This window comes from Aethalodelphis obliquidens, unplaced genomic scaffold, assembly GCF_003676395.1.
Source record: "Aethalodelphis obliquidens isolate GAN/ISIS:26980383/991018 unplaced genomic scaffold, ASM367639v1 scaffold14, whole genome shotgun sequence".
Taxonomy (NCBI): Eukaryota; Metazoa; Chordata; class Mammalia; order Artiodactyla; family Delphinidae; genus Aethalodelphis; species Aethalodelphis obliquidens.
The window spans coordinates 13,859,865-13,918,764 of record NW_020837958.1 but is presented as its reverse complement, the minus strand read 5'-3'; the positions used below and the strand labels follow the sequence as shown (position 1 = coordinate 13,918,764).

The following is a 58,900-nucleotide window of genomic DNA, read 5'->3' as shown; positions in this document are numbered from 1 at the left end:
CAACAATTTTCATATGTAACACACAGTAGCATTAATGATATTTATTGTACATGACATCTCCAGTACTTATTTATCTTATAACTAGAAATTTGTACCTTTTGACTGCATTTTTCCAGTTCCCCTCTCCCCTACCCCCACCTGATAGTAACCACAAATCTGATCTCTTTTTCTTTTTTTAAAATAATTAATTAATTAATTTTGGCTGCGTTGGGTCTTTGTTGCTGCATGCGGGCTTTCTCTAGTTGCGGCGAGTGGGGACTACTCTTTGTTGCTGTGTGCGGGCTCCTCATTGCCGTGGCTTCTCTTGTCGTGGAGCGTGGGCTCTAGGCGCGTGGGCTTCAGTAGTTGTGGCACACGGGCTCAGCAGTTGTGGCTCGCGGGCTCTAGAGCGCAGGCTCAGTAGCTGTGGCGCACGGGCTTAGGTGCTCTGCAGCATGTGGGATCTTTCCGGATCCCCTGCGTTGGCAGGTGGATTCTTAACCACTGTGCCACCAGGGAAGTTCCTGATCTCTTTTTCTGAGTTTGTTGATGAAGTATAAATAACCTACAACACGATGTTAGTTCCTGTTATACAACGTAGTGATTCAGTATTTCTGTACATTTAAAAATGATCACCGCTATAAGTCTGGTTATGATATGTATAATACCATACAACAATATTACATAGTTATTGACTATATTCCCCACACTGTACATTTCATACCTATGACTCATTTATTTTGCAACTGGAAGTTTGTACCTCTTAATCTCCCTCACCTGTTTCTTTCCTCCCCCTACCACCCTCTCCTCTGGGAAATTTGTTATGATTGTTCGTTTTGGTTTTTAGATGCCACATGTAAATGAAATCGTGCAGAATTTGTCTTTCTCTGTCTGACTTATTTCACTTAGCATAATACCCTCTAGGTCCATCTGTGCTGTTGCAGATGGCAAGACGCTATTCTTTTTTATGATTGAGTAATATTCCATTATATATCACATCTTTTTATCCATTCGTCTGTTGATGGGCACTTAGGTTGTTTCCATATCTTGGCTATTGTAAATAATGCTGCAGTTAACATAGGGGTGTATATATCTTTTTGAATTAGTGTTTTTATTTTCTTCAGATAAATACACACGAGGGGAATTGCTGGATCATATGGTAATCTTTTAAAAAAGTTTTGAGGAATCTCCATACCATTTTCCATAGTGGCTGCACCAATTTGCATTCCCATCAACTGCACGAAGGTTCCCTTTTCTCCACATCCTTGCCAACACTTGTTATTTGTTGTCTTTTTGACATTAGCCATGCTGACAAGTGTATCTCATTGTGGTTTGGATTTGAATTTCCCAGATAATTAGTGATGTTGAGCATTTTTTCATGTGCCTGATTGCCATCTGTATGTCTTCTTTGGAAAAATGTCTATTCAGGTCCTTTGCTCATTTTTAAATCAAGTTGTTTGTTTTTTTGACATTGAGCTATGTAAGTTCTTTGTATATTTTGGATATTAACTGCTTATCAGATAGATCATTTACAAATATCTTCTCCCATTGAGTAGGGCCTTTTTGTTTTGTTGATAGTTTCCTTAGCTGTGCAAAAACTTGTTAGTTTGATGTAGTCTCATTTTATTTATTATTGTTTTTGTTTCCCTTGCCTGAGGAGACAGATCGAAAAAAATATTACCGAAACCAATACCAAAGAGCTTACTGCCTGTTTTCTTCTAGAAGTTTTATGCTTTCAGGTCTTACATTTAACTCTTTAATCCATTTTGAATTTATTTTTATGCATGGTGTGAGAGAGTAGTCCAGTTTGATTCTTTGGCATGTAGCTGTCCAATTTTCCCAACACCATTTATTGAAGAGGCTGTGTTTTCCCCATTGTATGTTCTTACCTCCTTTGTTGTATATTAACTACCTGGATAGGTGTGGGTTCATTTCTGGGCTTCTGTTCTGTTCCATTGATCTATATGTCTGTTTTTGTGATATACTGTTTTGATTACTGTAGCTTCTTAGTATAGTTTGAAATCAGGGAGCATGGTGCTTCCAGCTTTGTTCTTTCTCAAGATTGTTTTGGCTATTTTGGGTCTTTAGTGTTTCCACACAAATTTTAGAATTATCTGTCCTAGTTCTGTGAAGAACGCCATTGGTATTTTATAGGGATTCCATTGAATTTATAGATTGCCTTGGGTAGTATGGTCATTTTAGCAATATTAATTCTTCCAGTTCATGAATATGGTATATCTTTCCACCTGTTTGTGTTATCTTCAGTTTCTTTCATCAGTGTCTTATAGTTTTCTAAGCACAGGCTTTTTGTCTCCTTAGTTAGATTTATTCCTAGGTATTTTATTCTTTTTGATACAGCTGTAAATGGGATAGTTTTCTTAATTTCTCTTTCTGACAGTTTGTTGTTAGTGCATAGAAATGAGACAGATTTCTGAACATTAATTTTGTATCCTGTAATTTTACTGAATTCATTGTAGTCTTATGATTATGAATTTTTAAAATAGGGCTCAGAACCTCAAGTTTTTTCATTTGTTTTTAACCCGTATTTGCCTATCGTGCTTGAAACTCAAGGGGAACACTTTAAAAATGAGTTCTAAATGCTAATTGAAAACTTGTTTTCCTTGAAAATTCTTATTCCCTTCATCTCAGATCTTCAAAACCAGTTTGTGCTTACTCTTAGGAATCAGATCTTGAGCGTCAGGAAACCATTAGACACTAGTAGATACAAATTCTCAATCTTTTAGCTCAAACTCCTTTACTCTCCTGTCAAAACTCTCCTGCTTAAATCCCTCCTGTGTTTGTACCCAATGGTGAATACTTTCAATATAGTAACTTTACTATATAGTTACATCTCTTTATTAAATATATAAGGTAAGTCATAAAAATTAATATACTTTGATGATGGGAAGGAGGTTATTTATTTAAATATTGGTTATAAACACAGTGTTTTTGAGCTGATTTTCTGCTTTGTTCTATTCTGTAGTCTAAAAATAAGCTGGTAGTTAAATTACATGTATCTAACATGTTTCCATATGTAAAAATCTGCATGGAAGTGTCCCCAGTTCTACTCTGGAGACCTGTTTTGTAATTTTCAAATATAAATACTGATGAAGTTAACTATTCCTTTTGGGTTTTACTTCCTGGGAGTTACTATCTAATGATATTACTTTTAAGTGACATTAAGATACACAGGACCCATGGTGATGGCTAGCTCATAATAATGGCAAAAGTGCAAGAATGCAAGAAAAGGAAACCTGGTTTTCCTTTCTCAGGAAATTGGGATTGCAATTCAAATTGCACAAGTGAGTTTTCAAGCCTTTGTTCATATCATGCCCACTAATATTTCATTGGCCAAAGCAAGTCACATGGTTAAGCCCAAGTCAAAGGGTGAGGCAGTGTACTGTACCCACAGAGCCAATTGTGTGTGTGTGTGTGTGTGTGTGTGTGTGTGTGTGTGTGTGTGTGAACATATCTGGACATTAACCTAATTTCCCATAGGCCTCCCCTCCCATCAGTTCTTCAACACTACTAGCAACTTCCCTTGGTCATCACCCTCTTCTTGTCCTTACTTCCCCTGTTTAGATTTTGTAATTACTCCAGAACCCAGCCTTGGTAAACTAGGGCTCTCACTTATTCATTTCTTACACTGGAAATGACTGTGGCAGGAGCAAAACACAGCCCTACGAAGTGGGCTTTTAAAAATTTGACCACGACCTCAAGTGGGCCCTCAGCAGGCCTGGAAATCTGACTTTCCTTCCTCAGTAAACTCTCCTACTCCCTCTGCTCCTAGTTCATCAAGGATAGGATAACTTCCTTATCTTTTCCTCCACCGAAGTCCTCCATCTTGCCAGCACTGACATCCACGTGCTCTTTTTTCCTTCCTGTTGACACAGATGAGTTCGGTTCATATTGAAAGTTAGCCCCCTATATGTGCGCTGGTCCATGCCCTTCTGCCTGCTCTGGAATTCTGTATCATTCTTCTCAGAATGACTTGCTCTTGTAAGTCTCCCTGAATCCTCTCTTGATCTCATAGGCCTCTCTTGTTCTTTGCCCCCTTTATTCTTCTCCCCAATATCTTATAAGAATTACCTTTACTTGCTATCTTCACTCTCTTCTGTCCTTTCTTGAACCTACAAGCAGACTGCCCTTGCCAAGGTCACCAATGACTTCCATGCCACTAAAATCCAATGGTTCCATCCAGCAATCCCACTTCTGGGTATATCCCCAAAAGGAGTGGAAGCAGACACTTGAAGAGATATGTGTACAATGTGTAGCATTATTCACGAGGGCCAAAAGGTGAAAACAACTTAAGGGTCCATTGATGGATGAATGGATAAACAAAATGTATATCCAGACAGTGGAATATTATTAAGCCTTAAAAAGGAAGGAAATTCTGACACACACTACAACATGGATGAACCTTGAAGACATTATGCTAAGTGAAATGAGTCTGACACAGAAGGACAACTATGGTATGATTCTACTTCTATGAGGTACCTAGAATAGTCAAATACACAAATACAGAAGGTAGAATGGTGGTTGCCAGGGGTGGGAGGAAGGGAGGAATGAGGAATTCTTATATAATGGGTGCAGAGTGTCAGTTTGGGAAGATGAAAAATTATGGAGATGGATGGTGGTGATGGTTGCACGACAGCATGAATGTATTTGCCACTGAACTGTACACTTAAACATGGTTAAAGTGGTAAATTTTATGTATAATTTACCACACGTCACACACACACACACACACACACACACACACACACACACACACACACACACACAAAGCCCAGTGGTCCATTCTCATACTCACCTTGCTTGGCCTCTTAGCAGTGTTTAAAACACTTGATCATTGGCACCTTTTTAAAAAAAAAAAAAAACCCAGCTTTTTTTTGAGATAGAATTCACATACCATAAAATACACCCATTTAAAGTGTATAATTCAGTGGTTTTTAGTATAGGCACAGAGTTGTGCAATCAACACCACAATAAATTTTAGAACATCTCTGTCACCCCCCAAAAAGCCTTGTACCCATTAGCAGCACTCACCATTCCCCCAACTTAATCTTGCCCTGCAAACCTCGGCCATCACGAATCTGTCTATAGATTTGCCTATGTTACACATTTTATTTAAATGAAATCATACAACATGTGATCTTTTGTGACTGGCTTCTTTCACTTAGTATAATGTTATCAAGATTCTTACATGTTGTATCATGGATCAGTACTTCATTTCCTTTGATTGCCAAATAATATTCCACTGTATGAATAAGCTTTTTTATTGATCCATTCATCAGTTGGTAGATGTTTGGGTTGTTTCTACTTTTTTGGCTATTGTGAATAATGCTGCTATGAATATTTGTGTACGTGTTTTTGTGTGGACATGTCTTTTCATTTCTCACATCCTCACCTTCTTAAAATGCGTTTTCACTCGTCTTCTGGCACACCGCTCTCTCAAAATCGACTCCTGGTGTTTTAAAATCTACTATTCTTCTAAAATGAGGGCTTGGTCTGGGCTTATAGAAACACTGAGAGATTACCTTGTTGCTTTCAAATTCAATGTAGAATTTCAGTTTAAAAACATTAATTTTTTCCTTTCCCACATAAAAGGGCATCGCTCTAATTTGTAATCTCTGCTACAGAAATGAGTTTTAAGAATTTCTTAGCACTTACTATTCTGAAAGAAAAACAATGGGCAAACTGCTTGGCCATGTCTTTGCCTCTTAGTTCATGATAAAGGCAGAGGGCCAAATTCTATTTTCAGTGATCTGATAAGACAAATTGAAGGCTTTAAAATCCTTATCAGAGTTTTAAAGATGTGAAAGGTTAGTGGAAGTGAACTCAAAAAGTTACATATACTTTTTTTTTTTTTTTTTTTTGCGGTACGAGGGCCTCTCACTGTTGTGACCTCTCCCGTTGCGGAGCACAGGCTCCGGACGCGCAGGCTCAGCGGCCATGGCTCACGGGCCCAGCTGCTCCGCGGCATGTGGGATCTTCCCGGACCGGGGCACGAACCCATGTCCCCGTATGGGCAGGCGGACTCAACCACTGCGCCAGCAGGGAAGCCCTACTTTTGAGTTTTTGAAAATTTTAATCAATCACATGTGGAAAGCTTGACTATGACACTCTTTGCAAAGGAAATACTTATTCTCTCATTGACTGTTAAGTGAATTTTGCATTGTCGTTTTTATTTTTGTTTTGCTTTGTTATTGTTTGCTTAAAGTATGCTATTTTAAATTGTCCTTGTATTTTCTGCTCTTGAATGAATTGCATTATGAAACTATATGTTTAAGTAAAACTCACATTTTAAAGAGTATAGTGGGTTGAATGATGGTCCCTAAAAGAATATGTCCATGTCCTAACCTCAGGAAGCTGTGAAGTTGACTTTATTTGGAAAAAAGTTTTCTACAAGTGTCTCCAGATGAGATCATCTGGGATGATCAAAGATCAGTGTGCTTCTAAGAGACCAAAGGGGAGGAGGAGGGGCCGCTCATATGAAGATTGAGGCAGAGATTGGAATTTTACAGCCACAAGCTAAGGAACACCTGGAGCCTCCAGAAGCTAGAAGAAGCAAGGAAGGATTCTCCCCTAGAGCCTATGGAGCGAGCATGGCCCTGGAATACCTTGATTTTGGACTCAGCCTCCAGAATTGTGAGAGAATGAATTTCCATTGTTTTAAGCCACCACATTTGGTGACTTGGGCAGCCCTGGAAACTCATAGAAAGATGATGCTAGTTTAATGGTTTTATAAAATGAAAACTTTTTGAGTAGCAGAGGGATTAATTTTTTTGTTCTCTGAATCGCCTGATGGCCCTCTCTGGGTCGGGGGCAGCTTCTCTTAGGTAGTGAGTGACTCCTCATCGCCGTCCACCGCTGCCTGCCCTGCCCCCACCTCAGTCCCTGCCATCCCCTGGAACTTCTTGGTTCTGCTTCTTCACTGCCAAGCTCGTTGCCTGAAAGCTCCCAGCTCCCCTCCTGTTAGCGAATTTCCAGTTTCCTGGACAGTCTCTTCTTTCAGCTGGACTGTGAGCTTTGATCCAGTCCATCAACATGGTACTTCCCTCTTCACCTGGCCGGGACAGGGGTCCCCATTTCAAAATGTAGAAGCATTCTGGATGCATGAAAAACAAAAACAAAAAACCCCAAACAGAAAGTAAATTGGTGCAGCCACTGTGGAAAACAGTATGGAAGTTTCCCAAAATAACGAAAAATAGAACAACCATGTGACCCAGCAATTCCACTCCTACATATAGATATGAAAAAAACAAAACCAGTAATTCAAAAAGATACACGTGGAGGGCGGAGTCAAGGTGGCGTACTAGGATGACGCGGAATTCGCGTCTCCTCACAAGCGGGGCACCTACCAGGCACCGGTGGGGGACCACGGACACCTAAGGGGACAGGAGGAACCCCCATGACCACGTAGGACGTGGGGCGTGGGGGGAGTGAAGGGGGAGGAAAGTGGAGGTGGGACGAGAATGGAGCCCCTGAAGGGCGGCTGGGGGAGGGGAAGGGATTCCACGCCCAAAGGGGGAGATTGGGGACCACTGGGAGGACAGAGGATCAAAAGGGAGTGTGGCCAGGTTTCCCCTGCCCACTTGGGTCCCCAGGAACCTGCTGAGATCCCGGGCCTGATGCTCTGCCCACCTAGGCCCCCTCCAGCCACGCGGGTCCTGAGGGAGTGGGAGGGAGGGAAGGGGGAGCAAAAGTAAAGGCCGGACCTACGGGACCGTATCCCTGAGGGGTGGCTGGGGAAGGGGAGGAGTTCCTACACCCAGCAGGACCCACCCACAGTTAGGGGTCCAGCAGGGACGGGGGAGACCCTGGGGGAGACAGTGGGGGAGGGGCACGAAGGAACAGAAGGGAAAAGGACCAGGGCTTTCCCTGTCCACTTAGGCACCGGGGAGCCAGTTGGGCTCCCAGGGCTAATCCTCTGCCCTCGGAGCCTCCCTGCTGCCATGCAGAGCCCAGGCCCCACCCCACACCCCAGCCAGGGCCCAATCTCTACCCTTGGAGACCCCCTCTGAGACCCCCTCCAACACAATGGGCCTAACCCCTACCACACACGCTCACTCAGGGCCTCGCCTCCAAACTCCACACTCCAGAGCACCTCCTTTCCACGTGCTGCCTCTCCCCTTCTGCACAGGTCCTAAGCAGAGGCCCCGCCCCATGCTCAAACGTCACCCCCCACTCGCCTAGGTCCCGCCCCACCCTAAACCCCACCCCTGCCTAAGTTCCCCTTCCACCTAAACTCTGCCTGCAAGGCTTTTTTTTTCCCTCTTTTACATTGGGGTTCTGTTTTACATTGTTGTTGATTCATTTATATTTTTATTTTTCCTAATAAATCTTTATTTTTCTAATTTTATTTTATTCTTTATACTTTGTTATTGTTCTCTCCTTTTGTTCCCTCTGCACCCCTCCCCCCGTTTTTTTCTTTTCTCTATTGTGGTTTTATTTTACCTTGTTGCAGTTGTTTCAATTATATTTTTATTTTTCCTAATATATTTTTTATCTTTCTAATTTTATTTTGTTTTTTATTCTTTGATATTGTACTGCTCCTCTTTTTCTTTCTTTATTTATTTCCTTTTTTTTTTTTGTGCCACACCACGCAGATTGCAGGATCTTGGTTCCCAGGCTGGAGGTCAAGCCTGCACTCCTGTGGTGGGAGCTCCAAGTCCAAACCGCTGGACTAACAGAGAACCTCAGACCCCAGGGAATATTAATTGGAGTGAGACCTCCTGAAGGTCCTAATCTCAGCACCAAGACCCAGCTTTATCCAACTGCCTGCAAACTCCAGTGCTGGATGCCTCAGGCCAAACAACCAGTAAGACAGGAATACAGCCCTACCCATCAAAAAAAAAAAAAAAGAATGAAACGACAAAAAAAAAAATGTTACAGTCAAGGGAGCAAGGTAAAAACCTACAAGACCCAATAAATGAAGATGAAATAGGCAATCTACCTCTTTTTATATGTGTGTGTATATATATATATATATATATATATATATTTGTTTCCTTTTTCTCTTTTTCTGAGTGTGTATGTGTATGCGTCTTCATGTGATTTTTGTCTGTGTAGCTTTGCTTTTACCATTTGCCCTAGGGTCGGTCTGCCTGTTTTTTGCTGTTTTTGTTTTTTCTTTTTTTATTACTTTTAATTTTTTTATTTTTAATAATTAAAAAAATACTTTTACTTTAATAACTTTATTATTGTCTTTATCTTTTTCTTTTTTTCTTCTGAGCTGTGTGGTTGACAGGGTCTTGGTGCTCTGGCAGGGTGTCAGGCCTGTGCCTCTGACGTGGGAGAGCTAAGTTCATGACATTGGTCCACCAGAGACCTTCTGGCTCCACATAGTATCAAACAGCAAAAGCTCTCCCAGAGATTTCCAGCTCAACACTAAGACCCAGCTCCACTCAACGACCAGCAAGCTACAGTGTTGGACACCCTATGCCAAACAACTAGCAAGACAGGAACACAACCCCACGCATTAGCAGGGATGTTGCCTAAAATCATAATAAGGTCACAGGCAGCCCAAAACACACCACTGGACGCGGTCCTGAACACCAGAAAGACAACATCCAGCATCATCCACCAGAACACAGGCACTAGTCCCCTCCACCAGGAAGCCTACATAACCCACTGAAACAACCTTAGCCACTGGGAGCAGACACCAAAAACAACGGAAACTACAAACCTGCAGTCTGTGAAAAGGAGACCCCAAACACAGTAAGTTAAGCAAAATGAGAAGACAGAGAAACACATAGCAGATGAAGGAGCAAGGTAAGAACCCACCAGACCAAACAAACGAAGAGGAAATAGGCAGTCTACCTGAAAAAGAATCCAGAGTAATGATAGTAAAGATGATCCAAAATCTTGGAAATAGAATGGAGAAAATACAAGAAACAAGGACCTAGAAGAACTAAAGAGCAAACAAACAATGATGAACAACACAATAAATGAAATTTAAAATTCTCTAGAAGGAATCAATAGCAGAATAACTGAGGCAGAGGAACGATTAAGTGACCTGGAAGATAAAACAGTGGAAATAACTACCACAGAGAAAAATAAAGAAAAAAGAATGAAAAGAATTGAGGACAGTCTCAGAGACCTCTGGGACAACATTAAATGCACGAACATTTGAATTATAGGGGTCCCAGAAGAAGAAGAGAAAAAGAAAGGGACTGAGAAAATATTTGAAAAGATTATAGTTGAAAACTTCCCTAATATGGGAAAGGAAATAGTCAAGTCCAGGAAGTGCAGAGAGTCCCATACAGGATAAATCTAAGGAGAAACACGCCAAGACACATATTAATCAAACTATCAAAAATTAAATTCAATGAAAAAATATTAAAAGCAGCAAGGGAAGAAGAACAAATAACATACAAGGGAATAACCATAAGGTTAACAGCTGATCATTCAGCAGAAATTCTATAAGCCAGAAGGGAGTGGCAGGATATATTTAAAGTGATGAAAGGGAAAAACCTACAACCAAGATTACTCTACCCAGCAAGGATCTCATTCAGATTCGATGGAGAAGTCAAAAGCTTTTCAGGCAAGCAAAAGCTAAGAGAATTCTGCACCACCAAACCAGCTTTACAACAAATGCTAAAGGAACTTCTCTAGGCAGGAAAGACAAGAGAAGGAAAAGACCTAAAAAAAAACCCCAAAACAATTAAGAAAATGGTAATTTTCTTACATACATATTGATAATTACCTTAAATACAAATGGATTAAATGCTCCAACCAAAAGACATAGACTGGCTGAAAGGATACAAAAACAAGACCCGTATATATGCTGTCTACAAGAGACCCACTTCAGACCTAGGGACACATACAGACTGAAAGGGAGGGGACGGAAAAAGCTATTCTATGCAAATGGAAATTAAAAGAAAGCTGGAGTTGTGACCACCTAGAGGGGTGGGATAGGGAGGGAGATGCAAGAGGGAAGAGACATGGGGATATATGTATATGTATAACTGATTCACTTTGTTATAAAGCAGAAACTAACACACCATTGTAAAGCAATTATACTCCAATAAAGACGTTTTAAAAAAAAGAAAGCTGGAGTAGCAATTCTTATATCAGACAAAATAGACTTTAAAATAAAGACTATTACAAGAGACAAAGAAGGGAACTACATAATGATCAAGGGATCAATACAAGAAGAAGATATAACAATTGAAAATACTATGCACCCAACATAGGAGCACCTCAATACATAAGACAAATGCTAACAGCCATAAAAGGGGAAATCGACAGTAACACAATCGTAGTAGGGGACTTTAACACCCCACTTTCACCAATGGACAAATCATCCAAAATGAAAATAAATAAGGAAACACAAGCTTTAAATGACACATTAAACAAGATGGACTTAATTGATATATATAGGACATCCCATCCAAAAACAGCAGAATACACTTTCAAGTGCACTTGGAACATTCTCAAGGATAGACCATATCTTGGGTCACAAATCGAGCCTTGGTAAATTTAAGAAAATTGAAATGGTATCAAGTATCTTTTCCGACCACAACGCTATGAGACTAGGTATCAATTACAGGAAAAAAAACAAACACATGGAAGCTAAACTATACATATTAAATAACAAAGAGATCACCAAAATTAAAGATGAAATCAAAAAATACCTAGAAAGAAATGACAATGAAAACACGATGACACAAAACCTATGGGATGCAGCAAAAGCAGTTCTAAGAGGGAAGTTTATAGCAATATAATCCTGCCTCAAGAAACTAAAATAAACAACCTAACCTTACACCTAAAGCAATTAGAGAAAGAAGAACAAAAAATTCCCAAAGTTAGCAGAAGGAAAGAAATCATAAAGATAAGATCAGAAATAAATGAAAAAGAAATGGAGGAAACAATAGCAAAGATCAATAAAACTAAAAGCTGGTTCTTTGAGAAGATAAACAAAATTGATAAAGCATTAGCCAGACTCATCAAGAAAAAAAGGGAGAAGACTCAAATCAACAGAATTAGAAATAAAAAAGGAGAAGTAACAACTGATACTGCAGAAATACTAAGGATCATGAGAGATTATTACAAGCAACTCTATGTCAATAATATGGACAACCTGGAAGAAATGGACAAATTCTTAGAAAAGTACAACCTTCCGAGACTGAACCAGGAAGAAATAGAAAATATAAACAGACCAAACACAAGCACTGAAATTGAAACTGTGATTAAAAATCTTCCAACAAACAAAAGCCCAGGACCAGGTGGCTTCACAGGTGAATTCTATCAAACATTTAGAGAAAAGCTAACACTGATCCTTCTCAAACTCTTCCAAAATATAACAGAAGGAGGAACACTCCAAAAGTCATTCTATGAGGCCACCATCACCCTGATACCAAAACCAGACAAAGATGTCACAAAAAAAGAAAACTACAGGCCAATATTACTGATGACCATAGATGCAAAAATCCTCAACAAAATACTAACAAACAGAATCCAACAGCACATTAAAAGGATCAAACACCATGATCAAGTCGGGTTTATCCCAGGAATGCAAGGATTCTTCAATATATGCAAATCAATCAATGTGATACACCATATTAACAAACTGAAGGAGAAAAACCATATGATAATCTCGATAAATGCAGAAAAAGCTTTCGACAAAATTCAACACTCAATTATGATAAAAATTCTCCAGAAAGTAGGTATAGAGGGAACCTATCTCAACATAATAAAGGCCATATATGACAAACCCACAGCAAACATCATTCTCAATGGTGAAAAACTGAAACTATTTCCTCTAAGATCAGGAACAAGACAAGGTTGCCCACTCTCACCACTATTATTCAACATAGTTTTGGAACTTTTAGCCACAGCAATCAGAGAAGAAAAAGAAATAAAAGGAATACACATGGAAAAGAAGAAATAAAATTGTCACTGTTTGCAGATGACATGATACTATACATAGACAATCCTAAAGATGCTACCAGAAAACTACTAGAGCTAATCAATGAATTTGGTAGAGTAGCAGGATACAAAATTAATGTACAGAACTCTCTTGCATTCCTATACACTAATGATGTAAAATCTGAAAAAGAAATTAAGGAAACACTCCCATTTACCATTGCAACAAAAAGAATAAAATACCTAGGAATAGACTTACCTAAGGAGACAAAAAACCTGTATGCAGAAAACTATAAGACATTGATGAAAGAAATTAAAGATGATACAAACAGATGGAGAGATAAACCATGTTCTTGGATTGGAAGAATCAACATTGTGAAAATGACTATACTACCCAAAGCAATCTACAGATTCAATGCAATCCCTATCAAACTACAAATTTCAGTTTTCATAGAACTAGAACAAAAATTTCACAATTTGTGTGGAAACACAAAACACCTTGAATAGCCAAAGTGATCTTGAGAAAGAAAAACAGAGCTGGAGGAATCAGGCACCCTGACTTCAGACTATACTACAAAGCTACAGTGATCAAGACAGTATGGTACTGGCACAAAAACAGAAATATAACTCATTGGAACAGGATAGAAAGCCCAGAGATAAACCCATGCACCTATGGCCACCTTATCTTTGATAAAGAAGGCAAGAGTATACAATGGAGAAAAGACATCCTCTTCAATAAGTGGTGCTGGGAAAACTGGACAGCTACACGTAAAGGAATGAAATTAGACCACTCCCTAACACCATACACAAAAATAAACTCAAAATGTATTAAGGGGGCTTCCCTGGTGGTGCAGTGGTGGAGGGTCCGCCTGCCGATGCAGGGAACGCGGGTTCGTGCCCCCGTCCTGGAAGATCCTACATGCTGCGGAGTGGCTGGGCCCGTGAGCCATGGCCGCTGAGCCTGCGCGTCCGGAGCCTGTGCTCTGCAACGGGAGAGACCATAAAAGTGAGAGGCCCGCGTAACCCCAAAAAAAAAAAAAAAAAAAAAAAAGGATTAAAGACCCAAATGTAAGGCCAGACACTATCAAACTTTTAGAGGAAAACATAGGCAGAACACTCTATGACATAAATCACAGCAAGATCCTTTTTGACCCACCTCCTAGGGAAATGGAAATAAAAACAAAAATAAACAAATGGCACCTAATGAAATTTAAAAGCTCTTGCACAGCAAAGGAAACCATAAACAAGACCAAAAGACAACCCTCAGAATGAGAGAAAATATTTGCAAATGAAGCAACTGACAAAGGATTAATCTCCAAATTATACAACCAGCACATGCAGCTCAAAATCAAAAAAATAAACAAACCCAATCCAAAAAAGAGCAGAAGACCTAAATAGACATTTCTCCAAAGAAGATGTACAGATTGCCAACAAACACATGAAAGGATGCTCAACATCACTAATCATTAGAGAAATGCAAATCAAAACTACAATGAGGTATCACTTCACACCATTCAGAATGGCCAGCATCAAAAAATCTACAATCTACAAAAAATCTACAAAAAATCTACAATGCCGGAGAGGGTGTGGAGAAAAGGGAACCCTCTTGCACTGTTGGTGGGAATGTAAATTGATACAGCTACTATGGAGAACAGTATGGAGGTTCCTTACAAAACTAAAAATAGAACTACCATATGACCCAGCAATCCCACTACTGGGCATATACCCTGAGAAAACCATAATTCAACAAGTGTCATGTACCACAATGTTCATTGCAGCACTACTTACAATAGCCAGGACATGGAAGCAACCTAAGTATCCATTGACAGATGAATGGATAAAGAAGTTGTAGCACATATATACAAGGGACTATTACTCTGCCATAAAAAGAAACGAAATTGAGTTATTTATAGTGAGGTGGATGGACTTAGATCCTATCATACGAGTGGAATAAGTCAGAAAGAGAAAAAATACTGTATGCTAACACATATATATCGAATCTAAAAAAAAAAAAATGGTTCTGAGGAACCTAGGGGCAGGACAGGAATAAAAACGCAGATGTAGAGAATGAACTTGAGGACATGGGTAGGGGGAAGGGTAAGCTGGGATGAAGTGAGAGAGTGGCATGGACATATATACACTACCAAATGTAAAATAGATAGCTAGTAGGAAGCAGCTGCATAGCACAGGGAGATCAGCTTGGTGCTTTGTGACCACCTAGAGGGGTGGGATAAGGAGGGTGGGAGGGAGATGCAAGAGGGAGGGTATATGGGGATATATGTATGTATATAGCTGATTCACTTTGTTATACAGCAGAAACTAACACAACATCATAAAGCAATTATACTCCAATAAAAATGTTAAAAAAAAGATACATACACTGCAGTGTTCAAAGAAGCATTATTTACAATTGCCAAGATATGGAAGCCACCTAAGTGTCCATCGACAGATGAATGGATAAAGAATATGTGGTACATATATACAATAGAATATTACTCAGCCATAAAAGAGAATGAAATTTTGCCATTAGCAGCCATGTGGATGGACTTGGAGGTAATTATCCTTAGTGAAATAAGTCAGAGAACAACAAATACTGTATGATATCCTTATATGTGGAATCTAAAAAACACAACCAACTGGTGAATATAACTAAAAAGAAGCAGACTCAGAGATATGGAGAACAAACTAGTGGTTGCTGGTTGGAGAGGGGCAAGGTAGGGATGGGGAAGGGGAAGGCACACACTATTGGGTGTAAAATAGGCCACAAGGATGTACTGTACAGTATGGGGAATATAGCCAAAGTTTGTAATAACTGTAAATGGAGTGTAACGTTTAAAAATTGTATTAAAAAGAAAAAAAACAAAGAATACCCTCAAACCAACCGCAACAGTGCAAGAACAAAGTTCAGCGTGTGAGGCAGCATGAAGTGGTGACCAAATGCTCTTCCACACAGGTCCAGGAAATTACTGTGACAGGCACTGAGAAACTAGTGGTACCAGATGTGATTTTCAAAAAGAAATTGGTAATCTGGATTTGTCTGTAAATCTCCTGATTTTTAAATAAGGCAACTAATTCAAAATAAGAAACAAAACAAAACCTCAAAACACAAGCAAAAAAAAAAATGTGTGTGTGTGTGTGCATACCAAACAAAAACATAGCTGTAGGACCCACTGGACCATGGCTTCCATCTTGTGAGGGGACCTCTGGCTTAGGATAGAAAGGTGGTGTGGAGGATCACTTCATATATTCCTTGCATCTTTTGGGGCTCTCTGGGAATCTCTCCTAAATGCTAGGAAGTGGAAGGGTCATCAAAGGTTTTATAGGTTGTCAGTGTTTGTTGAGTTGGCCTTGCTAAATTGGACAATATGGAGACAGTGTAACATGTTAAATATTTTATTCACATTGTTTACAAACTGTGTCCACCTGGAAAACACATGAATCTAAAAAATAAACTATTTTATAGTCATTCACATTTTTTAAAAACAAGTTACTTTTGACGTGAAACTCTAAGATGGAGGCCTTCAGCCTGTATTGTCGTTCAGTGCCTCGTCACATGAGGCTTCCTGCTCTGGGGAAGGAGTTCTAGGGGCAGTCCACCCAGCTGGAGGTCGCTAATGGCTCACCTACCAGTGACTGATGAGAAAATGTCAGTGCATACTTTAACTTGTGAACATTCACTGGTGTATATCCAACGTCGCTAATTTTGTCAAGGAAATATGCATTTTAGAGCTTGCGTACTCACCGGGTGGGAAGACAAAACGAGAGGCTCATAATTTAATTGGCCATTACAGAGCCATCAAGACATTCCCAGTTCTATAAAGGTGTAACGTCTTGCCCACAGACAGAATCAATGAATTACGATTTTATTGTGTTGAGAACTTGAATCATAAAACAGAGGTGATTTGGAAATTGATGTAAGCGTCTATCGACTCTTTGCACATCTGATGCCTCCCACCTAGGAGAACAGGGGGAACACACTCAGCAAGAATTAAGAATGTGCCTAATTTTGTGTTACTCCAGAAGGATGGCCATGGGAGTTTTGCTGAGTGGCTAAAAGATGTTCTGGTTAAGAAACTCGCTATTAGCCTGTGCTAAGTCCAATTACGTACCAGCTTGACGGCTTAGCTCCTTTACTAATTAAGAAACTTTTCTATGGAATTTGACTTTAACAATTTAAAATCTACAGTATGTTTGTCTTACCCACATCTCACCCCGTCCTACTATATTAACTACAAACTAATCACTTCTTTTTTGCTTTGTGAGTTGCCACAGTTAACTATGTGAAAACGTTTGAGCCTTTGGAATGGGAGCACCGGATGAGCCTCTAATGGCAGAATTGGATCCTTTTTCTCTGAGCAGCAGCAATGGCACAGGGCATTGTGGTTCTGCAACTCTTCATTAGGGAAGTGATGTTTGATCCGGGTACCACAAAAGATCATCCCCTCCTCCCCTCGGGTAAAAAAAAAAAAAAAAAGGAATTTCTTAAGGGTTGCTGTCATCACCCCCAAGTAGACAACAACTCTGAATCCAAATGTAAGCTGAGATGTGGAGAAATTTTATCAGCACGTTTGCAGGCTTTTAAAAGAGTGAACTTTCAAGGTCTATTGCAATCTATTGTTTTAAAAGACAGAAATCCATAAAATGAGCTTGATGATGGAGGAGATCATAGCTTGTCTTCCTGCCACCCGTGTGCATTTTTTCCAAATTTGTATACTAATCTTCGGTCGACCCGTTCCAGAATTCCTGTTTTATAGTAGTACCTGTGAAAGACAGCAGAAGAGGGACGTGAGGAGGGTTCATACCCTGGGAAAACAACAGTGCATAAACACGTTCCTCTTTCCTCTCAGGTGACAGGCTGGTCTTTGGTTACCCTGGTATTTTCACACCCTCTTATCAACTTACACTTAAACCTTTCCCAGTCATCTTGAAGAGCGAACCTCACCACATCTGGTTCAAAATGTGTGTGTGTGTGTGTGTGTGTGTGTGTGTGTGTGTGTGTGTGTGTGATAGCCTGGCTTCAGAGTGATCTCTGGGGAACACTGCCAAGAATGGAAAGGACAGCGTGTCAGTTTACAAACCCTAATCCCACCTGTACCTAAGAGCCGAAGTGTTGTCTCATGACACTTTTTATATAACTCTGCCTGAAGGCTCACGGCATTTCATGCTGTTCACTTACCTCAGAGCTCTGCTCAACTTTTCATACGTCATTCTGTCATTTCTCTTCCTTTGTCCCCACATCTTTGCCAGGGCTTCTGATTTAACTACCCGAAAAATACCTTGTTCCCTATCTTCCCATTCCAAAATGCCACAGTTTTCCTCAGGAGATAGAAGCAGGTCTCTCACAAATTCCCACAGGTGAGAGCTCTGGAGGCCTTTAGGGAAGGAAAAAAAGTTAGCTAAAAACTAAAACAGAAAAATTGAAGAGTTGTACAACTTCTCATGAACCCATGAGAAATGCTCCTTCATGGTTATTTCCCAAAGTGATGACCGAGCGTTCTACTTAGAACCATACCTAGCTGTGAAATGTCTTCTTCTACTGGGAACCATACCTAGCTGTGAAATGTCCTCTTCTACTAAAGTAATTACAACACACACACAGAGACATCCTATTTACATCGACCAGCAACACTGGCTCACGAACTTTCCCTGCTCGATGGAACTACCAACTAATTCTACGGAATTAATGAAATGACAGTCGAATGACGTTTCCTTTCTTCTTTCTGAAAAGCAGTGTGGTTGTACTGAGATCCCATAGCTACAACTGTCTGGCTGGACTAATCCTGCCATTATGTTTTGCATGAAAAACTGGTATTTCTCTTGTTCCATTGTATCATAGTTAAGACTTGCTCTGGAGCCTGGCTGGCTGGGTTTGGGTCCTGAATTCACCTCTTCTAGCTCTGTAACCAAATCTCTCTAGTTATCTTCTCTCTAAAATGGGTTAGTAAGTGATAAATGGAATATTTATAAATGGAATGGAATATTTACAAATGGAATATTTCCTGCCATATCAATACACAAAGGATGGCACAGTCATCAATGATTGCAACCCTCCAACGTGAGCCGGTGAGCCCTGAGGCGACTCAGGGCTGAAAAGGATCCCTGCCATCTAGCAGCCATCAGACTGCAGCCACTCCCTAAGGCGAGCCCTGAGGAAACTCAGGATGTGAAAATACAGGATACTGGCCCCGGATAGCTGAGGTGCATATCAAAGGAATGATTTCACTGAGCCCAGACTCTTGCATCTTCCCATACCTAGAAAAGCGCTGAATTCTTTAAGTTGAGACATTTGGTTGTCTTTAATTAACAATAATCTTTATGACAGACTCTAGGTCCATCCACCTCACTACAAATAACTCAATTTCATTTCTCTTTATGGCTAATATTCCATTGTATATATGTACCACATCTTCTTTATCCACTCATCTGTCGATGGACACTTAGGTTGCTTCCATGTCCTGGCTATTGTAAATAGAGCTGCAATGAACATTGTGGTACATGACTCTTTTTGAATTATGGTTTTCTCAGGGGATATGCCCAGTAATAAAGCAGAAACTAACACACCATTGTAAAGCAATTATACTCCAATGAAGATGTTAGAAAAACAAAAAAGAAAAATCAATAATCTTCTGACGTTCCGATTACCTGCTCTTTGCTGCAAAACTCCTGTATCTCCTGGCTCCTCCCCTCGCCTCTTTGGGGCAGTTTCTCAGAGTTACCTGAACCGCTGTCTCCTGGGCTGCAGTCCTCATTTTGCCCCCCCAAAACTTAACTCGCAACTCCCATGTTGTGCATTTTTTTAAGTCAACATAAGAGTACCTACCTCATAACACAGGTTAGAGGATTATGATTTAATACATGTTAAATGGCTAGAACCAAGCCCAGCAGGCTCGACCCTGTCCTGGGTAGATCTTAGTTCTGGGAAAGCTCACAGAATTGCCAACTCATGGGGTTTCTTTAGTATCATCTCTGAGTACTTCAGTGAGAAGGATTCACAGTAGACCAGGAGAAACAAACCCTTATTCAGAAATTTAACGTGGTTAGAACATTACTTTAATTCTCCTGATACCATTTCCAAGTCAAAAGAAAGAAATTGGATTTTGATAACACTTATAACGGTAATCATCAATTTCTCTGCTATGTTCTTTGGGAAATAACGGGACTCACTCAAACACGGAGTCTCAAAGCTTATTAAAGTAGATTACTTTGTCTCATGAATGGTTTTAAGAAATTACCAATGACAGATGGCATCTCTTACACTTACTTGTTCGACTATGACTGTGACAGTCTTGACTTTTGATGCCACTTGTTTTCAAGCAACTGGAAACAGCGTCTGCAACAGAGTGATTTACAGCTGTAGGAAGGAAGCTGGAGGCTGCGTTCCGACCTCAAATCACACCAAATGGGCAACTATTAATTGAACACCTTTGTGGTAGGAGACAGCGTGCTGGGCTCTTTGGGAATAATTAGTAGGTTTAAGGAGCGTTTGTATTCAACACTGGGGCCCTACTGTGTGCCAAGTTCCGGGCTCTGAGCTGGAGATAGAAAGTGAACAACACAAACTTGGTCCCTGCTCACCTGGAGGTTAAGGACTATTGGGCAAGGAAAACACAAGTGAAACACAAATCGCCATTAGTTAAGTGTTATGAAGGAAGGAGGCCTTAGATAGAGAACGAGGCGGAGGAAAGCACCTGCTGTAGATGGGGTGGCCAGGGCGAGTCTCCTGGACGGGAGACACTCACGCTGATGTCAGGAGGTGGGAGGGTGTCCCAGAGGGAAAGAGCAGCATGTGCAAAGCCAAGGGTGGCGACCAGGCAGGCCCGTGGGGTGCCCAGGCGTGGCGGTAGGGGCCCCGCGCTGCCGGCAGGTACGTGGGCACATGGTAAGGATGTGGGATTTTTTCTTTTTTTTTTTTGGTGGTACGCGGGCCTCTCACTGCTGTGGCCTCTCCCGTTGCGGAGCACAGGCTCCGGACGCGCAGGCTCAGCGGCCATGGCTCATGGGCCCAGCCGCTCCGCGGCATGTGGGATCTTCCCGGACTGGGGCACGAACCCGCGTCTCCTGCATCGGCAGGCAGACTCTCAACCACTGCGCCACCAGGGAAGCCCAGGACGTGGGATTTTATTCAAAGAGTAAAGCGAAGACTTAGGACTTTAACAAGGTCTACTTTTTAAGAAGATCCCTCTGGCTAGTGTGTGGAGAACAGACTAGAAGGGACACAGGTAAAAGCAAAGAGAGTAGAGCTTATGAAGAGCAGAAAGCAAGGCGTGACCTCAAGGCCGAGTTAAACTAGAAATCACACTGTAAGTCTGAGACACTCACGTTGCTGCAAAGTGTATATGATTAAAAAGTAAAAGGTGGTACCAGATCACCCCTCCCTGCCCCCACATCACTTGCTCAGCCCGCTCCAGCCACACTGGCCTCCCGGCTCCTTCTGAAACTCACGGGCACATCCTGCCTTGGGGCACTTGCTCCCTTTGCCCTCAGTGCTCTTCCCTTGGATGTCCAGGGGCTCACGCCCTCATCTCCATCTTCGCTCAAAGTCACCTTCTCAGCGAGGCCTTCTCTGACTGCCTGAGCTGGAATTGCACACGCTCACCCTACTCAACACTCCATGTGCTAGTTTTATTTTTTGCTGTCATATTCATCACCATGGAACATATTATATATTTATTTATTTTGCTCACTGGCTGACTTTTCCTACTAGAGGGCAGGGATCTGTGTTCCCACCTGTATCCCCCAGCACCTAGCACAGTGCTGGGCATATAGTAGGTGCTCAGTAAGTATTGTGGAGCGGCCACCATGCTGCACTCTACTCACCTTCCCTGCTGTAGGGACATGATGCTATAAATACTGAATGACAGAATAAGTATGCTGTCCATGGAGGGAATGGTGTCCTGTGTACCACACCACTGCCCAGGAGGGGCCTGTCTCAGTGCCAGTGGGTCTTGTAACTCCCTGGTGTGACATCCTGCAGTGGTACCTTGTGGTCTCCCGCGCAGAGGCTGCCACGTTAGTCAGGCCCTTCACACATGGACCTCCACCCAGTTCTCCAGGCTTATCCCTTGCTGCTCCCCAACATCGTCCCTCCTTTGGGTCAGATGGTCCCAATGGGGCTTGACTTTCTCCTGCTTCCTTTGCACATGCTTCCCGCTCCCTACTTCCACCCAGCTGAACCCACTCTCATAAAACCTCATCAGGAAGTCTTCTCGGAACTCACCCTCTGGGTTAGAGCCCTCTCTGTCCCATAGCACCTGCGTGTTCCTCAGTGTTTCAGCATTGGTCCCTTTCTACCTCTACCGTAGAGGTCCATCTCGTCCGTTGTTCATGTGTAGTAACAGCTGATATTAAAGGAGCGCTTACTAAGTGCCAAGTGCTTGAAAGGGCTTCACATACAGTATCTCATTTAATACCTGCCACGACCCTGTGTGGTATAATCGCTATTTCCATTTATTGAGGAGCAACTGAGGCCCACAGAGTTTATGAATTTCATCCAGAGAGGTGGAGCCAGGACTTGAACCCAGAGCAGCTCCGTTTTAAAGCAGATGTTCACAATTTCTGCTTCAGCATGTCTTTCATGGCAGGTGTTCAATAGATACTTAAAGAATAATTATTAAAGTGTGTTGAGTGTTTGCTACTGCCAGGTGCACACCCAATCTCGCCCACCCTTATGATGCACGTTTCTTACTCTCCTACTTTACGTATAAGAAAACAGAGGTGTCGAGTGGCTGGCGTCTCCCTGGAGGTCCTTCACTCACGGGCTCACAAGTGCTGAGACACAGTGTACTCTCTGCAGCAGGCACGGGACAGACATCACGAAACAGGTCCCAGGCTCTCCTCTCAGGGGTCTTGCACCCAAGTGGGAAGGAATGTCCAGTGAACAAACACGGCCTATTTCAGTTGGTGATAAATGCCATGGAGAGGAATGCAGCGGCGTGGGAGAATAGAGGTCATGGTGAAGGGGCTGAGTGATCTTGCAATTGTAATAAGAGTGAACAGACAAAGCTCTCGGACAAGAAGATGCCTGAGCGGAATGGAGCGAGCCCTGGCGATGTCTGGGGAGCACGATCCAGGTCATGTGCCTGCCCGACGTCGGAGCTGAGATCGCATGTGAACAGTCCGGCATCAGGGCCCCCAGCCCTAATAACTGCCGCGCATCATTCTCTGGAACAAACAATGACACGAATGCGTGACTTCAACTCTCGGGGTCCCTTCGGCCTCTCCTCCACCCTTTCCTACATTACAGCCTGGAATTGTACTGATGTGGGAAAACGGGCCCATGCATACGGGCCAAACCACAGTGAATGCTCAGGTGAGATCAGCTGACAGTGGGGTTGCCGCCAGGTAGAGAGAGGTGAATGCAGGTGAGCAGGTGAGCAGGGCTGATGGTCGGTTGATCAAGACCGAGAAAGGGTTCTGCCCTCCTATCTGATCCAATGTCACGCTCTGCGGCATCACCTGCAGAGAAGACCTGGCCACTGTTTTAATTTAATCTTTTAAGAAGAGAGACAACAAATGCAGTCATCAAGACAAACACAGGTGAATTATTAACTGGTGACTAGACAACAAGCTTTCTCTGAAATGCCAAAGTGGCAAGACATGGAAGAGTCACCCTTTTAATTTCGATGCTTTCTCCGCGTGCTTTGGATGGAAGAGATTTGGCTTGATGAGATGAACACAGGATGGGTCAGCACGAGGCAGGGCTGTGGGGGTGGTGGGAGTTTCCCCTTGTGGGTCTTGCCAGAGATAGATAACCCTGTTTTATCTGTTCCTACTCCTCAGTGGTGGCTTTGAGGGTAGTCACGGCTCGGCTTGGCTGGAGGCCTTGCTTGGCGGGTGGGGGGGTTAGGGTGTTAGTGGGGGCACAGGGGCTGAAGCCATCAGTGCGTGGCCACGTTGAGGCAGCTTCCCAGATCCAAACGTCCCCAAGGTCAGTCTGAGGTGGTGGCGGCAGCAGTACCCTGAGCCCCGCCCCAAACTTCTCTCTGGAGTTCCACGGTGCTCTGGGGGGCAGCTCCCTGTCTCACAACGATCTTCATCTTCAATGTGCCCCTGCAGCTGTGCCTGCCGCAGGGCGAGTGGGGACATGGCCCGGGCTCTCTGCTGTCTGTGGGATTTGGAGAGGTTTGGCTGCCTTGAAACTGGAGTCTGTTAAAATGTGGCCAAAGGATATGTTCTCAGTCGTTGGTTGAAATCCTGGTCCGCTGTCCTCCAGAAGCTGGGTGGAGGCTGGCGTGGCAGTTTCTCAATCGAGCTCATCACACGCACGTCCCCATGATGCTAGCAGTCCAGCCATAGAGCCTGCACCCCGTGCCAGGAGCCGGGGATGCCCAGCAGCAAAGCCAGGCCTGTAGGCTTTGTCCTCTGGTGCTTCTGCGGTGGAGGTGGGGAGGGTGTGGAGAGGAGAGATCAAGTGCAGAGGGGCTGGGGTACTTCACTTGGGCCAGTTCTGATGGTTTCCTAGCTTGTCGGGCCTGGGCCCCTTCAGCAGGTACTAAGTTGAAAATCTCCTGTTCTCTGAACCATTGTGGAGCTGGGCCCAGACCCAGAGGAGTCCTGAGTCTTAGGTCTCAACTGAGTGGACAGCAGAGTGAACAGCAGGGTCTGGGAGCGTGCGTGCATGTGTGCGTGCACCTGTGGGCATGTGGTGAAGGACACAGCATATAAGAGCATAGACTTTGAGAAGATGAGTTGGAATCTCTGCTCGGCATGGACTTATAACTTGTAACTTGTGAGTTACAGCACCTCCAGTTTCCTCAGATACAAATGGGGATAACATTACGATCTAGCAAAGTTATCATGAGGATTAAATAAGTTAATGTAGGTAGAATACTTGGCCTGGCACCGCGCTGGGCACATAGTAAGGGCTTCACAAACACTAACAGTAGCTATTAACCTTATAGCGATTTAAGATGAATGGGAACACTGCTTGAAGCCCCAGGAGGCTACTTTGTCCTAGTTGGCCAGGCCTGGGAGCCAGGACCTTGGCGTGGGTCTCAGTAACTAAGAGCAATCATCACCATCATCATCTTTAAAAAATGAAAGCTCCAAAGTTCCCTTTCTTAAACCTTCTCCATCTGCAGAAGTGAAACCGTGAGTGTTAATTTTCAGAATCAACAAGGCCGTCTGAGATCCTCCATTACCTTATAATTATAAACGTGACCTGCTTAGTGAGCTCAGATTCTTTGTAGACATTATCAACCCCAAGGCCTCTAATGGTTAGTAATTATGATTATTATTGCTAAAGGTACCAGTATTTGGAGCACGCTGCTGGCACAGGCCAGGCGCTTTGTATGTACTGTTACCTGAACTCCTCACAACCCAGCGGGTGTCTCACCACTTTATAGACAAGGAAACTGAGCCTGGGGGAGGTTAAGGAAGCCACAGACTTGCTCTGTCCACCGTGTTTCTCCTGCCATCTTCTAGCCTTTACTGTTTCAGGTCATCAGACGTTGAGTGTGGTCCCACAAGAGCATCATTCAAGCCCATGTGCCCAACAATAGCCTCAACACGGCCTCGGGCAGCTTGACCTCAGTTACTCACAGTCTTTGATGGTGGCCTTGGTCTCTTCAGGGTCATTAAAAAAGGAGTAACCTGGAAAAGAAAAAGAAATCCGCAAACCATGGCATACAATCCTGCTTTCCCCAGCCAGGCCACGAGGGGAGGTACTGGGGAGAAGGGAAGCCACTGTGCCCTTTGCAGGGTACTTTTATTTCAGAAGGAACCTTGGAGACCACCTGGCCTTTATAGGGCCACCCTGAAGCCACCCCTGAGAGATGTAATCTCCTTGGTTTTTTTTTTTTTTTTTTTGGCTGCCCTGCGAGGCTTGTGGGATCTTAGTTCCCTGATCAGGGACCGAACCAGGCCCCGGCAGTGAAAGCACCGGGTCCTAACTACTGGACCACCGAGGAATTCCTCAATCTCCTTGTTTTTAAAGGCCACCTGGAGAGAGCCCTGGGCCACGCATCCCAGCAGCTTCTAGGCTTTTCTGAGTGGGCACTGGGAGTGAGTTCTGGCTTGGGATCAGGAGGCCTGGGTTCTGAGCTGGGCCGAATCACTGACCCCCGTGTAGACTTGCCCAGTCACCCTGTCTCCGGGCTCGTGTTCCTTACTGGCAACGTGTGACAGAAACACCCTTGCCCTCCCTGTTGGCTCTCGGAGTCTATGATCTGGGATGTGATCTCTAATCCTTGGGGATTTGAATGCCTGTTACATGCGGGTCAAAGAGAAAAATGGACACGGAAGGCTGCAAGAAATGCAGAACCCGACATGAGGATTTAAAGGAGTCTGGAGACGGTCGGGGCCTTGGTGGTCTCTGAAGAGTGGGGCGAATCAAGAGTTTCAGATCACATTTTCACGTAGCAGCACAGGCCAAAGGACACCTGCTTTCTAACTTGGCGTCCAATGTGAGGACTAGTTTCCATTTACTGAGAAGACAGGAACAGAGCAGAGTTGGGACTTGATTCCTAGGGCCGCTGGTTCTAGGAAGGATTGGTTCTGGTCAGCCACGCACTCTCTTCCCTCCTCCCGAGAACAGGAGCGGGTGACGGGGGATCTTCCTCTCCTGTGCCGGGAGAGTCTGCCCTCTGCCCTGCACCTCTCCGGCCGACTTCGCCTTCCAGCGACCAGGGTCTTCATGCTTCAGGGCCCTTCAATCCTACTGCAACACCTGCTGAGCCAGACAGCACGCTGGGCCTAGAGCCCCCTTTAACTCCTCTCCCTGCTAAAACTTGTTCTGTGTCATTTTCTTCCAGAGCCCTCATCTATGGGGTAATATAAGGCCTAAACTGGGTAATAACTAGTTAACATACAATTTATTGTCCCAACAGGGACACTTTTGAGAATGAAAGACAGGATAATGGTTGAAGACACCGTGTCCTGGGCAAATTGGGACACTGGAAACTTTGGTCACAATACATGTATTTCAATCACTGTATACATTCTGGCCTGAGGAACATTAAAGGAGGAATTTGAGGACAGAGCAGGTTGATGGAGTAGATCATCTTACTGATCAACAGGATAACTGCCCTGGCCCATAGAGTCCCTGAAAGTCCACCATTGGAGGTAGCTTGGTGACTCTAGGGATTCCTTAGAATAAGAAGAGGCAACTTGTGGCCTGCTTAAAGAAACAGTTGGATTTTAGCTTATTTGTTCTGCACAGACTTTGAGGTAATGGGACCAGGGATAGGTATTTTTTGATGTAACAGTTGCCAGGAATGGAAGTGCCCGAGGTGGGAGATCCCAGCACAGGGACTGCTGGGCCTGAAGACCAAACGTGATTGACTTGACGTTCTGCTGAGGCTGGCGGTACCAGGCTGAATCTTTTCTCAGGATGGAATACTCATCTCTGTGGCCCTGGGGTTCTCGTGCAAGGCTGTCCCCTTGGGATGGTTCTGAATGGAGCCCCCAGCTCCTCCCTGAGCCTCTGTGATTTGCTCAGACTTGCCTCCTTTCAGGGAAGGCCTGCTGAGTGGAAGCCACTGCTCCTGGCAGGTCTCTGTCACTGGCGATAATCAAGCAGAGACTGGATAACAGTGGACAGCAGGTCTGTTTGTCCCTTCCTCACCCCAGGGCGCTATGGCTCCCAGGGCAGAAACCAAGCAGTGCCTGAGAGCCCCCATCCTTAGTTTTCCTGCTTTCAGGCACCCATGATGGGGGAGATCAAGGGGAGGGCAAAGAATCATAGAGCTGGAAGGTACTCTGTGGGTTTCCGCCCAAATAGGAATCCCTGCCACGGCACCGCCGGGGGCTATTAGATTGCTTGCTTATCTCCAGTGACGGGGAGCTTCCTACCTTAGGTATCTTTTGAAGCCGCCTTTTAATTAATTAATTAATTAAAGATTTTTTTTGATGGGGACCATTTTTTAAAAGCTTTTATTGAATTTGTTACAATAGTGCCTCTGTTTTATGTTTCAGTTTTTTGGCTGCGAGGCACGTGGGATCCTAGCTCCCCGACCAGGGATCGAACCCATACCCCCTGCATTGGAAGGCGAAGTTTTAACCACTGGACCACTAGGCAAGTCCCCTGAAGCTGCCTTTTTAAAAGAAGGTGCTAACTTTTAGAAAGGTCTTTCTTAAAATTGAGCTGAGATGTGTTTCTTTATTTTTTAAAATTTCTGCCTCTTGGTTATATTCATGATGACAAAAACAGTTGCCATTCATTGTATTTGCGTCCGTATTTGCTGTGCTAGATGATGTGTCACTGAATCCTGTCAAGAAGCCCGGGGAGGTGTGTACCATAACCCCACCAGACAGGCGAGACAGTGGAGATTCAGAGAGGTTAAGCCATTTGCCAGAGGTCCTGCGGCTCCGAAGTGTGAGAGCCAGGGTTGGAGCAAAGGTCTTTCTGATCTCACAGTCCTTGCTTTGTACTGACTTTCCATGAAGCAGCCCTGCTGACCTTGGAGAAGTCACTTAACCATTCAGGACCTCAGCTCCTTTCTCTGTGATATGGGGATACAGAATTGTATGTTCTCAAAAAATGCTTCCGGGTTTAGAAAACCTGTCCAGCCACATTCTACTCTTGCAGGGCATGTTGCTGTTAAATAATGCTACTGGGGCCACCTTGCGGCCATTCGATCCCTGACCACTAGGAATGTGATAAAAGGAAATGGCAATTAGTTGGACTCCTCTGGAAACAGGGAAGGGAAAGGGTCTAGTTAATTTTCTTCTCCTTCTGCTTAATAAAATGTCAAGCAGAAGCCTCCTCTTTTTGTCCACCCTTTATGGTTAACAATCTTTACGAACATAATAGTTTGTTGTATCAGCCTGGTTCCTGGGCGGTCCTTGAACGTGTTTTAGTTTTCTTTTTCTTTCTTTCTTCTTCTTTTTTTAAAAAACTGTACTCAGCTTGCTTCCTTGTAACTCACCCCGTTTTACCTCCAATCTCTGATTCTAGCATGCTAGAGCTTCTGGGTACAGAAAGGTCTGGTTAGCAGGGGATTTGGTTTCACAGAGAGTTGCAGCTAATAAAATTTCGCCATGTGAGTCCTATGGTAGGGAAGGACCTCCGAGGTCATTTGGTCCCAACACCGGGTCCCTGTCCTCAAAGCCCAGCCCTCTGGGCACTGACCTTGTGAGCGCATGCTCTGGAGGATGAAGTACAGGTACTCCCCGCAGACACCAGCTGCCTCGATGAACTCCTCCTGTGTCATACTGCACAGCTGCAGGCCGCTGACGTTGAAGTGGCAGAAGGAGATGCAGTTGGCATCCAGCTTATACTGGTCGCAGCAGAACTGGAGCCATTCCCAGACGTGGCGCTTCGTCCAGTACTCAGGGTGGACAGACGGCCAGTAGGAGTCACAGGCTGCACCAGGAAGAGACAAGTGAGGGATGACAGCCAGGAGAGGATAAGAAGTCCCTCAAAGGAGGCTCTAGTTTTACTAACATCCTCATCCTCTGTCCAATGAGTTGAAGGGGCCTCCAGCCCTGGGTTGTTCTGCTGGGGTCCTGGTCACCTTCTGTCCTGAAGCGAAAACCAGAGGGGACTGGATCCTACGAGTGGCCTTACTGGCAGAAGAGGGAATGACGGGGCGAGAGACCTGGTCCTGGCTAGGGAGCTCCTTGAAACAGGGAGACTAGGGGAGAAGGAAAGAAAAAGTCCCTTCAGGTATTTGGTTTCAGACAACAGGACATCAAGAGCATAGCCTTTAGAGCCTGACAGGTCTGGGTTCAAATCCTGGTTCTGCTGCTTTCAACTTGGACAAGATCCATAGACATTTAAGCCTCAGTTTCCTCATCTGTAAAATGGGGATAATATGCTCCACTCACAGGGCTGTTCTGGAGTTTGTGGCTAACACCTATAAACTATATGGTGCATAGAAAGTTATCAATCAATTCAATACTTATTATTGGATTGGCCAAAAAGTTCATTCGGGTTTTTCCACACCATCTTACAGAAAAACCTCAACGAAATTTTTGGTCAACCAAAACAAATGCCTGTGGTGTGTGCCAGGCACCATCCAAGGCTGATCTGATTCCCTCTGCTGTTACGAAAAGCTGACCAGCACTGGCTATAGATTTGTGTGCTGCCCCTGGCCATCTTGTGCTGAGGGCCTTGGGCTGCTGAAATGTTGCCCAAGCATCTGGCAGACCTTGGATGACCAGAGCACGCTCCTCCAGGGGAAGGGGGAGGTGGAAGCGTTGGTTGCATTGTTGTTCTTGTGTTTTTGGTGCTGTTTTGAGGAATTTCTATCCAGAGGGCAGATTCCCTTCACTCCTTAGTGAAGACCCCTACGCCCCAGACAGAGGTGTGTGCCATCCTGTCTGGGAGGCTGAGAGGAGGCTGTGCCTAACCCAGGGGCAGAGATGGGTGCTCAACAGACTGTCCCAATGCCAGGAGAAACCAAAAGGGTGGCAGATCTGCTATGGAAGATGTGAGGTACCAGGTCCTTGGTCAGGTACTTTGACATAAACAATTCTTGCCATTGCCATTGTACTCATTCATTCATTCATTCATTCAAAAAGCTTCAGTTTCCTCATCAGTAAAATGGGGACAATGATAGCACCTACATCATAGGGTTGGTCTGTGGATTAAATGAGTTAATACATGTAAAAGTATTTAGGGTACTTAGGACAGAGTCTAGAAGATTACCACTGAATACCTTCTATTTGTGAAGCAACAAATTTTCATCTGAGAATTCATGATGAATGGGAGGTTTGGTCCCTGTCCCCCAGGAGGTCACAGATGAGGAGACTGAAGGTCATGGAGGTCTTGCCCAAGATCCCACAGCCAGTGTGGGGTAGAGGTGGGATGTGAACCCCAGTCTGAACTTGAAAGCCATTACTCTTTCCGTTCCATCATGCTGGTCCTCAGAGGTCAGCACAGAGAAGAGATCAGACAGTGGAGGCAGACACAGAGCCAGAGAGAAGGAGAAGGGCTGAGGAGAAAGGCAGGGAGCAGAGGCAGGCAGGGGTGACTGGCTTAGGCTGTGTGGACGACAGAAAGTGTGTCTCACGAGTTACACCCCACGGCGCACGGCAGCGAGGCTGTTATGATTCCCCCTTTAAATGCTGCATTGGCTGCCCCTGTCCCCAAAGGAAATGTGGCGCTTCTAGTCCCAGGCGGGAGATGGCTTCTCTGCCCCTAAGCACCCCCTGTGTATTGGCCAGGCTGCTATATGCCCTGATCTACATCAGCTCTACTTTCGATCTCCCCCTAAAACATAGAGGCCTTCCAGAAATCTCTTTTCCCACCATGAAGTGGATTGAGGTCAAACTTGAACACTAGGTTTGCTGTAGACTGAGTCCTTGGACTTTTTAATCAATAGAAATTGATAAGAGGCAGATGAGGAATTCAGGCAAGGCTTTCTTGGGACTCGTGCTGCAGCACGAGGGAGTGAGAACAAGAAACAGACGTCCTTGCTTGATCCCCGAGGAGGGTCAACCCGGTCCCTTAAACGGGGGGAGGGTGGGGCGAATTGGTGGGTCAGGCGGGAGGGGCGGCTTGGTGGCCTGCCCGCCCCCTTGGTGGAGCTGAGCGCAGGCATCCCGCACAGGACCCTGCTTTTGCTTTGGCGCCTCAGAAGTGGCAGTTGGATTTTGGCCTTTTTGTATCTTATTGTTCATCATTTGCCCCAACTGCACGTACCTGCAGTTATTTTTAGTCCCTCATAATGTCTTTCGTTGGTATTTTGTTGTTGGAGGACTCGTTTGTCCAGGTGCCAGCACTGCCACAAAAGGTCCCAGGTCCCAGATCTCAGGTTTGTTTAAATTTAGGGTTTTAATCAGAATTCTATATGTGTGTGAGTCAAAGAGTTGATATCCGGCCAGGATGGCGGAGGTTGATGTTGTGGCCTCTACCTGCTGTTTGAGGAGGGGCCCCCATCAGCCGCTGGGGGTGCCAGGGTCTCCTGGGAACACCTGGCGGCCCTTCCCCCTTCTGGCCTGTGCTCTCACGTGCCGAGTTCTGGCTGGAGTAAACCCGGGGCCTCCACTTCCCTGGTATTCCCACGAGAGATGTTTATGAGCCTTGAAATTCTTCCTCCCTGGGTCCTGAGCTGAGCCCCGCCGGAGATGCCTATCGGGGTGCTGCTCTTTCAGGGCACACTTCATTTCTTTCCATGGAGAGCGTGCGCCAAGTCTCCGAGCCCCTCCCCTCTCTCTTCCACCCCCAAGTCATTTTCTTTGGCCCTGGGAGATGGCCACGGCCATGTTGTTTCTGGAGGCCAGCGGGGGCGTAAGAGATTCGGAGACGTGTCACTGACCCTGGGAAGGTGTCGCTGGCGCAGCCTCCGTCCCCTCGACTCGCTCTCCTCGGCAGCTTCCCCGCAGAGCAGGCTTCGTGTGCGGCTCGGGCCCGCCCCACGGGGAGGCCAGAGCCAGGGCCGAGCACGGCAGGCTCTCCTCGCCAGCGGAGTCCTTCCCGAGCGCGAGCAAAGTAGCTGTTCTCGGCCAGGTGGAGGGCGAAGCGTCAGCACAGAGGGAAGCCTCTTGGCTGTGGTGTGGTTCCACGGTCCTGATCCCACAGGGGTGAGGAAGGCCTCCCCCCCCCACACCGCCCCTGCCCTCCCGCAGCATTGCCCCCAGCTCAAGTGCTTTGCACAGGCGCCTCTGGTCACCTAGGGTGCGGTCCCCACCTGTCCTCTAAGTAATTGCTGCTCGTCCTCAAGACCCAGCTCACTGCCCCTGTCAGGAAGGCTTGCTGTCCCACAGGGGCGTGGCCAGCTCTGCCTCTTCACCCTGAGTCAGCAGGGCGGAGCCCGCCTAGCCCCCTGTGGGTGTTCCGGAGGTGAAATGACCAGCCAGGGGACTGCCACTTATTATCTTCACCTCACAGGGAGGAAACCGAAGTTCTGAGAGGTTACGTGACTCAGGCCACGCGGCTGGTCGGTAAGGGGGTTAGGCCTCCACCAACTCTTCCACCTTTGGACGTGGGAAGTTTGCGTCACCTTTGCCTCACTCTTCTTGGTTGGCAAGGACCAGACTGGACACACATCTGGAAGACTGACTCAACACTTCCGATGAAGATGTATATATATATAAATATATTAAAATATATGCACATAGTTTATATAAATATTTATATAGTATGTGTATGTATTGTTATATATTTTACAATTACGTGTATTTATTTATATATATTACATATATATATATTATGTACGTATATAATCTAGGTTTGAAAAATCAGAAGAAGGATAGAGAGACTGATGATGACAGTGTTTGAATGACATGGAGACCCTTTCACTACTCGGAAGAGATGAACTCAGGGAAAATACAAGACAGGGTGATACACCCAGAGACTATGTTATCTCTAACAGGTTGTATTGTCTGGAAATGCAAAGTGTTTGCCTCAATGTGCCTACTATTCACAAAATAATTTAGACTTTTTGGAGAAGCTGAGCTATGAGGCCCTTCTGCCTATGTTTACCAGTTGGGTACGGATGATGTCCTGTACCTGGTAGACTTAATCCAAAGGTCCGCAGGCCACGATTAAACAGCAGCCTTGGCCAGCTCCTTTGAAGTCGTAAGTAGGTCAGGACACTTGTTTAAGGGCTAGCTGCATTGGGAAGAAGAATTAAGGGGCTAAAGGGAGTTTTCAGTGATTCTGGGGGGAAATGCTCACAACTGATGCTATAACCTGGGATGCAGTGAAATTTGGAGGGAGGCCTTGAGTTTTGGAGCTGCTGGCACACTCAGATTCCCACAGGGTCAGCAGGGTATGTCCATGCCCGAAGTGGCCCCCGATGGGGACAGTGGGAATGGGCAAGTTCATGCCGAGTGGACAGTGGTGGCCCAGCTCCAATTGGCTGTTGCCGGGCAGGAAGGTGGGCTCTGTGTTGCCAAGCCCAGATTGTTATGTGAAATCTCATGATTTTTAAGTGCTGACTTATTTAATTTTTAAAAACCGCTCCGAGGGTCAGTCAAAACTCTTCCAAGGCTGGCTCACTCCTGGCAGTGACTTTGTGAGGAAGAACTTCACAAGCTTCTGGACGGTTGTCTCCTTCAGAACTATTGTTTACAGCGGGCATGCTAAGGCTTTTAAACATTTTTAGTCGAATAGTATTTTCTTCAAATTGAAATTTCTCTGGAAAAAAAGCAGTGCTGCTTTGCTGGGAGTTAGGGGAACGTACTATATGGCTTCCCCTCCTTAGCCCCAGAAGGCTCCTTGAACATCACTGTTCTAGAACTTGAAACCAGGGCTCTTGAAATTTGGATTCCCCCTAAAAGCTGAAAGGGTGTGTGATCTCACACTTAGTGGTCCTGCCTCCTAGGGACCCTAAGAGGGTCTCCAAGGGCATCTGTATGCCCTCCAAGGGCATCTGTTTCTTGTTCTCACTCCCTCAGCAAAATGGGAATACTAGGACGTACCCCATAATGCTGTTAAAAAGATTAAGTGAATCAATACATGGAAAGTGCTTGGAAAAGGACAGGCAGGTAGTAAGTGCCCATTAAATACCACCCATTTATACTTGTTAATATCAGGGCTACTCATACCACTACGTTAATTGCGTTTCCTCAACTTGTTAGCTGTGCAATCCTAACAAAGTTTCCTAACCTCTCTGGACCTCAGCCTCCTTCATCTATAAAACAGGAGTAATAATAGTGCCTACCTCTTAGGGAGTTTGCTACGAAATGGAAGAGAAATGACGCATGTAAAGAACTTAGCCCAGTTATCTGAACGACAGGAAGCTTTCTATGTGTCACTTGTAATTAGTTATTATTTGGGGATGACATTTGTTCTCAGGGAAATGAGGCCATCTCCACCGGGGCCTCATTCTAGCTGAGGGAGAAGCAGAACAAAGCAACCCAAAACTCAGTGAGAGCGAGGCACAGTTTGGGTCCGAGGAGGCCTGGGTTAGACGGACTGGACCACGATTAGCTTGATCTATTAGCATTGGGAATTGGGAAAGTCTTTTGCCTGGAGCAGCGCTGAAGAGACCAGTGAGTGGACTGGATAGCGCCGGGCACCATCGATTGTGGCTTTGTCACTGAAAGGAAGGACTTTATGAGGAGAGATCTGAAATGATATATTGCTTCTAGGTTTCCCTCCTGAGCTGGTCTAGCCCCATCCAATAGTCCTTCTTGGCTTTTATTCCAAGCCCGTGGAATGATTTAGACCATGAGATGGAAAAAAAAAAAAAAAATGCCTGGAGCAGTGTAAGAAACTGGGTGGAGAAGAGATGAGAAGGGCTGGCTGGGTATTAGCAAAGAGCCGAGGCCATGGGAGTGTGGTTAGAAAGGGGCAGAGAGCACCAAGCCCTGAGCCGTCCTGGGGCCACAGCTGCCCAAAGGCTTGGATGTGTGTGGGAGAGGCCGGAGGTGGCTGATGGTGAGGTCTCTCCTTGGGGGTGTCCTGGGGTGTGACTACCGCCACGGGGCTCACCTTAGGCTTTCCAATGATTTTGTATTTCATTATCTGGTTTCGATTTAGAAGTTCCTAGACTCTCTCTCATATCTGATCTCAAACTTCTATACCCTGAACCGGAGTCTTGCCTAAGAAAAGCCCCTGTGAGACCCAGATGCCTCTCTTCCTGATCCTCTGGTTGTTAATATCCAAGATCAGGGTTTTGCACCTTGATTTCTTTTTTAAGAAACAGTTCTGTCTTCAATTAAAATCTCCCATTGCTAACATATTTGTTGAGCACTTAGTATGTGCCAGTTACCATGCTACACTCCTTGAGTTTTCTCATGTCATCCTCAACATGATGCTATGAGGTCCTAGATCACGTAGCTTATTTTACAAAGTAAATGATGAAAGTAAGGCAAAGAATGGTGACATCCCTTCCTGAGGTCACACAACGAGGAAGTGGCTGAGCGAGGAGGTCATGTAGGCAGATTCCAGTTCCTGCAGCCAAGCCTTAGTAACCACTATGCTGTACTATCTTCTGAATCAAAGTGAGGGAGGGAGGTGGAGAGGGGGACCTCCAGCTTGTCCTTCTCAGCTGTCACTGCAGGTCCCCGAGGGACCTCCTGGGAACCCCTAGAGCTGCCTCAACCTAGAAACCTCTGCCGCAAAGTATAAGGAAGATCCGAAAGCCAAGGCCTACTGAGTGTTGGCCTGGCCACCTTGGCAATCAGGGGAGGGGTGTGTGGGTGTGTGAAGGTCAGGATGGAGTTCCAGAAAGTAGGGGTGAGATCAGGATATTCCATGGCTTGTCAGATGCTTGGCTACTGGAACTTGATTGGAGAAATAATCTCTTCAAAATACCACATGCTTGTGAAATTTATGCACTTCCCCACTACGTCCCTCTTTGATAAAATTTTCCAGTATCTGTAATTCTTTACTTTAAAAGCTGAAGGGAAGGCCAGGGTTAGCTCATGATATTCTAGAACATTCTGCAGTCTGTGACCGCTCACTCGCCAGCCTGCCGTGTAGCAGGCTGTGCTGCTTCTAAGACAGGCCAGATGCTGCGCACTTAACACACGTCGGACACAGATTCAGCTGCCTTCTGCTAAAGCCAGTTAAGAGGCAGTAGCAGCTGGTTATCCCAGCTAGGTTGCGTATTCCTCCCTGCACTCTCACGGACATCATTTATCCAGTGGGCACATCATTTCTTTCTCCCTTTCTCTCCCTTTGGTCTCAAAGTGTCTAAGCTGCCAACATTCTGAATTGGAAAGGCTGAGATGGAGACCCGGGCTGCTTTTGTTCAATATGAAAAGTGAAGCGAGCAGAGAGAAAGCTGTTTATCCACCAGCTGGGAGTCGTGAGGTGTCCTGGCTACAGTGACCGCTTGCCAAGTGCCAGGTGCTTTGCTAAACACGTTATATGAGGAATCTCAGTCAATCCTCCCAACGCTGGGAGGTGGATGCCGTTTCAGCTGAGGAGAGCATATCTCAGAGATGTTCGGGAAAACCTGCCCAAGGTCATGGGGCTGGTGGATGCCAGCACCAGCCCTTGACCTCAGACCCAAACAGGAAGCTGCCATTGGGACAACCCTGAATTCAAGCTGAAATTTCCTGGGAGGTGGGCAAGGACCTTAGGACAGATGGCAGAGCAGTGTCTGGAGGAGAACCTGGCTGTCCCCTGATGCATCCCTCTCAGAGAAGGTTTTGGCAGACACTCAGACCCGTGTGTCACCTCTTGGGGTGACAAAAAGACAGAAGGCACTGCAGGGCATTCCTCCCACCAGTGGAACTCAGGGAGCCCGGGTCCTCATTTGAGACTAAATTTTCACACCTGACCTTGACCTTTATGAGCTCAGAGACACTCGGCTCCTTCTGAAGTCCAGAGGGCCAGAGGGCCGGCCCAAAGCCTGGCTCCTCCCTCGGGGAATGTCAGGAAGCTGGGCCACTCGCGGAGGATATTCTGTCTTCACATCTTGGTGGGAATTTCTAGTCTCCCAATGGGTGGTGGGGGATGAAGTCTACCTCTGTGATGTTGCCTGATGCAGGAAGAGACGCTTCAGGAAGGGATCCTAGCAAGGACCTGGTCCAATGCCTCATTACACTGATGGAAATGCAGAGGCCTCAGACGGGAGAAAGCTGGGTCCGTGCTTTTTAAATGCACAGTTCAGTGGCATTAAGTATATTCACATTGTTGTGCAAACATCACCAATATCCATCTCCAGAATTTTTTCTTCAACCCAAACTGAAACTCATCCTTCATTTTTACACACTTGTGTGTGCTTGCTGTGTGCCTGCCATGTCCCAGACACTTCACACCTATTAACTCATTTCACCCTCACAAGTCTGCGAGATAGGCATTACTGCTATGTCCACTTTAGAGATGAGAAAACTGAGGCACGAGAGGGTAAGGTGTTGCAGTTATTAAATCGCAGAGCCGCTCTTCACATTTAGGGCATGCGGCGCCAAAGTCCGAGCTCTTGACAACTACAGAAGCTCCTGGAACATTGCACGAGGTAGGTGGCTGAGGCCACTCCCGCCCATCCTGCTCTGATGCCCCCTGGTAGAAGAGGCAGGAAGAGGAGGCTCCCAGGATGGCAGCTCTGTGTTATGCATAGATGGAGAGAAGGGACAGGAGCTGGGCTTCACCATCGTGGGACACATGGGGAAGGGACAGGGACTCGAAAGCCTTCGTTTTCCTCCTTCAAATTTAGCCTCTTGACCAAATAATGAGTGTAGGGGAGATCGAGTACATTCCTCATTGTCTTTCTTGGAAACAAGGTGCTCCTTAGGCCTGAAGGAGAATTACAATGTGCGGCTGGATGACTCAGGTCCATGTGCAATTATCTGGACACTGGTGAGAGTGAGCGATGTCATACGTACAAGTGTGTCGTGTGTGAGGTTGGGGGATGGTGTGGGATTCGATTTGTAAGTATGTGTCTCAGGTCTGTCTGTGTGACACTGGTCTCTGGCCTGGAGGCAGGGGCTCCTTGAGATGGACACTTCACAGTGTCCTCAGAGGCCTGGCCTCTTCCGGAGGCTGCTGGCCTCCTGACACTGAGTGTGGGCCCTGCTGGGCCGGAGCACACAGGGTCAAGGCTGGGTGGTGAGGCCTGAGGGCTCCATCAGTGCTTGCATCACCCTCCGCGGGGCGTGCACCTGCCGGGCTAGCAGTCAGCCAGGCTTGCTGTGATGTGTAGTCACCCAAGCACCTGGGGACAGAGGCCCACAGAGGGTTTCTGGGGCAAAGCTCAGCTGGCCTCCCTTTGGCATGGGGCTTGCACAAGGCCCCGTGCTTCCTTCTTAGGAGGAGAAAACTGGGCTGGGAGAGGAGGAAGTGTGGGGAGGGCAGCCTGGGGGACAGCAAGGGCACTCCTGTTTACTGAGCACTTGCTTGGTGTCAGGCTATATATTTCACAGTTTGGCTCCCTTAATCCTCACAGTAATTCTCATCATCCCTGCTTTAGGGATAAGGAAATAGAAGCTCAGAGACTATCTACAATATTAATACCAATAATCACAGCATTACGTCATTTATAAGATGACCATGTAAGAGAGTTAAGAGTGCAGACGCTCAAGTCAACTTGCATGAAACTTAACTAACTGTGAGACCTTGGGCAGGTCATGTAACTTCTCTGTGTCTCAGTTTCTTCATTTATAAAATGGGAATAATAATAGTAATTTCTCCTAGGGCTTCAGTAAGGAAGAGACAGGTGTTTGGTATAGAGTCTGGGGCATAGCTAGTAGTTAGCAAATGTTGGCTAAAGCCACAATGATCAAACAATCACAGTGTACTAGGCTTCGGGCTAAGGGTTTCTTTCTATTATGTTGTTTAAATATAATAACTCCAAGAGATTGGTGTTATCATCTCCCTTTTACCCATTAGCAAAATAAGGCTCAGAGAGGTTAGTGGAGTTCCCCAAGCCCACAGAGCTGGGAAAAGGTTGGGGCGAGGATTCCAGTGCTTTTCTCTCTGCAGAAGCAGCCCTTCCTCCCGCCTGGGTCTCCTGTGACCCTCTGCCCTTAACACTGGTGAGAGCTGGCGTTTTCAGGCCCCCAGCATGGCATTGTCACCCGCCTGAGGCCAGCACCACCTCCTGCCCCAGTCTGTCCCAGCTCAGATGAGCTTCTCCAGACGTACACACCTGTCTGATGCTCAAAGGCAGGATAATACTCTTCATTGCTGAACAGGTCAGTCCACGACATCAGGGGGTCGCAGAAGGACGCGTTGGGCAGGAAGGTGCTGTGTGTCACTGAGTCCAACATCACCCTGTAATGGCAGGAGAGGCTGTGAGGAGGCGGATGAAGGAAGAAAGCCACACTGTAGGAGCCCCCAGCAGGGCGACACTTGGTTTTTAGTAATGACGGCAAACGCTTACAAACATACAGTCTCCCAGGAGCCAGGCACCCCTCTAAGTGCTTTCCATGGTGACATTTTTTAATCCTTGCCACCTCCTGCGAGGTTTGTGTGTATATCCCCATTTTATAGATGAGAAAACTGAGGCAGAGGGGTTGAGACAATTGTCCAGGTAAATGGCCAGTAAGTGGCAAAGCTGGGATTTGAGGATGAAGGCTTTTATTATATAATAATGTTCTTTCTTTACTTTTCCTATTCTCTCACACCTGAGCCCTGAAGTGGATTATAATGTCTAAAAATATACTTCTGGGACTTCCCTGGCAGTCCAGTGGTTAAGACTCCACGCTTCCACTGCAGGGGGCGGGGGTTTGATCCCTGGTTGGGGAACTAAGATCCGCATGCCGCATGGTGCGTGGCCAAAAAAATATATGTATACTTCTGAAAACAGGGCAAGAATTATTATAAATGAACATGCCCACAAACACTAATCCACAATTCTGAAATCCAAAAGCTCTGAAACTGAAAGTACATTTGTGTGTGTGTGTGTGTGTGTGTGTGTGTGTGTGTATGTGTGGTTCTGACTTATTTCCCAGCAAAAACAGTCCTGAATTGATGTTATAAAATTTTAATATATAATTATAATATATATTATATCTCTACTTCTATATATGTATATAAACTAAATGCTATACATCTATTAAACATATACAACTATAGATATGCTCTGTAGTCTTATACCTATAGCTACAGTTTTATTCCACTTGATGAATATTCACATGATACACTACAGAAATATTAATGCATTTAAGCAGTCCTAGCAGCCAGTACCTTGAGAGGGGTATTCTGGGCTCTGCAGTATATACCCTGTGTCACCTTCTTAATACCTGAAGAACTCTGAATTCTTCAGCACATCTCGCCTCAGGGTTTTGGATAAGAGAGTGAAGACCTGTGATAATTGTAACACACTTGCTTCACTGAGAGCTCTGGGCTGAGCAGTTTACGTTCATTATTCATGGTGTCCCCAGGGCAACCACTCTGAGACAGTTTCTGGTGTGGGTTCTGTTTTTATAGATGAGGGATGGGCGCTGTGAGATTCCAGGTAACATGCCGCCGAGCACCCAGGTGGCAGGTGCTGGGAGTTTGGGTGACAACGCAGGTGGGTCTGTTTAAGAAGTCATGAACCTAATTGCGCATGCTGGCGAGTGGGAAGCTTTGGGAGAAGATGACTGGTCGAGGCTGGAAAGGGGATAGAAAAAAACGGGCTGGGGCTTCTACTCATAAGCATTCTTGCCCCACCAGTCTCATCTTTCAAGTTTCCTTTTGCTGTTTCCCATATTCCCACAATTCAGAAAAAAATGAATTCATGTTTGGTGAATTAGAAAAATCTGTTCACCCAACTTCTATTATGATTATCGCAATAATGTTGATGAGATAGCGTGGTTCTACTCCCTTCTGCAAAGGGACACAGCAGCTCAAAAATCACACAGCTGGGAAGTGTCAAAGCAAAGACTAGATTCCAGGTTATTAAGTGCATGGAATTTTAGATGGTCAGGAGCTTATTAATCATCTCGTCCAGTGTTTCCCAAGCTTTAGTCATTCGCCTGCCACCATGATAACTTCCTTAATATATTAAAAAAAATCACTTCCCTTTTTATTTTAACATAACCACATTTATTTAAAAGGAAAACTTTACATCACCACTATAAATGGAAAGTCGGTATTCGTTTAACATACATAAAAATAAAGACATAAGCATTGAAATAAAAATTAGTCATCCGTGCACCGCCTAGATCAGAGGTTCACAAACTCCAACCTACCGGCACAATCTAGCCCACTACCTATTTTTGAATGGCCCACAGCTAAAAATTATTTTACATTTTTAAATGGTTACATATTAAATGGTTATATAAGTACACACATAATGTACTTGATTTTTGCCTTTAGGCCTGCAAATCCTAAAATATTTACTATCTAGTGCTTTAAGAAAAAGTTTTCTACACCTGACCAGATTTATCTCACGTAACATGAGTGGTCGGAGTACCGCATGTTGCAAAGTACTGAGTTGGTCTAATCTTTCCCTGCACCCATTTTACAGCTGAGAAAGTTAAGGCCCAGGAAATTTGTGTAACTTTGTCAAAGTCACACAGCGTTATGGTATACAGAATTCTTAAGTTTTTTTCCAACCCATCTGCTTCCCTTTCTAAAAACACTCACAGCCTCATCTGTTCAAAGACGCATCCCAGGTTCACTTACACGTCAAATAGGACCTCAATACCGAGAGGGGCAGGGATTGTGTGGTTGAAAACCAAAGATCAATTCTTTGGGGATGTTTGCAAATCTATCTATCTATCATCATCACTATCAGATGTGCATGAGAACTGTGCTCCAGACGTAGATAAATAACTGAGTTCGAATTCTCACATGTAGGCACCCTCTCTGGGCGTCATCAAAGGTTCATCAGACCGCACTAGGAAGCCTCCTTCCTGGTGCCCGGAGAGGGTTAACGTGCCCAGCAGATTATCACCTTCTTAGATCTCCCGCTGCGAGCCATATCAAACAGAAGTCAAGGCTGCCTGGGTTTGGACTCTGATTTTCCCACGGATTGATTGGTTTTATATCCAGAGCAGGTGGCTTGATGAAGAGGGATGGGTGTGGGAGATTATGAAGGAGGGAAGGGCCCTTGGAGCCCAAAGCCCCTTCTTCTTTCTGGACATGACCCCAGAAAAGTTCTCTTAAGTGAGGGCTCAAGGTAAAAATGCCCCCTGCCCTTCTGGGCTGGAGGCTCAGAAAATGGAGGAAGGGAATGGCAGGCCTCTGACATGACCTTCACTGCTGGGCTTGGAGAAAGGAGAGGTGGCCTCCATGTGGAGGAAAATAGAACACAGTTCCCAGGTCTTCGATGTCAATTAGGAATCCTCCAGATACATAACGTGACAGTAGGAGTGCACTCTTCCTCATCTCTGCCTAGCAAAGCTCTCAAAAGCCATTTGGTAAATTGAATTTGATCATATAAAAATTAGGAATATTTTTGACCAGTACGATATTTACCTCCTTTAAAGACTTCTTTTTTTTCTTCTTTTTGCGCCAGCCCACTGGCTTGCTCTGTAATCTCTCCAGGGCTGTACACAGCACCGTCTGTATCTGATTCCCTTTGGTGGTTCTTCTATGGCAAATTATATCCATCAAGTTTTCTTAAAGGGCTGTCTTCAGGTGTACAACATGAATTTTTCTTCTGTAATTATCTTTTGCTTTGTGGAAGATGTGTTTTATAAAAGGCAGCAGTTTTTTTTTTTTTTTTTTTTGCTATTGCAGTGGGAGGACGGGGTGTTATTAACTCTGGATTCTCCACAAGAGACCTCGGGCACTTAGCCAGTGGGCTCTAGGTGTGAAAGTTTGGGAATAATGGCTGCTTTGTATTCCACAGCCCAGCTTCTTAGGCTCTCTATGGTCCTTTTAATAATTGAACATTTTAGCCCTTAAGATTCCTTTAATGTAGGTGGAACAGGGTGGTGGGAGAGAACAGCTATTCGAGGACCCTCTTCTCAGTGAAGACGTTGGTGCCCAGTGATGTGTAAGGCCAGGCCTGAAGTTAGAATATGTATTCCCAGTGGGGGGGGGACAGTGACCCTAGAGGGAAAAAATTGGTTCTTGAGGGTCAGAAAAATCTTAGCCATTATAATCCTTTATGACCCTCCAAAAGGCCATAGTATGTAAATGATAAACAGTAAATCTGTGATATTAACATTTCATGGAAGGGGTATGATTAAGAAACAGTGATCTAAAAAGGCTCTCTAGAGGGTGTGATAATGAAATAAAAGGTTGAGAAGCACTGTGTTAGAACTAGAATCAGCAGCAGGACAAGAAGGGATGTCTAGGGAGGGTCCTAGGCCTGCTGTTCTAACCACACATTTTTGTTTTTTGAGGGGCTGGCTGGTTTGTCATCACAGAAAGAGCACTGGCCTGGGAGTCATATACTTGCTCCTCGCCGAGCCTCAGTTCTTCATCTGCTAAATGGACACACCGATGAGGTGGACTCCAAGACCTGCCCCAGCTGCGTGACTTTCTGCAGGAACCCACTGGAGTGGGCCGCCGACACATCCACACATGTGCACGCATATGCACACGCATATATACGGTGGTATAGTTGGATGGTGCAAACTGGAGTACAATTCAATCACTACAGAGGTGCAACTTTTAGCTCTAAAAATTCCCCCGATTTTCTCTTCTCCCTTTCCTCCTATGCCCACTGTGGACTCTGGACATTCTTTGCCTGGGCTAGCCAGGCACCTTAAGTACTCTGGACCCTCACTCACGGCCCATCCACAGACCCACGGCAGTTGGAATCAGTTTCCCCAAACTGTAGTCCACATTCTAGCTGCCTAATAAGTAGGAAAGGGTCAAGCACATTCCACACAAGGGGGAGGAATCAAGTGGGTTCTCTTCTATGCACGAGAAAGGCTGGCTGGACCTTTGGGAATGGCGTGGACGCTCAGGTCCCCAGTGCCTGCAGAGGCTTCCTATCCCTTCTGAGAGTCGACTCACTCACCAAGGTGCACGGGGAGGGTCCACACAGTCAGAGAGACAGGGCTGGGGGCTTCCTGCCCTCACACGAGTCAGAGGCAGCAGTCACAGGTGTGGTGTCCATGGCACCTCTGCTCAGCCTTCCAGAGAGAGCAGAAGCAGAAAACCACCCAGCCTTGGCCAGTTAGCCAGAGGAGGAAAATTCCTTCCTGACCCTGGCAGAGATCATCAACTTCACTTCGGGCATGTGACCAAAAATTCACCCAGTGAAGCACCTACACATTGGCTGTTTATGCGCTAATACATCACTGGGCAGAACAAGGCTGTGAGGGTGTAAACCATGGAGAAGGGGGCCGGGGAGGGCCTTCCCCGATCCCACCACCTGGGCAATCTCACTGAGAAAAATAAAGCTTTTTGTCCTCTAAAGCCTCAGCGATATCCCAGTGTCCATCAGGTCCCAAGCCCTGTGGGCAGGTCAGGGTCCACTTCCCACCTTTTGGACCTCCCTAAGAAGGGACACATGGAGGAAAACCCACTGGACTATTTCAATACTTGCTACTAAAGGATTGTGGGTTGGCTGCTTGAGTGTTTGCTCTGGGAGAAACCACAGCAGCTGTGAGAGCTGCCTCGCTGACGTCTTGCCAAGTGATTCCTCATCTTTCTTTGGCTTGTGTAGGGAGTTTGCTAGTTAGTTTGTTTTTCATTGTTTTTCTGAAGATTCAGCAAAGACTCATAGGAGGTACGCCGTATAGTTTACTGTGGGCTCCAGTACAAAGTTCATCAGGTTTGGTTTGGATTAAATCCACTGGGGTTTAAATCCCACCTCTGCCACCCACAAGGCAAGGGACGTGGGACACGTTTCTTACTACTCAGCCTGCAGAAATTGTATTTTTTATTCTTTATTTTTGTTTCATACAAAGTGTGTTATGTAAAAATCCATGACCCTCTCTGAGCTCATCTTTAAAATGCCTCATCTCTAAAATGGGGATTTTAAACACAATACTCAGGATATCCCAAGGATTTAACCAAATTAGATAATACATGTAGATGAGTAGGCATAATACGTATGTCCATTCCTGTCCCAGCAGGGGGGAAAGAAAATCAATCATTGTCAATATATCTAAAAGGTTGCTACTCAGGTGACTTCTTTGAAAAGAAGAAAACCAATCTGTGAAAACTCTTGTCAACAGCACCTTGAATCATGTAAAACATTCTCACAGAGAACATGGGGACAAAAGATTTAAGCTTTCACTCAGAGGGACAAACAACCCCTCTCCCTGCGTCTTTAGACTAAAACATGAAGCTGTCTCCCTAAATCACTTTACCTTTCTAGGCCTCAGTTTCGTCATCTGTAAAGCGAAGAGGTTGTCCCTAATGATGTCTGATAACCTTTCCAGTTTGTAAAATTCTTTGCACATCCAAATGAACGTGGGTCCCCAGCTCCAGCTGGAGAAGGGAGCATGTGCTACTGGTGGCTGCCAGCAGGGGGCGAATGCACAAGAACACCACATACTGCGGAGTCTTTGCAGAGGTCTGAGAATAAATACAGTGGAAAAACCCTAACCATTGCTTTTCTGGAAGCATTCTATATGGAGGTGGTGTGAGAGGGCAGAACGGGTTTCCTTTAAGCTATTACGTAAGACAATCTCCTGAAAAACGCCCTAATCTGTAATAAGGCAGCTATCTTCTCTGTTTCAAGGTTGGAGGGGGGGGTCCATGAGCAGGCCGATGGGAAAAGGAGGCGTTTAGGCAGGAGAAGGTGGGCTTTCCTTGAAGCTGAATATTTTTTGGTGTAAAATCCAGCTTCCCTTCCTAAGGTTAGCTTTAGGAAGGGTAGAGAATAGAGTGCCTGTATGCATTCTCTCTTAGTTAGTTCCCCTTGGTTTAATCAAGTGATCCAGAGGCAGTGGGGGCTACCACGGCGGTGGTGTGTGGCTGGCTACACAGCCTGAGGATGCAAAAATGTCTCTCTCAGGTAAGCAGTTAAATCCCACTCAAACAGCTCCCGGGAGGCACTGTGACTGATGGACATGGCAGGAGGGCGGGCAGTCTGGAGCTGGGGACAGACCCACAGACCCAGGCCCCAGCCGGAAGCTCTAAGCCCTGACACCCCTTACAATTCATCCAAAAGAGCAAAGAAAAGGTGCTTACTTGAGGACAGCGGTGCTGGGTCCAAAGAGGAGGTTTTCAAGGCAAGAGAAGGCGGGCGCTCCCAGCACCGGCGTACAGTGGAAATAAAGGCACCTGTAGCCTTGTGATATAAGTAACACCTACAGACAGGTCCGTTTGGTTTTTCAGGTTTATGCACAGCCCCTTTGATGACGGTGACATACAGTGTGACACGGCTCCTTGGAGGGGGGAATGGTTCTCACACGCAGAAAGTTTACCTTTATCCTGCCTTTGTGCCCAGCTCACACACACCCCGCCCCCTCCCCCTGCAACCCGGGGGAATCAGTAAACAAGCCGAGAATTCTTGCCTCTGGGAGCTTTCTGCGATCCTGTGTTTGCTGGGAACTCTCTTTAGGGCAAGCTGGAGGGGAAACCCTGGGAATCCAGCTGTGGTGCCCATGTCTGCCGCCCCCCTCCTGGGCTGACAGAGTCCTGCGAATTTGGATATCCCGTCACCCTCCCCCCGCCCCGCACCCGCGCAGCTTGGCAAGGTGGAAGGGTAGGATGGGGCAGTGGTTACGAACGCAGACTTTGCAGCTAGATGACTTTTTTTTTTTTTTGCAGCTAGATGACTTTGAATTCAAATTCGAGGTGCATCATTTTCTAGTCGTGTCACCTTGAACCACTCAACTAGCTAGTTAATAAGGTAACTAGCTCTAATGCAAATAGCAGGGCCTACCCACTGGGTGCGCTGGGGGTCATATGAGGTCCTGCAAGTGAAGTACTGAATGAGCCCTTTGTTTCGCTGTGATCATAGCGTTTTCTTCGACGGAGCGCGTTAATCAGAAAGCCCCTCTCCACCACTTCCTCCGACCTCATGCCTTCCGAGCAGATGAAGGGAACGGCCAGCTTGTAGAACCAATGTTGGGCCTTGCTTCTACTTTTTCACACAAAGCATAACCGGCCATCGGACACATGAGCTATCCAACTTCTAACCTCTTTGGACATAACACGCCATGTGGTGGCTTTCTCCCTTCCTCTCCTCCTTACGGATGGAGAAACGAAGAGGTTTAGCGGTTCAGTCAGGTGTCCACAGCTTCTAGGCTGGGGTCTGACTTGGATGTCAGCTCTCAGGTGACTTGCTGAGAACTACCTGCTTCCCTGTAAGAGCAGAAACTCAACCCAACTCAGGCTGAAAATAGAGTGTCTCCTGGTTGCCTCAGGACAGAATTGCCAACCCTCTGCCTTTCTGCCCTGTGCTTCCAGCTCTCCTGGGCAGCCAAGAACTTATGTCCAAATTGCAGACTCCAAGCTTTAGAGTGAAAGCAGGGACTGGTTTGTTAGGTTTTCTTGGGAACACTGGGGACGGGTGCAAACATACAAAAACACATATACAGTCTGGAGAAACAAAAGGTAGCTCATTAGAGGACTCAGGTGTCATCATGGAAAAAGTGTTGAAGGAAGATAAGGAGATTGCCTAGGCTGCTGACTTGCTGTGTAACCTCAGGCAAGTCAGGTAGCTTCTCTGGGCTTCATTTCCCCTGACGGTAAAAGGAAGAGGTTGGGTTAGAATAGTGATTTTCAAACTGTGTTCTGAAGAACCCCAAGGGTTCCCTGGAGCCCTCATAAGAGCTGCTGGGGGTGAGAGGATGAAAGCAGAGTGGGTTAGGTTCTGGGCTGTTCCTCCCTGATTCAGTAAGAGCATCTCAGCTTTTATACAAATCTTCAGGATAAGATTTCTCTTGAACAAAAGAATTCGCACTTAAAAAGAGTTTGCAGAGAACTGGATTAGGTGGTCATTGAGATTCCTTTGAGCTCTAAAATTCTGTGATTTGCTTCTTCCTCTTCAGCATCTAGGGGACTGGTATTGTCGTACACACCATGTTTCTCACCATTGGGTACTTTCCCATCTTGTCAGTAGTTTTGGAAAGTCTTCTTGTGTTTGTATCCACACACATATGTTCTTCTCAGCAGAGAGGTTTTCATGGAAAACATCTTGTTCTGCTATCGTTTTTAGAAAAGAATCTTTTGGAGAAATTATATTTGTTTCTATGCTGTCTTGGTGCAACTATTTCAAGTTTCTGGCAATGAATGTGATGACAACAAACTGTGTTGGTCCTGAATGTGTAATACTGCATATCTGGGTGCCTTTGTGGGGAATTACTGGCTTCTGGACTAGTGGATAAAAGGGGTGATTAAGATAAAACCAAAATAAAAGAGGAATTTGACTCTAATGGAGTCTAACTATTACATTGAACCTAAATTTGATTGGAGTGGAGATCCTGGATGGTATCAAACACTAAGCTCATAAAACCTGTATTTGAATGTCAGAAGGGGGCAGAAGAAGGAATGAAGTATTTTAGACTTTCCAGCCCATCCTCCTTCTGCTGTCTCAACCACGTAGCAATAACAGGTAACACGAATTAGGCTTACAAGAGCCACAGAGTGACTAAGCCTGGATTCTGGAGGGAGACTCCATAGGTTTGAATCCTGGCTTTCCATTTTCTGGCTGGGTAAGTCTGGGAAGCTTATTTATTACCCTTAACATCCCAGTTCCCTCATCTGTAAACTGAGGGAAAAAGAATGCATCCTTTATAGGGTGCTGGGTGAATTAAATGAGTTCAAAGCCGGGAAGTGGTGAGAGCCCTAGTGTGTGCTCTGTTATCTATGGGCTGCCGTGACATTTGTTAAAGTAATTAAACAAGGAGGCCGTTTGACTGTGGTGGCTTTAATGCCTGGGTAACCCAAGCAAGCAAACCGAAACCTAAGCCAGAGTTGATTGTAAATATGCTCGTATCCGAAAAAATGAAATTAAAAACCACCAATCACGGGCAGCAGACTGGGATTTCCCAAATAAAGCAACTGCTTAAGCTATAGCCAGTCAGATAATTTCCTTGCTTTGCTTCCACGTCTGTACTATAAAACCATTCCCGTGGCTCTTGTTGGTGGAGCGCTCTTAAACACCTAACCATTTACAGTTTGGCAATACCTGATTGGAATCGAAGTTTGCTCAAATGAATGCTTGAAAAATTTCATATGCTTCCTTTTATCTTTTAGTGCATTCACTGCCTTAAATTCTCACAACTCTCTGATGAGAGTATGACTTATTATCCCCATTTTACAGGTAAAGGAACTGAGACACAGAGAGGTGAAATAACTTGCCCATGGTCACACAGCTAGTAAGTGGCAGAGCAGTATTTTCTGGCTCCAGAGCCCGTTCTCTTAACTACCATGCTAACCAGTCTCTAGGTGCGCCTGGGATGGCTGCATGGGGACAGGGAAGAGGGAATCACACGTAGAGCATTTGCCATATGCCAAGCATTGTGCTAAAATTGCTCACCTGCTGTACCTTGGTTACTTTTCACAGTAATCCTGGGAAGTAGCTATCACTACCTTCTTTTTAGGATGAAGAACCAGAGGTGCCAGGCTTGCTGGGTGTCACCCAGCTGGGAAGTGATCAAGCCTGCGTTGAACTCAGGGCTGCCCAGTGTTAAAACCACAATGTAGACGCAGAAGCTCAAGTTGGTGTCTCTCCATTTGCTCTGGCTTCAGCACTGGCCTCAGAGGGGGTCCTTCCCCCTCTGTTGGTTCAAGATCCCTGAGTCTCATGGCTGTCGCTGGCATAGTCTACCTCTCAGTGTAGAGTAGAAATTCTGATACCTCATTGATTCCCTGGTGTCTGGTATGGTTCTTGGGACAAAGAAGATGCTCAATATACGTGCATGTATCATGGAAGTGAATTAAAAGACAAGTCACCTGACGTAAGGCTGGAGGTTCCTACCCAATTCCTTTTACGAGACGTAATGGGTTCCGCGCTTTTCCTAGATCCTACCCCCATTTAACCTGGGCCAACATTTCTTTAGTCATTTTTCTCTCCCCCAATCTGCTACCCTCACCACCACCCCAAGAGGCATCACAGGCTGAAAACAAAAGTGAGTTAAAAAATACACTTAAAGAGGGAAGAGATATGGGAACATATGTATATGTATAACTGATTCACTTTGTTATAAAGCAGAAACTAACACACCATTGTAAAGCAATTATACCCCAATAAAGATGTTAAAAAAAAATACACTTAGGTAAATTCACAGACGATGCCGTTAGCAGGACAGATTTTCAGGGTGATGGTGAAGTGTATGAGCTTTGGATTAAGATCCCTGTCTCTATTATCCTAAAACTATTTTTTAGAAAATAGTCTGTTGGAGAAATTACATTTTCTATGCTCTACTGGTTTAAATATTTAAGAATGAAAAGTTTTCTTTCAGTAGGCGTATATGATAACCAACTCCTGGCACCTGCCACCTGGGAGCCATTAGATGAAGCAACAACTTTTCAGGGCCTCAGTTTCTCATCTGGAAGTATTTCCTGTGATTCCCGGTGCACAGTAAGTTCTCACCGAGTGGTGACTATGGTCTACGGAGAGAAACGCAGAGGTTGATTGAGATCGCCGGATTTTGAAGTTTACCATACCAAGTAGGATAATATTGCCCTCCTGCAATGAATAGTCCCAGTCGCTACCATTTATCTGGCATTTACTAGGTGCCAGGAACTGTCTAGGCATGCTACGTGTATTAAAGCATTTAACCTTTGCATCATTCCTCTGAGGTAGGTACTATTATTATTATCTAAAATTTACTAATGAGGAAACAGGCATAGAAAGTTCAGGTAACTTACTCATATCACACAGCTGGTAGAACTGCAGGTAAGATTTGAGCCTAGGAAGATGGCACCAGAGTCCACAAGCTTCCCCATTACGCTATCATTTGGTACCTCTAGGAGGCAGGATCTAAGTTGAGGAGATATCCATTTTCTTAGGCCTCCCAAGCTGCTGGCAGGATCCTTGAAAGCAAGGACAAGGGTTATAAACCTATTGTCCCCTAAAACACCTAGCATGGACTTAAGCACAAATAAGTGCTACAACAATTCTTGTTGGCTGATTTTGTATTTGCTTTATTTCCTCTTTGGGTGTCTTTCCCCAGTTTCCTATATTCAACTCATCCTTTAGCTGTACATGCCGTCCATTTTCCTAGCCAGGAGGCCCAGTTCAGCAGATAGCAGCTGTGAGGTAGCTCCCCTGATAATCCCTCCTTGGCTACGAGCCTCATGGAAGTAATGGATCTTTGTGTGATTTCCAGCACAGAAGGCATCGTGGAGGTTAAACGATAGCAAAGTCAGTGGCTGACAGAAGCATAATGGAAATGAAGATAAGGATACTGAGTTTGTCACTATAAGGTTGAATTATGATAATGTTTATGGAACAGCAGACACAATTGCATGACTGTATTTTTAGTCTCCCTTCTTCCTGTAAAGATACTGGAAGCCAACCTAATCAGATTTTCTGTTTTGGGTTAGCCCAAATGAATCTGAAGAAATAATGGCTATACAAAGGCATGGATCTGAGAGGCCCAGCTAAGGGAAGCCTTCTCAAAGGAAGAATTCTTCAAGACAGTATTTTCTTTAGTTGCTTTCCTACCAAACATCAGTCCCCTGGCAGGCATGAGAGCTTGCTTCCTGAGAGAATTGTTGGGGGTGACAATTTGAGGAATGGATGCCACCACTGACTCCTGTGGCCAGTCCATGATGTAGGTTGGAGGATGGTGTAGTGTGGTATTGAATGGACCAGTCCCTGCAGCCATGGCTCCTGTGCTTGGTTAATTCAGGAACCACATTAATAACAGGCTATCATTAGATAATCAATCAGTCAGTCATTGAAGACTTAATCCTCCTGTAGGTGAGCTGACATTGGACTTACTGGGTAAACTTATCTGAACCTCAATTTCCTGAGGCCTGTCAGTTGGAGTGATCACACATGTAGTTTCATAAAGTGTGTTTCCACACGGATATCCATGTCTCCACACTAAACTCCTCACTTCTGCCAGTTGTCATCCAAAGGCATGTCTTTGGTCAAGGGACTGTGGGTGGGGGTGGCCATGAGGATGGAGGGTGAAGGGTGAGGAGGAAGGCTGGGGGAAGTTTGTAGCAGATCCACGTAGATCTACTCTCATTAGTCAACCAAATCTTATTTCTGAGATGCTATTGATTTAGGTCACTGTGGGGAGAAAACATTATGTTAAACGTGCAGATAGATTATACAGCTTATCCTGATTTCAGAAAAGTTAAAATGTGGACTCGGTAAATATAGCAATTAAAATATATATAATAGGCCAGTATTTTCAGGAATAGAAAAAAGTGAGGCCCAGTTGTAGCCTTCAAGTAATAGACACTTTAGCAAAAATTCAAGAGGAAACATTTAGAGGGAGTATATAAGTCCAAATTTTGAGTTAGGGACTGTAGGACCTGAGGAAGCGGGAGGACAATAAGGGCTGGAACAGTCAGAAAAAGCTTCTTGTGGGATGTGGCATTTGAGCTGGGCCATGAAAAATTGGAAGGACTTGCTAAAAATGGTCGCTTATCACGTGCCAAGTATAACACCTGTAGGAGTTGGGGTTGTTATTATCCCCATTTTACAGAAGGGGAAACTGAGTCTCAAAGAGCTTCAGTAATTTGCCCAAGGTCTACAGCTAACAAGTAGCAGAGCCAGAGTTCAATCCTAGGATTGCGTAATTTAAAGCTCAGGACATGGCCCACGGTGCTCTGTAATGTCTGGGATGAACAGAAGGACAGGCTCTTTCAAAGAAGAGGAAACCTGCAGGTGTGTGGACAGAATGTGTATGTGATAGACCAGGAGCTTGTGGAAGGTTGGCTTGAGTCTAACACATGCCACCATGTGGCGGCCCTGGAGGTCTGAATCATGCTGTCTGGCGCACCCACCCCTATGAACAAGGGGGATCCTAGTTGACGAGGACTTTAAATTTGAGGAGGCCTCAGATCTTGTCTGCTCTTCAGGGGCAAATTTGTGCAGGTCAGCAAGGATACTTGGTCAACAAATTTGATTTTTCTGTTACTCTTCACCCATGTATTTTTCCAGGATTGCACTGTTCTTTCTTACAGAGGTTGTTACGGGGTTTTCTTCTTCCACTCATTTTGAACTAACACTGTTTTCTTTGGTTGTTTCCTTGTAATCTTCTACTATCTCCCACAACTTAATTTGCCATTAAAAAGTACAAAGGTCTAAATTACACACTGAATTTTGCTGAGTTTGGTTTTGTTGGAAACTCATTTAGAGAAACAGTCTTGGCTATAAACACAGAACGGTGTAAGAACTCAGGCATTGTGCTTTTTAAAAAGAATTCAGTTTTTCACTATTATGAACTTTTCTGATTTATCGTTTTATTCCAGAATTTGTCATCATATCCTAACTGAAATCCAACAATTCCTGGTACTTATGAGCGCTTATAAATCTGAGGGGAGAGCCCTCAAATTTGGGAAGCTGCCCAGCATCATCAAGAAGTCCACATCAACACTGACTTGTCTGTGCCTTGAACTTGCAAACCCAGGGAAGTTCCAATGTGGAACTTGCCACCCCACAAGGTGTTTGTCTAGGGGTCTGCATTTGGGGAAGTTATCACTGAGCTGTTGGAGTTAAAGAGAAAAGAGGTGTCTTCTTTGGTCCTGGACATCACTTGCCCTCATCTCTTTTCATGAAATGATGTTTTAATTCCTCTCAAAGTACAAAAGCAGATCAGTAGGATTCAGTTTCATTCTGAGTCAACAGTTATCCCTCTGGTTCCAAAGAACCAGTGAGATATGGGACGTGGCTGAACATTTTCTTTTCTGTTTTTTTGATTTTTATTTTATATTGGAGTAGAGTTGATTTACAATGTTGTGTTAGTTTCGGGTGTACAGCACAGTGATACAGTTTTATATATATATATATATATATATATATGTATATATATATATATGTATATATATGTATATATATATTTTTTCCCAAATTCTTTTCCCCTTTAGGTTATTGCAGAATGTTGAGTAGAGTTCCCTGTGCTATACTGTAGGTTCTTGTTGGTTCTCTATTTTATACACAGTAGTGTGTATATGTTAATCCCAAACTCCTAATTTATCCCTCGCCCCTCCACCTTTCCCCTCTGGTAACCATAGGTTTATTTTTTAAGTCTGTGAGTCTGTTTCTGTTTTGTAAATAAGTCCATTTGCATCGTGTTTTTAGATTTCACATATAAGTGATATCATCTGATATTTGTCTTTCTCTGTCTGACTTCACTTAGTATGATAATCTCTAGGTCCATCCATGTTGCTGCAGATGACATTATTTCATTCTTCTTTATGGCTGAGTAATGTTCCATTGTATATATGTACCACATCTTTATTCATTCCTCTGTTGGTGGACATTTAGGCTGCTTCCATGTCTTGGCTATTGTAAATAGTGCGACAATGAACATGGGGGGTGCATGTATCTTTTCAAATTATGGTTTTCTCTGGGTATATGCCCAGTAGTGGGATTGCTGGATCATATGGTAATTCTATTTTTAGTTTTTTAAGGAACCTCCATACTGTTCTCCATAGTGGCTGTACCAATTTACATGCCCACCAACAGTGCAAGAGTGTTTCCTTTTCTCCACACCTTCTCCAGCATTTATTGTTTGCGGACTTTTTGATGATGGCCATTCTGACTGGTGTGAGGTGATACCTCGTTGTAGTTTTGATTTACATTTCTCTAATAATTAGTGACGTTGAACATCTTTTCATGTGCCTCTTGGCCATCTATATGTCTTCTTTGGAGAAATGTCTATTTAGGTCTTCTACCCCTTTTTTTGATTGGGCTTTTTGGTTTTTTGATATTGAGCTGCATGAGCTGTTTGTATATTTTGGAGATGAATCCCTTGTTGGCTGCATCATTTACAAATATTTTCTCCCATTCCGTGGGTTGTCTTTTCATTTTGTTTTTGGTTTCCTTTGCTGTGCAAATTGGCTGAACATTTTCAAGTGATACAATAACTAAACAGAAAACTGTGGTATTGTTAAGAGCAAAAGCCAGATGAGAAGGTAGCAAAGGAAAAACAAGTGCAAGAAAGAGTACTGGGTTTTGAATCTGTTATATGTGGGTTCAAAGCTTAGTGCTATCACTTAGTAGCCAGTGATAATTATCTTCTGAAGACACAGTTTCCTCATCTAAAAGCTTGGATAAATACACTGTTACTTCATAGAGTTCTGGTGAGGATTAAATGGATAATATAAAACAAGAAGTACTTAGCTCAATGCCTGGCATTTATTAAATACTCAATAAATCATGGCTATACTACTTACTATATTATTACTATTATTATTATTGCTGCTGCTGTTGTTGTTATTAAACTTATCCAACCCTCAATTTCCTAATCAACAAAATGAGAGTAATATTAGCTATTCACTAGATTAATTGAAATAATACAGGTATGTGCATCTGGCAACTAGTAGATATTCATCCATCCATTGGGTCATTTTCAGTCTCTTATCTGGTATCTATCAAAAGGGGATCAACCTTGAGAATTAGGAGAAGGCCACCGTATTTGGCCAACAGTTATTAATTATCTCAAATGGAGCAATACTTTTATAAGATGTTCATTTCCTCATCCAAACTTTTTTTTCCCCTGAGCTCCAGTGTGCCCTTCTGGGAGCAAAGAGGCCCTAGGAATCCCAACAACTCACCCTGAGGAGTGGCCAACAGGTCTGCCACTTGGCCATAAAGATCCCAGCTGGCCCAGTTTAACATATTTCTGCACAAACCCTATGGGTGGGCTTTGGTAAGTTCGCCCCTTCTGCAGTACCCAGAAGAGAATGTGAATGCCACCTGCCTCTATGGGAGGGAAACAGGCACTGGGTCTTTTTGATTTGGGGGTTATATCCACCCCAGGCTGCAGCTGTCACTTTGGGCAAAGTTCAGGTGGCACCTCTGCATTAAGGCAGAAGACAGATTTTGCACAAGGCCTTCCGAGGGAGGAAATAATCAACTGGGTCAAGTATTCCAGCCAAAGCAAGTGGTGAGTTGCACAATTGGCCAACAGACCATGGCTGTGCCGAGAGTGGCTGTCCAAATATCTGACGCTGCCCGTAGACTGGGGGGAAGGGCGGAGATGACCAGGCTGGCTACGTGCCTGGTCCACAGTCTCTGGGAAGGTGCTTAGCCCTCACTGTAGGGGAACCTAGCCTTGGACTGTTACCTGACACCCACCTGACCACTGATGTTTAATCAAGTTTAAATCAGAACTGGAGACTTTCTGGAGGATCTTTTCATGAAATGAAAAGGAGTTTCATTTATCCTGACCAGAGGTGAGTGGAGTTGACTTCCGGTCAGGCCAACCAATATTCAGAACAGAAGGAGAACTACTTCATCAGGATCCCTTGCAACTGACAAACTAGTTTAAGGTGATGGACGTTTAAGACAAGCCAAGATAGATCTGGAGGTAAGATTTGAAAACGTGGCAGACAATTAGTGGCTAAAGAGGGCATCTGCAAGAACAGTATGGACATTCATTAAAAAACTAAAAATAGAACTGGGCATATACTCTGAGAAAACCATAATACAAAAAGACACGTGTACCCCAATGTTCACTGCAGCACTATTTACAATAGCCAGGACATGGAACCAACCTAAATGTCCATCAACAGATGAATAGCTAAAGAAGATGTGGTACATATATACAGTGGAATATTACTCAGCCATAAAAAGGAACGAAATAGGGTCCTTTGCAGAGATGTGGATGGACCTAGAGTCTGTCATACTGAGTGAAGTAAGTCAGACAGAGGAAAACAAGTATCGTATATTAATGCATATATGTGGAATCTAGAAAAATGGTACATATGAACCTATTTGCTGGGCAGGAATAGAGACACAGACGTAGAAAAGACATGTGGACATGGTGGGGGAAGGGAAGGGTGGGACAAACTGGGAGATTAGGACTGACATATATACACTAGCATGTGTAAAATAGCTAGTGGGAACCTGCAGCGTAGCACAGGGAGCTCAGCTTGGTGCTCTGTGATGACATAGATGGGTGGGATGGGGGGGAGGGAAGGAGGTCCTAGAGGGAGGGGATAAATGTATACATATAGCTGACTCACTCACTCACTACAACAGAAACTAACAAACATGGTAAAGCAACTATACTCCCATTAAAAAAATTAAATAAAAAGAGGGCACCTGCAGGTGGAATTGGCAGTTGGGAGCTCCATAGACCCTAGCTAAGTACAAATATAGAAAAGTCTATTTTTGGGGGGAAAAGAATTATGACAGATCCAAGGTATAGGGGAGAATAGGCAGAATTCCACCATCCCTCGTGTACAGAGCCTGCATAACCCTTAGACACAGCTCCCAGACACACTCGCTGCTATATCTGCCGTGCTCTCCCCCAGACACCCTGTTCTCCCCAGAGACCCACCACACACAGCACAGATGCCCCCATGCCATGCACAGCCATCAGATAAACACAGTCTCCTTAGGAAGGTGATTAATAAAACTATTTTATCTATAATTACACTTGACTGATAATAATGTCCTCAGAGCCTGCATGGTTAGATTGGCTCAGATTGTAATGTCCAGATTAGGGCTGAACTCCCTTTGAACTCTGGACACACTGTTGGTCTCTCCAGCTCAGAGATTACAAATGGCTTTAGCTGGATTTGCCCCATGGAACTAGGAGGGTAAGTAGAATTCCAGCTCTCCTTGGTTCTCTTTTCTCTCCGACACTGTACAGATGGTATCTCTAAAAACACATGGCCCAGAGTAGGAGGAAGGGCCGAATCAAACTACTTTCTCCAACCTGTCACTGCACACTCTGTTGGTTCTACTTTCAAACCAATGTCAATCTCAAGTTTCCTGGAGGAAGTGGCCGTGAACTCCATCTGGAAGTCTGACACTGGAAAAGAAATGGTTTAATTCTTGAATCTTGGGGTCCCGGGGATGGACTCCAGTGAGCCATAATTAACTCTTTAAAGTCTTCACGGTGTCCTGAAAATATCTTATTCTCTATCATGCAACACTAAATGGAGGCAGCGAGGAGGACTTTTAGGCTAATTACATGCTGGGATGAGGTTAACGACGAGCCGAAGATTCTTTGCATGGCTCCTCTGACATTGACAAGTGACTTGGTAACACGCTAGCGCTCAAGACAGTGATGGCTTTAAAAGAAGGTAGGAGCTAGAAACTGAGCTAGACAGGCCCCCGACCTCATTCCCTAAACTAGTCCCTACCCTGGGACGAGACCCCACCACTCCATTTCCAGAAATTAAGAGATCTTGATTTTCAACTGGCATTCAATGCCATGGGCCTGGAGATGTGGACCACCGTCCTCTTGGATCTCAGCTCTCTTACACATTTTAGAGAAGCTGAATTTAGCTAAGGATGAAAGCAAGAGCCCACTATCCAATGGGATGCTTTTCCGCTGAGCAGAAGGCATGTCAGTACAAACAATGAAGTAGGAATAAAGACGCAGAGGTAGAGAATGGACTTGAGGACACGGGGAGGGGGAAGGGTAAACTGGGACGAAGTGAGAGAGTGGCATGGACATATATACACTACCAAACGTAAAATAGATAGCTAGTGGGAAGCAGCCGCATAGCACAGGGAGATCAGCTCGGTGCTTTGTGACCACCTAGAGGGGTGGGATAGGGAGGGTGGGAGGGAGGGAGACGCAAGAGGGAAGAGATATGGGAACATATGTATATGTGTAACTGATTCACTTTGTTATAAAGCAGAAACTAACACACCATTGTAAAGCAATTATACTCCAATAAAGATGTTAAAAAAAAAAAACAAAACAATAAACCAAAACCCAGGTCTGCCTGGATTTGGAACCCATGTGAGGTTTTTCTCTGGCTTATTGGTTGAGACCAAAGCTAGCTTTAGGGCAGAGTTTCTAATACATTGTTCGTTCAGTCTGG

The 58,900-nt window shown here is 44.8% G+C and overlaps 1 protein-coding gene across 7 annotated transcripts; it reads right to left on the bottom strand.

Moving 5' to 3' along the window:
- Nucleotides 1-16,699: 16,699 nt before the first annotated feature.
- Nucleotides 16,700-46,276, bottom strand: ELF5 (E74 like ETS transcription factor 5). 7 transcript variants are annotated; one of them, XM_027115042.1, is made up of 8 exons: nt 44,040-46,125; nt 42,542-42,656; nt 39,282-39,406; nt 28,922-29,155; nt 25,393-25,443; nt 20,114-20,182; nt 18,029-18,224; nt 16,700-17,612 (listed from the first exon to the last, which is right to left on the bottom strand). In XM_027115042.1, exons 3-8 carry the CDS (start codon nt 39,400-39,402, stop codon nt 17,516-17,518), a joined length of 768 nt encoding a protein of 255 aa, XP_026970843.1. In that variant the 5' UTR covers nt 39,403-39,406; nt 42,542-42,656; nt 44,040-46,125; the 3' UTR covers nt 16,700-17,515. The 7 variants fall into 7 exon arrangements, with proteins under 7 accessions (XP_026970843.1, XP_026970842.1, XP_026970841.1 ...); XM_027115041.1 differs by lacking the exon at nt 44,040-46,125 and adding an exon at nt 40,322-40,439 and having other exon boundaries at nt 42,542-43,987; XM_027115040.1 differs by lacking the exons at nt 42,542-42,656; nt 44,040-46,125 and adding an exon at nt 46,166-46,276.
- Between the last annotated feature and the right edge of the window lie 12,624 nt (nt 46,277-58,900).

Coding starts and splice junctions, on each gene's coding strand:
- ELF5 (XM_027115040.1), bottom strand. CDS start 39,402: ATGTTGGACTCAGTGACACACAGCACCTTCCTGCCCAACGCGTCCTTC. Junction 29,156..39,281: donor TGCCTTTGAGCATCAGACAG/GTGTGTACGTCT, acceptor TTCCTGGTGCAG/CCTGTGACTCCTACTGGCCG. Junction 17,613..18,028: donor AAGTTGAGCAGAGCTCTGAG/GTAAGTGAACAG, acceptor TGTCTTTCACAG/GTACTACTATAAAACAGGAA.